General features: G+C 33.6%; 3 protein-coding genes, 1 long non-coding RNA gene and 1 other non-coding gene across 6 annotated transcripts; 2 read left to right on the top strand and 3 right to left on the bottom strand.

Moving 5' to 3' along the window:
• Positions 1-12,477: 12,477 nt before the first annotated feature.
• MIR159B (microRNA MIR159b) lies at positions 12,478-12,627 on the bottom strand. The gene has a single exon (NR_161487.1). It is a non-coding gene; the product is annotated as a microRNA MIR159b (primary transcript).
• Positions 12,628-25,756: 13,129 nt separating this feature from the next.
• LOC112497880 (uncharacterized) lies at positions 25,757-28,508 on the top strand. Of its 2 annotated transcripts, none has more exons than XR_008056506.1 (2): positions 25,757-26,001; positions 27,192-28,508. It is a non-coding gene; the product is annotated as an uncharacterized LOC112497880 (long non-coding RNA). The 2 variants fall into 2 exon arrangements; XR_003064836.1 differs by lacking the exon at positions 27,192-28,508 and adding an exon at positions 26,600-26,979.
• LOC102625943 (ABC transporter B family member 25, mitochondrial) lies at positions 28,334-39,979 on the bottom strand. The gene is made up of 18 exons (XM_006464903.4): positions 39,219-39,979; positions 39,037-39,098; positions 38,850-38,893; positions 38,015-38,117; positions 37,718-37,825; positions 37,421-37,504; positions 37,285-37,345; positions 35,056-35,201; positions 34,868-34,984; positions 34,177-34,262; positions 33,031-33,119; positions 32,585-32,640; positions 32,041-32,121; positions 31,833-31,898; positions 31,638-31,730; positions 31,138-31,202; positions 29,176-29,311; positions 28,334-28,722 (listed from the first exon to the last, which is right to left on the bottom strand). Exons 1-18 carry the CDS (start codon positions 39,805-39,807, stop codon positions 28,579-28,581), a joined length of 2,130 nt encoding a protein of 709 aa, XP_006464966.1. The 5' UTR covers positions 39,808-39,979; the 3' UTR covers positions 28,334-28,578.
• A 10,652-nt stretch (positions 39,980-50,631) lies between these two features.
• On the top strand, positions 50,632-51,825 carry LOC102626230 (NAD(P)H-quinone oxidoreductase subunit N, chloroplastic). Its single transcript, XM_006464904.4, has 4 exons — positions 50,632-51,086; positions 51,203-51,319; positions 51,454-51,539; positions 51,626-51,825. The coding sequence occupies exons 1-4, from the start codon at positions 50,694-50,696 to the stop codon at positions 51,687-51,689; spliced, it is 660 nt and encodes a 219-aa protein (XP_006464967.1). The 5' UTR covers positions 50,632-50,693; the 3' UTR covers positions 51,690-51,825.
• A 218-nt stretch (positions 51,826-52,043) lies between these two features.
• LOC102626523 (sister chromatid cohesion protein SCC4) lies at positions 52,044-62,992 on the bottom strand. Its single transcript, XM_006464905.4, has 12 exons — positions 62,494-62,992; positions 62,277-62,418; positions 62,076-62,192; positions 61,486-61,987; positions 60,802-60,840; positions 60,573-60,694; positions 59,358-59,504; positions 54,409-54,498; positions 54,157-54,281; positions 53,512-53,717; positions 52,716-52,840; positions 52,044-52,592 (listed from the first exon to the last, which is right to left on the bottom strand). The coding sequence occupies exons 1-12, from the start codon at positions 62,856-62,858 to the stop codon at positions 52,404-52,406; spliced, it is 2,169 nt and encodes a 722-aa protein (XP_006464968.1). The 5' UTR covers positions 62,859-62,992; the 3' UTR covers positions 52,044-52,403.
• Positions 62,993-72,089: the final 9,097 nt, after the last annotated feature.

Genomic DNA, 72,089 nt, shown 5'->3' with positions numbered 1-72,089 from the left:
GAGAAGAAATTTTGAAAGAAACTTCCCCTAACAACAAGTTTCACCTCAAATACAAATTTAGTAATATTACTCACAAATTATCATCATCATATAATCCATCAACCATAAAATGATCATGAACTATTAATCCATTAATTATCGAATCAACAACTCAAAACATGAAATTATCATATAAAACACCCATATAATCAAATCATCATTCTCTCAAAATCATCAAAATCATCAAAATCATCATCATAATCAAATATCAATTATAAAAAACAATTACTCAAAATGCATATTATTCTCCTTCCTTTTGATAACATTGAAATGATATATTATTTTGTCTCCCCCTTTGAATAATAAAAAAAATTCAAAATGTATATTTTCCAAAATCATATTATATGCTCCCCCTAAATATATGGCCAATTTAAAAATTTAACCGAAAAGATTTTATCAAAAAACATATCATATTTGTCTCCCCCTTAAAAATGAACAAATTCTCAAATACACAACATGGTTAAAAACACTTCCATATAAGCTTAAACAATAATAACCAACCAACAACTCCTTCAATTCATCAAGCAATGCACATATAATCATCAATTACCAAAATCATCAAGAAATCAAATCATTCCAAGTTTATGCCGAATTTTTGAAAATTCTTCTTCGCAAAAAGGTTTTGATTTCTTTACCAAATTGGCATGCATATTACCAAATATTCAAGCTCCATAATTATCAATCACATTTTTATAAATAAAGACAACTAAACTCATCAAATATCTAATGTGACATTTCAATATAACAAAAAAAAATCTCATATGCTTAAAATTCTCGAAGTATATGTATTTCTCTATTTTTCGATTATCATTTAAAACAAGTAAGACATATTCAACAATACATCGATAAAGTACAAAAAATGCATTCATTCACTAATCATAGATTGCATAAGATCAAAGCTTCATCAAATACAATGTAATTATCAATGCACATTCTTTATCATCAAAACTTAAGTAAAAACATAAGTACATAATGGCAAAATATAAATCATCAAAATCAACATATGCCAATATATAGATCATCAAAATCAACATAACTATTAAGAAAAGCCATAATTATGAGTTAAAGAACAAGTGATCAAATCCGTTATTACAAATGCTCACATATATTTTTAAGTGATGATATAGTAGTTACACCTAGTGATGGATCTTTCAAAATTAAATTCTTAAGGTGAGAAGAAACATATAATTCAAAAATCATAACAAACATCCATATAATCCAAAATGCAAAATAAAAGGAAAAATAGAACAGTCCAAATACAAGTATAAAAGATTACTTGTGAGTTTTATGATGAAAATAGATTTTAAAGATGATTTTAGACACAAGAATGGATGGGGAATAATTTATATGAATCAATTTGGATTGAAAACGAATAAGAATGATGGATTTTGAAATGAAATCAAGTGAGGAGTAATCGGCTTTTAGTGAGAGAGAGAGAACCGGAATGCCGAAAGAGAGGGAGAAGATGAATAGTTAAAATAACACCCGAATCCGGCTTGCTGGATTTCCTAGCCGGTTAGCTGGTTATTGGGCAGAATCGTGAAGCCCGTAAACGGCTTGCCGGATGCCTTTAACCGGAAATCCAGTTGTGTTGCAACAAATCCATTCACGCGAATTCGGCTTGCCGATTTTTGAGAACCGGTAGGCCGGTTGTGAGGCAGTGAGCATTCAAAATGCATTCGGTTTTCCGGATTAGAGGAACCGGTTATCCGAATGTTATCCCGAGAGCAACCAAAGCTAATCTGATTTTCTGGATTGAAAATTCGGTTATCCGAAATTTGTCCCGAGAGAAATCAATAAGAAATAATGGTTTTCCGGATGAGTGGAAGTGGAATATTAGCTAGCTCTTATACTTGTACAACACACGCAATTTCATTTTTGGCCTAAAAAATTGATTAATTTTAAATCATTTTGATATTTAAAACTTTTCAATAAGCCATTTAATGCATGAAACATATATGCATACAAGACCAAACATATGAAATCATATCAAACAATTATGTCAATTTTATAAATGAATGATGATATAATACAATTAATGGCGTATGAATTCACACATATATAATAGATGGACAATGATGATAGACAATTAAGAAGATAAAATTAAAGACCATACAATCATCAAAATCAAACAAAGGCATCATGATAAACCATTTAATGTTATACACAATGATAGTTCTATCATGCAAATATACAAGCATACTTTCGCAAATTCATTTATCATGATTCATTCAACAAAATTAGGATGAGAGTGTTTTTACAAGCCTTAAATTATGAACTATGGGAAATAGTTTGTGGTGGTTCATTCATTCCTAGGAAGAATGTTTTAAGTGAATTGGATAAGAAAAATATGTCTTTAAATTCCAAGGCTATGAATGCTTTATTTTGTGCCTTAGATAAAAAGGAATTTCATAGAGTTTCAAATTGTTCTAATGCTTATGAAATTTGGAGAAAACTTGAAATTGTGTATGAGGAGACTACAAACGAGGAGGAATTTCATGAAGTGTCGAATTTGGCACTTATGGCAATTGGAGATGAATCGGATGATGAACTTGATGAAGTAAATGATCTTCCTACCTATGATGAATTACATGATGCTTTTAAAGAATTGCATGATGAGTTGATGAAACTTGGTAAAAAGAATGCATGCTTTAAGAAGAAAATGCTAGAACTTACAAATGAAAAGGATACCATGCAAAAATGCATTGATTCATTAAATGATAAGATAAAGGAATTAGAATTAGGGAATAAAACATTGTGTGATGAAGTTGCATTATCAAATGAGAAATTTAGCACTTCACACAAGCACCTAGAATCACATGTAGATAACTTGAAAAATGAAAAAGGATGCTTTACAAAAATGTAATGATTCATTAGATGAAAAGATCAAAGAATTGAAATTAGATAATGAAATGTTACATGATAGGATTGCATCATTTAAATGTAAATAAAGTACTTCATATGAGCATGAAAAATCACATGTTGATAAATTGATGAAAGAAAATGATGTGCTTAAGAAAAAGACTAATGAGCTCAATGAAATTGTGTTAAAATTCACAAATGGTCAAAAGAACTCAGAAAAATTACTAAGCACTAAAAAATGTGTGTTTGATAAAGGAGGACTTGGGTATAAGCCTTACTTGAAACAAAAATATTATAAGAATTATTTAGTTAAGGCTACCTCCAAAAGTGATCATAAAATTGTTTGTCATTATTGCAATCAAAATGGTCATATGAGTTTTAGATGTCCAGTTAAGAGAAATGTATATTATGGAGTCAAATGTATTTGGGTTCCAAAATGAACTAAAGCTAGCACTCAATGATTCAAGAGTATTTGGGTACCAAAGGGCACAACGTGAATGTTTTCTTTGTAGGTACCACAATCAAGGAATGGTGGAGAAGTTCCTTGATGAAAGTTTGTGAGGATAATCACTTGAGTATGATCTAGGAGAAAAAGATGAGGCAAGATGATTTAATTGTTTTGGTAACAATTCTTACCATGAATAAGTAATATAAAGTGCACTTGTCTACACTCAATGAATTTCTAGTGAGAGGTTGCCAAAAATAGTTTCTTCTTGAAAACAAATTCAATTTCATATACAAATATAAAAGGTGTATAAAGTTTAGCCTAAAACAAAATACTTTGAAAAAAATAAAAATAATCATATTAATTACAAAATAAATACCTCATTAACACCAAGATCATTAAAAGTAGCAACAACACCAGCATGATTATCCTCTCTTTACTAACAAATCTTCACAAATGAAAGTATTAATTTTAACAAAATGATTGATAAAATAAAAAAACACAAATTTTCTTAACCTAGGGTTTGTTCATCAATTTTTTTCTACAACGTCAATCCAACAATAATTGATCCCATTAACACATTGATTATTGGTACTTAACATTGTCATCCATAATCTTGAATATTTACTACACCCTTCAACTTGGAAAAAAAAAAGGATTTTAATAGAAATTTCTAACCTGAACCATCATAAGAGTGTTCTATCTCTAAAGTAGCCTTCAATGTTTGGTCTTCACGCAATTTTTAGTAGTGAATTCTCTTGTCTTTTGTCATTCTTATCATGCTCTATTTCTAAGCTTCTTTGTTAGCCATGTGAAAAAGATGCAATGCGTGAAATACAAAGGGATGGTGATATAGTTCAAAATAATTAAAATATTTTTATATTAAAATACTTATTTTAAAATTAACTTAATAAAAAAAATTAAGGGCTTATATATGATGTGTACAGTGTTGTTGACATTGATTTAATATGCACAAGACTCTACATCTAATGCCTATTATGGTATGTATACAAGTACAATTTTACCCTTTTGGATATTGAAACTAACATAGAGTTAACAGTTTTTGGGGGGTAAATTGAAGTTTTATACTTTTGGGGGTGAATTGAAGTATGTTAATCAAATAAGGGGGTAAGATGAAATTAATCCTTATTATTATTATTTTGTTGTTATCATTATCATTATTATAAAAATTTATTTACTTTATTATTTTAATTATTATTGTTATCTATTATTATTGTCTATATTATTATTATTTTTAGTTTTAGTATTATTTTTATTCTTATTGTTAATATTATAATAGATACAAATAATATTAGGAATAACAATTAACAAGGGTATTTTTAGTAAGTTGAAACAATTCGTTCTGATTTCATGATAAAGTAAACATTTCAATAGAAACGAAGCTCATTCTAATTTTGATTCATACAGTTTAAGTAAACAACTTATTCTAATTCCCATTTTCTATTCTCATTCCAGATCATTCCTATTCTTGTTTAGTAAATGCACCATCAATTCCTTTGCTTTTTTTTTACAATTATTCAGTTTTCAGTTCGATTTTTTCTTAATTTAAAAACTAAACTAAAGTGCCAATTCATTTTGGTTCCTTGGGTCACGATTTTTTAGCCCACTGTATTGGAAACAACCACCTTAAGTGAAAAATAACATGCACTCTTCCTTCTTCCTCAATAAAAGTCCCTAATCCCTACAAGATCTATGATAGTTATGGCATCCATGCTTTACCATCCCAAATATGTTTAAAAAATAAATGGATCTTGATGCGCTAGAACAAAAAGATTGGGTTACGATAGATACATGACCAATTTACATAATTAATTTATTCAAATAATTTATAATGAGTCAAATTGCATCCCACCTTTTTAAGTAAGGCTTTATACGTGGGTTTAAAGCACTTGGCCTCCTACTCTTATAAGTTGGCTTTTAGGAATAAGTCTACCTAATGTGTGCATAACAATTAGTATTACGAGAAGTATTTCTTAGCGAAAGTCCTCATCACGAATGGCAAACACTAAGGAGGGCAACTACTTGGCAGTGTATACGATCTACAAAGTCACCCATGCCAACATATTGACGGCCATGGACATCAGCTATCAAATAGGAACAAATTTAGTGAGACAGGCAAGTGGGACAGGTGCATGTCTCACTAAATTTCATATATGTTTCGAAAGCCATAACTTGAGCTATATATGTCTGTTTTAGGCGTATAATATACCGTTTCGAAGCTTACGACGAGACAAATCAAATCCAAAATCATGTACTCTATAAAATCCGTGGGTTTATGTGCGGCAGGTAGTGGGACAGGTGCCTGTCGCACATAAACGCAGCACCTATCCCACTTGCCTGTCTCACCAAATTTCATTTATGTTTCGAAAGCCATAACTTGAGCTATATATGTCCGTTTTAGGCGTATAATATACCGTTTCGAAGCTTACGACGAGACAAATCAAATTCAAAATAATGTACTCCATAAAATCCGTGAGTTTATGTGCGGCAGGCAGTGGGACAGGTGCCTGTCGCACATAAATGCAGTGCGTTTATGTGAGACATGCACCTGTCCCACTTGCATGTCTCACTTGTTCTGAACTTCATTTTTTGCCCGATTTTTCTGTGTTTTCAATGGTTTTTCTTCATTTTTCAACTCAAACTAAGTACTTTAACAAATCACATTGTTTTATAAATGAAAAATAACAATATTTACAACAAAACCCACTTTAATTTCGAATTTAGTTGATAAAATTAATAGATTAAAGGTTTACATTGTATAAGAGCATAAACTAATTTTAAGAAGCTCTCACATTGATAATTATATATTCGATTATGCAATTGATTTATCGAGAATGATGAAGTTTGTTGAGAGTGATGAAGGTTTGTTAAGTTGTTGAGGAAAATCTGTATTTACTTTTGCTGGAATTGAAAAAGTGGCATGCCTTTGTAAATTTGATGAAAGTGACAAGGGTAATGTAGTCCAAATATAGGGTATTTGGCTAGTTATGATAGAAAAAACTTTGGGGGATTAAAGTTGAAAAACGCAAAATTTTTATGGCCATTTTTGTAAATTTCCCTAGAAAGTATGGACATATTACTAAAATTCCTTTTGTTTAGGCTCGGCAAAAAAGCCAAGGTCAGCCCAGCCGTCAAAGGTCATGCAAGCTCGTTCTGACCTTTCACCTAAAGGTCTAGACTAGAGCTTAAGAAAAATAACCCAGGCCAAGCTGTACACTATAGTTTTAAATGTAAAATTAAAATTAAAATAACAAACTAAAATCCAAAAATAATGAAAAAAATGAAAACTTAAATCCCTTATTCATAAATTAATGATGATTCAAAAAACCTACAGTTATAACACTAAACTCTTTTTTAAGTCTTAATTAATTAAAAATGTGCTTAAATTAAAGATTTCAATAATAAAAGCTAAATCAACAAGTTTTTATTTGTTTTATTTTCTTTATTTACTATTTTATCTTGAAATAGTTATTTTTTTAATGTATTGTAGAATATAACAACTTGTTAATTATTATAATTTAAAAAAGATTAAAAAATATGTAGAAGTCCAGGCTGGCACATAATCAGCTCTTATATGTTCACTAACATGGAATTGGGTCTGGGCTTGAAAAAGTCTGGCCCAGCCCATCAACTAGCCATCCCTACTTCTATTTACATTAGGCTTTGTCCATGGTTATAAATGGATGGCAAAGTAGTCCTTTGATGTAGGAAGCATATTAGATAAAATAAATTAGAAATTATAATATTTGGGTCAATTTAAAATTTAGTATTTTATTAGGATTTATCTTATTTTATTAGACTTATTTGAGTCATATTTGTAATTTTAGTCTAATTAGAATGTGAGATTATTTCTCTTATTTGAAAAGCATTAGGATTAAGTTAGCTATTAGTATATATAAGCTTGTTATTCGTAGTTTGTGGTAACACACACAAGCCTCTCATCAATAATATTAGTATTTCTTAATTGAGATATTTTCTCCTAAAGTGGCCAACAGGTCATACCGGCATAAACCAAGGCCCATGAAGGCCTACGGGCCAGTATGGCAGGGCCTAGCAAATTGGCATGTCGTATCGTGCCGTGCCCAAAAAAGGCCCATAAAATTTTTTTTTAAGCTCACATGCTTTTCCAAGCCCATCAGCCCATCTAATAATAATAATAAGAAGAACAACAACAACAACAATAATTTTTATTAATTATTAAGAGAACAATTAACATTTTATTATCAGTTTATCACAATTTCACAACTATATATTTAAAATTTTAATTTCACAATTACCAATTCAATTATAACACAACAATATTATTTGAACTACATTGAGCAAATTACATCTAATTTTATTTGAACTATTAATATTATAATTGGACCTGAACTTTATTGAATGAAGATGCATCTTTTTATTTATCATAAAAAGTAAAAAATATTTCGTTCATAATTTTATTTTTTTGTGTATAAATATAAAAAATATTTTATTCACAAATGACGAATGAAAAATATATCTGTTAACTAAGTTATGATTTCATAAATAAAATATTAATTGTCGTAAAATTTTGATATATCATTAATAAAATCATAATATTTATAATTTTATTTATTAAAACTATGATATTTATTTATTCATTTAATAAATGATAAACATAAAACAATTAGAATTTTTTTAAAACTAAGACTTAAAATTAATTTAATAAAATATATTAAAAAATTAATTTTAAAATATTTGTAAAATCATAATATTTTATTTTTACTTTTTATTAAAAAATTTTACTTTGATATATTTTGGTCCTCATGCTATTGATAGCTCACGGGTCACGTACTAGTCCACCAATAAAGCGTGTTTATTACGTACCTTTTCATGTGTTGTGCTTTGTCCCACCGCTTATCGTGCTGTACTTTTAAGATCAACATACTTAAAAATTTAAACTTCGCCTGGCTTACATGTGTGTGATACCGTATCACATGTCTTACCAAAATATACTCATATCGTGTCGTGTCACGTGACACGTGACACGTGCCACGTGACACGTGCCACGTGCCACGTGCCATGTGCCACCCGACTCGCTGGCCACCTCTACTTTCTCTTTTGTGAGTCTTTTTCTTGAGTTTTTAAGAACTAATGTGTCTAAGACACTCAAATAACCGCTGGATAATAAACGTGCCATGCGACACCCGGCTCGTTAGCCACCTCTATTTTCTCTTTTGTGAGTCCTTTTCTTGAGTTTTCAAGAATTAATGTGTCTAAGACACTCAAATAACCACTGGAAGCATGCTTTTAGCCAGAGATTAGTAGCTCAACTGAAAACCTTGTTCATCTACCAAATTCGAAACAACAATTCTCAGAGTCCATTTCAGTTCCTCGCAAATGCTTTAAAGAAATTTGTTGCTGCTCATAAGAAAATGAATTAGTTGAAGAGCTCCAGTTATTAGGACTGTCGTTAGCGATTACGGTGACGACTCAGAAACTCTCCATCTGCAATGGAGCCGCGTACCAGGTAACTCTAACTTTCTTCTTAAATGTATATTTTTTCTCCCCTGGTGATGACATTGGCTATAACTGAAGATGGATTTTGTGAAATGTTGGTAATGGTTTATGACGACGATGGTTTGTTAAGGTACTTAATTTGTTTAAAATTTTCATAAATTTGAACTAATGCATAGTGCAGATTGTGGGACAGCAGCTTTATATATATTTCAATCAAGGAAGACTTAATTATGAGGCTATAGATGAAGTAATAATATGGATCTGGCATGCCTCTGGTGGAAGATGAAGAGTTGGATTCCTGCAGTTTTGTTTGGGGCTATTTGTCTAATTTTTGGGAGGTTTTGCTGAAGTAATTGTGTGGGTTTGCTTGTAGGGTGCATTTCATGTTTTGTTTTAACACTGAATTGTATTTCATTAAAATATTATTTTTTATGTAAATTCGTATTGAAAAAGTGGTTATATAATGAAAGGAGTATAAAATAAACTTTTTAGAAATAAGATTTAGGTTGTATTGCAATAAAATACCGATCATTTTTAAAATTTAATATTTTACTTTTATTATTCAATAATTTAAAGTAAATTTAAATTTATTAAATATTAACTTATATTTATATTAATTAAATAATTAAAAATAATATCAAATATAAAATATTAATAAACCTAAATATTTAACAAACAAATGATGATACTTTATTTTACTTTTATTACATAAAATCATTTTAATTATTTTACTTTAAATATGTAAAAAAAGTATTTTAATTATCTAATCATTTATTATTTACTTAAATACTAAACTTAAAAATAATTTAAATTAAATAATTATATTCGGGATTAATAAATAAAAATTAATTTATACCTAAGTTAAAAATTTGATATATTGTATTATATTATAATAATATATTATTAAATTATTTTATGTTATAAAATTAATGTATAAAAATAATCATTTAATAATTAATTTCAAAAAATAATACTATAACACTAAAACATTAATAAATTTAAAAAATACTAATTTAATTTTAATACTAATACAAAATAATATTACAATATTATATGTATATAGTCCATAGCACATCAAACATTGCATTGTATTATAATTTAATGCAATACATTGTAATGCAGTACAATGTGACAAATCTATCTTTCGTTTTCAATGCCTTTTTGCAAATTTAGAAATGATGTCTGTGATTGTTGCAGTTTATTGCAAATGGTAAAAATATGTTACCACATGATAAGAATGATCATGATATATTGGTTTTGTCCAAAAGAAAATGAGGAAAAAAAGAGAGTGAGATCTTTTATCATCACAACGACCTATTACCCTGCTCATCACAACGACTGAACGACCTATTGCACCGCTCATCTCATTGAGATTTTGTTTTTATGATACAAGTGCTTTTTAGTTAATTATTCGATCAATTAATGATTTAAATAACCGAATATCAACAGTATGGGGGGTTTCTAACAATACGTACGCTTGCATATTCTATCAAAGTAGAAATACGGTAAACCTGAAGGGAGTAAACTAAAAATTTTCCAAATAAATTTTTAAAGTTGAATTCTACTCGATCAATGAATAATTGCAACTTCATGAAATAAAAAATTTTTAAATTCATGAAGGTATTCTCTTTCTCAAATTTATTTCTCTCAAATGCAGGCTACGATCCTAATAATGGCTCGCACTGGCCTTTATTTGCACACTTACCATTACTCTGAAACTTCCCTTTTTTTTTTAAATGAAGTTCAAGCGTACTTTCAATCTCGAAAGGCGCAGCAAGGAACTGGCTTATTTTAATTTTATGTGTGATTTCAAGACTCAATTTAATTGATATTTTATTACTTTATATGCATATCAAAGTGTTATTTTTGAGTTTAGCTCAAGAAAAGAAGTGATGAAATCCAATGTGACTACTTAATTATGATTAATCCGTACCCTAATAAGGTATTAATTAATCATATAATCCGATAACACTAAGCTGCAGAATAACCCTAATTCTAGGGTTAGCATATTTTATTCAATATATCTTAATAAAAAATTTAAAATATATATAGAGAGAGAGATATAGGGTGTAATCACGAATGCCAACAAACCCACAAAGGAAAAAAAAAAAAAATAGGTCCAAGTTCCAACCCAATTCAATTCATAGAGACTGGGACTGGCGGTGGGGGCAACTGCGGCAGCATGTAATTATTATTATTATTATTTTTTTTCTGAATGCATGCGAATGGGATGCCTGTGGCTGATCCTGACCAAAGGAATAAAGACGAGCGACTGTGCTCCCTGCTGATCTGCTTTATGTACACATTTTTACCCCTAACTGAGGAAGCTCTTTCAAAAGTATAATTCAACCTTTGTACAGCCCATATTTAGAGGGAGTTAGACACACACACACACACACATCATGCATGAATATGATTTAAGATTTCAGGTGCTACTTTGAAATTGAAACGTTGGCATGCCAACATCGAAAGATAATGTGTGTGTGTGTAAGTACATAGATACATAGATACATATGATATCCAGATGCTGGTGACTTCCAGTTTTAATTTGCTTATAATAATTTCTTATCAATTGATGTTGAACATCTAGCTTATAAATTTGAATGGGGTGGCTTTTTTTAATTCCTTTCTTTCCCTTAATGGTTATAATCTATAAATATATTATAATTTAGGATTTATATTGAAAATTTAAATTCTTATATTTATAGTAATATTCAGAGATATGCAGAACATAGCTTAAAAAACTACCCCAACTTCATATTTTTTTGGAAGGAAGAAAGAACTCCAATGAAAGATTGAACCAGTGAATATCAATATTTTTGTTGTATGAAATGTCAACACCAAAATAATTCTACCATGTACCCTATCAAGAGAGACTGCAGGCAAAGGAGACACTGATGAAGATAAAAAGACAAGGGAATATCATTATCCTTATGTGGTTGCCAAATTTCATCTAAAATTTAACAAGTTGCACATGCAAATGCAAATTATATTATATATGATTCATACAGAGGAAATATCCTTTTTCACTCAAATTAATGAACCGATGGAAGAGAAAGATATGCCGGCCTGCATTATCAAGCAAGTAAATTGTAAGGAAAAGACTGATTAACAATAAAATATTCAAGAAAAATAAGGATGAGAAGAGCAAATTTTTCGGTACTCATCGTGTGCACAGAATGAAACTTGAAATCTTAATAACAAAACAAAAAATAATTGATGGAGAAAAGGATCTCCCATTGCTGAAGGCTCTAGCTTAATTGCAATTCATCAGCAACAATAAGATTTTCATTTAACAGTCACTGATAAAGTGCCCTAGCCCAGTGGCATGCAACTAAAATAAGGGAGAAAAAGATTTATTCAAATTGAGTAAAATCAAAGAAGAATGTGATCATTACAACAACAATTTAAAGGTAAGCACAAGACTAGAAAGTTTATATCAAATGGAGGGCTAGACACTTAACTCATCAAATTAATTACATAAACAAATTGGTAATTTAAACAGCTTTTAATTAGAAACCGTACCGAATCAAGGCTAAAGAAATCTCCCGGCCAAGTTGTCTTTTAATTGGTGATTAGATGCAACAATTGAAAAAAGAAACCGTAAACAGATAACAAAAAGGAGCTCCCTTCAGTCCAAGCACAGAAAAGAAAGGATGAATATTATCTCCCGCTTCATTCACACATTCACAATAGGATAACCAAAATGCTCCTCTTTCTACTGTGTTTGAATGAATGAGTCGGCAGCTAATCCAAACCCTTGCCTCATCCATGAGTGGACTGAAGAAAGCTCTCTTAAATTATTTATTTAAGTGCACTTGAAAGATCTATAAGCTATTAGTTTTTCATCAATTTCAAATGGATTTAATTTTTGAGAAAATTAAAGGATGAAATGGGTCATCAATATGAAGAAGATATTCTAATACTCACATTGATGCATATTTTCTTAACATAGCCTATTATAAAATACATGAATTACTAGATCTAAGTCAATAGGAAAACAACCACCAGAAAAATTAAGTCTAAAAGATAGGAGTCGATTTAAGTTCTGCTGCAAATTTTAAAAGGAAACGTATACCAAAACTTTGAAACATTAATTTAAGAAGAGAAGGAATAAGTTTCCAAAGAAGGTAATAATTTGAAAAATAAAAAAAGTTTCCAAAGAAAGGAAATGCTTGCACCAAACCCTAATACAGAAATGACAAGAGAAAGATGATTAGACAACTCGCAATTTCGTAAAGAGAGGAGAGCAGAGAACCCACTAAGCCCGAGGGGTAGAAGCTAGATGAAGGAATGCCACTCATTCAAAATTAGATCAAGCAAACAATCAAAATAAGATTAATAATAATAACAAAACCAAGAAAATTAATCATGCATCAACAATTTCTTGCCATCGTTATGAGAGATCAAAACAACAGATAGCGTGCAGCAGAACAGATTAATCTTGTTAAAATGACCAAAAAAAAAAACAACTTACTGAGTTATTAGAAGTATAAATAACGAAAGAATGAGTAATCCCCATAAAAACTTGGGGTTCACTTACCGATTTAATTCTAGTAACTAGGGTTTAGTCTTGAACAATATTTTGATTTACACAGCTGTAAATCTTCAAAAGCCCTAAGTCTGATGCTTCAACAACGACCAACAGTTGCGTTACATGAAAAAGAAAAGTAAAAAATAAAATAAAATAGAAAAAAGTGAAGAAGAGAAAAATAAAAATGAAAAGTAATAGAAAAGAAGTGCACAAATCACGGAAGAGAAGAGGGAGAGAAATTGAAATGTCACTGTCCTCTCCTCGTGAGAGTCAGAGAAGAGAAAATAACGAAAGCTACAAATCTGGCAAAGCACTAGATAGATTATTGGATAACAGAGCTCACTCTTCTCTCTCTCTCTCAATTAATACAAGAAAGGAGAAGAGAAGAGAAGCATACTTACTGCTGCAGACACAGTAGACAGAAATTATAGGTGGTGGGGTTTTCTTTGACCACTAATGTCTCTCGTTCTTTCATTGTGTCAGTGGGTACTGCTTCTACAGTAACAACACTACTTCTTCCGAGTTCAGAATTTCCCAATAAAATTTCAAAGACCATCTAGTAAGCATTTGTAGACAAAAAGCATACATGGGATTGGGATTTCTTAGGGTTTCTATTCCACACCATCATTTCAATATGTGTTACTGCCTGCTAAGCCGAGAGGCCACCCCTACTTTTAAATGGGTTAAAAAAAAAAATACTTACTCTAATGCAATATACTTTATCTCATAATATATTTAAATTTGTGTTCTTTTATTTTTATTTTATTTTTAATTTTAATATGATCAAAAATTTTTAATTGTAAGCTCACCCTACATTTTTTTGTCTATTAGTATTATAGTGAGATGTCCTCACTAAAAAAAAATGATCTTTTATGGGTTGACAAACTTTTTCTTTTTTTTTAACAAAAGGAGGTGAGAAATTAAGATTTTTAAAAGTGGTAACCGATGGTTGTAGACCCGAAAATTATGGAACATTTTCTTTTCTAAGTGAAATCCCATAGTATATGAAAGAGTGAAAAAGTGTTTTTTTTTTTTGTAGAATAAGAAGCATTCATATCTTAATACATGTATTTAATTAGATCATTAATTCACGAGAGAGTAAAATGAAATTATTCATATGTATATATAAGTCATTACCAAATAAGAAATTTTTTAAGTTATTAGAGTAATTGATAAACTAAATATAAGTAAAACATACACTCTAATGCAATGTATTTAATCCCACAGTGTATTGGAATATGTGTTTTTCTTTTCTTTTAGTGTATCCCTTATTTTAATAATTTAAGGGATCTCTCTCTCTCTCCCTCTCTCTCTACACACACACACCAATGTTCACATGAAAAATTCATGCTCACGGAGGTAAAAAAAATAAAAAGATACAAATTCTACCAATAGTTATTAACGTATGGAAGAGGAAAGTGGTGATGGATCCTTTTTGTCAAAGATGCAATTGCAGAGGTGAGGATGTTTTCCATTCTTTAATGGATTACAAAGCAGTTAAGAGGGTTTGGAAGTTAACAAAATTTTATAAGGAAGTTAAGTAGTTGGCTCATCAGAACATGTTGAGTGTGCTCCAAGATTTAGCTACAAAGAGAAAAAAAAAGGAATTGGAACTTATTGTTGTTGTGTGCTTGGCCATTTGGTACTCCAAGAATTGTCTTGCGTTTGAAGGTAAAGAAGAAGATCCCAAACAATCAGTTGCCAAAGCAGTAGCTATTGTGGAGTCCTACAAACAACTTAAAATTCCAAATGACCAAGCTATTTCATGTCACAGTAAAATATAGACAACCGGTATGGACTACCCCTCCAACGAGTGTTTTAAAGTGAATGTTGATGCTGCAATCGATGTTCCAAACCAGAAGGCAGGGTTGGGGGCAGTCATTAGAAATTTCAGTGGCAGGGTTGTTGCTGCAACAGTCCAAGGAGTTGCTTATCGGGGAAATGTGGCGTGTATGGAGGCTGAAGCTATGTTGCTCGGTTTTCAAAGTGTCCAACAAGCAAATTGTTTCCCAAGGATAATTGAATCAGACTCAAAGAAAGTGGTGGATCTCTCTTTGAACAAGAAGAGCAGCAAGACTGAAATATCATGGAAAATTACAGAGATTCAAGCTAGAATGAAAAACCAAAACTCGTCCTCAATTACATATGTCCCTAGGGGTTGTAATTATATTGCTCATTTTATAGCAAAAGTTGCTCTAGATTTTGAAAGTCAAGTTCTATGGTTGGAAAATTTTCTAGAACAAATCATGTGTCTATTTTCAAAGTTTACTTAATGGAAAGCTTTACTTTCTCCTCAAAAAAAAAAAAAAAAAAGACAAGAAATATTACATTGGAATCCGTATTTTTCCTATTTAACTTCTTCCACATTGGAATTTATTTTTTTCCATCTTTTAGACAATGACTCTATCCATCAACTAAATCAATCTGAAACTTTAAGCGTAATACGAATGTTTAATCTATTCATATTTTGAAATTCCTTCTTATAATATATATAATAATTATATGATTGCCTTAAAAACTTTCATTGTTTTGAGGGAGAATAGCATTTTTTTCCTTCTTTGATATTGTTTTTGATACTCTATTAATTCTTGAAGTTAATATATATATATTGTTGAAAGGTGAATATGATCTTTTAGCACACTAATCAAGTGGTTTTAATTTATAGAATTCTTAGATAATCAATTTCTTTTTTTTTGGGTGAAATGATAATATTTTCCCTTCAATAATGTCTTTTTTTTATATTATTTTTTTTTTGGTAAATAAACATGTCTAGCCAAAACTAAGGTAAAATAAAACGAGGGTGTAAAACCCTAATACAAGCATGAGGAGCCATAATTCAGCCCCATTAGGAGGTGAAATGAAAATAAGCAACCCAACAAGTAAAGAAAGTGTAGAATTAACAAGAAAGTGTGTTGCAAATTTGGTTTTTCTGTAAGCATGCTTATTATTAGCTTGCAAGTTTCTATTCAATAAATCTTTGATCCCCTAGGTAAGAGAGACAGACTCATTGAGCATAACATTGTGATTAGCCACCAACTGAGTAATACAAAGGCTGTTAACATCAACATGAAGCTACTGAATTCCATTGTCCCAAGCCAAGCATAAACCCTGATATAGGCCCCATCAATCTACTCTAGTATTGAACCTACTCCAATATTCATGCTAAAACCAGTTATTCACTTGCCACAATAATTTCTAATCAAACCACTCGCACTAGACTGCCTTGAACTTTTATAGGTTCTATCCATGTTGAGCTTGAACCAAGGCTAGTCGAGGCCACTTACCCAAAATAATTTTCAATCTTCGTGGCACCAAGATTAAATAGAATTATGATAAAATTCTGAATCTTCTCTATACGAATCTTAATATTCATTACAATATTACCAGTGCTGTTTGATACGACAGTATGTACATTTTGATTACGCCAAACCCAAAGCCTCCAAACTAAAACTCCAAAAAGACTCGGCTAGTCGATCATTCCATCATATTTCCAGAAATTCTTCAAATTATATAACATCCAATCTCATAAGTTAATACTGAAAAATTGATATCTGATCTCGTGGGAATCAAGGAAATCCAAACATATTTAGCATTGGGACGGTCTCTCAGCACTAGATAGAGGCAAAGGTACAAACCCATAATTTTTTTTTGAATTGGTCTATATACAATTTTTTCCTCATTAAATTAGGTATAAACTTGGAGGTTTGGACAATTCAAAAAAGATTTGAAGAATTTAGGAAAAAAAAATTGTTATTAATGACAATAGTTACTTTATCTGTAAATGATAATCTCGTTGGTTAATCTGTTATCCTAAAAAAAGATTAAAGATTCAAATACAATAGAATACATTTAATTTGGTGCTTCTTTTTCTTTTTCTTTTTGGTGGGGGGGGGGGTGTTGGAGAAGGGTTCGATCAATAGTAAATGAAAATATACATACAGTTGGAGAAACGAGCCTATACCACATATGAAATGAAATCAAGAACAAGGAAAGACAATAAATTGACTTACCAGTATAATAATATTGCATATATGACAACTCTCTTTTTAAGTGGTACAAACAGTTTGAAGTTTGAGGTTTTTATTGGGAAGAGAATTGGTTTACTGTGACTTGAAAAAGAAGGGTAATTAATGATAATTTCTCTATTTTTTAGATATTGAATGAGGGAGTCGTAAGAATTATATGTGATTTTTCTTCATAAAATTTATGATAGTAAATAAGATTTTCCCATTTTTTTTTCATAAAATTTATAGCCAACAGACATGGCTTCGCCGTCGAAAGTGAAATAATTAATTTAAAATTTATTGTAACCTTAAATGATAAAAAGATCACTAAAGACAATATCTAGGAATTAAGGAGTAAAATGTCATTAATCTCCTTTCTCTTTAGTAAACAAAAATTTAAAAAAAAAAAAGAGAGAAAGAAAAAGAAACAAAGAATTAATAAAAGGGTTTCAGACTTCCAACGGAATCTAATGTAAGAAACTAATTTCAAAGGCAGCATATCATGTGCTAATGTCTTTGTGTGTAATGCAAATACCAACATAAAGTTGGAGTCTAACATTGATGCCAAGCATTTTTTCTACATTTTCCATCAAAATAATCGGCATTGCACTGCCGTCAGAGCTGCCCCATGTCTGTTTGTCCCCGGAAAATATGGCCATTTCGTATGCTTTTTACCTACCGAAAGTGCTGATTTGACATAATATTATGCAAATTTATTATAATTAATTAAAACAATGTTTTTTGTCTTCAGCTCACACGAACACGATCCACGCTTTATAAAACAGTGCTATCAATTAATCAGAAAAGAAAAAAAGAAAAAAAGAGATTGAAAGCTATGTCTTTTTGTTATGGCTGAATAAAATGGACTAGATTCAATTCTTTGAAATTTTAAATGGATGGATCAATTTGTAGATTTTCGTTAAGAAATTATCGCAATTTGAATTGAATCATTGTTAACTTATAAGGAAACACAAAGAGGACGTTTATATATAATTAAAATAAAGATATCTACATATTTCCTTAATGTTTGTTGATAATTTATTAGCAAAGAGATGTCGACTATAAACTTCAAAACCAAAGCACTATATTGTAATGAGTTTCTTTACTTTTATGTTATAGCCATATATTTTACCCAATGCGATCCCTTGACATAAACGAATGGCACTCAAGCCTAAATACTCAAATTCAATAACAACATTAAACTAAATAGGATAAAACAATAGATGTCCTTATTCTCGTTAAACCTTAATCCTACAAAATAAGAGATAAGTTTCCTAACCTAATTATACTTTTAATTCACTCTTATATAAAGAGGTCATCACTCGAGATATACACAATAGACATAAGGAAATAAACATATTGGAGGAGGGGGTACAATACCCTCCAAGCCTTTTCTCTAATTCTTTTCTCTCTCTAATTATTTATTTCTTATCGTGTCACTCTCAATCTCTGACTTAAGTATTGGAGGTGACCCCAACTTAAGAATTGAAGGGTTGTTGTTTTGTAGGATTTCGAGTACTGAGCTTTTCACTCTCAACAATGGCAATCTCGAGGATATTAAGCTCTCCCATTACTGTTTCCTAAGTAAAATGACTCTTTCTCAAATCTTAACATTCATCTAAATTTGAAATCAACAGTTTGCGCAGTCTATGGGGGTATTGCCAAAAAGCCTAAAAAGCTCAACAAATATAAGCCAGCATAGCAACAAAACACAGTAAAATAAATCAATAATATAAAGAAAAAAGGGCAAAGGAAATGGGTCAGGTAAACAACCAAAGCCGAACACAAATTCTAGCCACTGTTCATGGCAACCATCCCACCGTCGATTTGAATTTTGTGGTCCTTATTAGCATCTTTAGCAATCAACGAGCAAACTCCACCACCACCGTTTCCAAAAACCGATCAGAAATGCTCAAACAAGCTACAAATGTTGTAGAATGACAACATCAAACTTGTGCGATTTACTAGAATCATGAGCTGTCGTCACTTGGATTTTACTTCCCCGTAAGTTTTCTTAACAATTGATACCGCTTAGAAACTATGGGAGTTGTGATCACCTACTAAAGCAACTGCAATTGTAGATCTCGATCTAACGACTATGATGGTGCATCGACATGCACTGCAACTATTGTTTAACTTCTCTCACGACCTATAGCTTCTATCCCAACCACAACTGCTTGTTTTCTAGCCACTAGTGGCCGATGAGGCCTCAATCATGTAATATTATCTCAGTCTCATACTTTTAGGCCTTAATCTGGTAATACAAACCTCAGTCTCATACTCATAGGCCTCAATCTCGTAATACATATCTCAGCCTCATATTCATAGGCCTCAATCTTGTAATACATATCTCAGCCTCATACTCATTGGCCTCAATCTTGTAAATACGAACCTTAGCCTCATATTCAAGGTCTCAGCCTTATATTCATAGGCTTCTATCTCATTATACATAACCTCAACCTCATACTCATAAGCCTTAATCTCGTAATACATATCTTGATCTTATACTCTGGGCCTCGATCTCATCGCATATAACTCGACTTCTTGCTCATAGGCCTCGATTTTATAACATATGGATTGGCCTCATGCTTTTGGGTCTCGATCTCAAGACACTTAATTTGGCCTCAGCCTTATGACCTTATAACATTTGAATTTTCCACATGTCATTTGAGATTTCCTCATGACATTCAAGATTCCTTAACATTATTTATCATTTTTAAGCCTTTATTGTGGCATTATTTACAAGCCCTTAATGTGGCATTATTTTCATCTTGATCATGGCCCTGATCAAGGCATTATTTAAATTTTAAGGTCGATATTTTGACCTTCGAGCTCTTGTCATGTCATTCAAGTTATCTTCATAATTTCAAAATTTCCTCATGTCATTTAAGATATCCTTATGACATTGGAGATTTTCTCATGTCATTCAAGTTGGCCTCATGAAATTTGAATACTCTTCATATCATTCAAGTTATTCTTATGACATTAGAGATTTGCTCAAGTCATTGATATTTATCTCATGCCATTCAATTTTTCCTCATGACATTTAAGATTAACTCATGTCATTCAAGATTTCCTTACAACACTTGGGATGTTGTTCACGTCATACAACATGGATAATAAGAAAATGTAACATATTATAACTATATCAATTTACAACATTCACCTTAAACTCGTGAAGGGCTCCTGTTATATCCATATTTTTAATAAAATCAACTTGATGACATAAATAAATGGACTCTCGAACCCAAGGATCTAAATCCAATAACATGTATTAATCTAAATAAGATAAAATAATACGTATTCTAGTCCTCATCAAACTTGAATCTTACAAGATAAGAGATAAGTTTGCCTAACTTAATTATACTTTTGATTCTATCTCTTAGATAAGGAGGTCATTATTAAAAGGTAAGGATATACATGATAAACATAGAGAAATATGCATATTGGAGAGGGGTACAATATCCTCCAAGCCTTTTCTTTTTTCTCTTTTCTTTCTAATTGTTTACTTGTTATCATGCCACTCTCGATCTCTGACTTAAGTATCGAAGGGTCTATGCTGATAATATCCTTGGAAACCCCAGATGGATATTGTTTTGTAGGATTGTTGACCATTGAGCTTTTCACTCTCAACAATGACAATCCCGAGGATATTAAGCCTTTCACAGCCTGTTCCCCAAATAAAACGTTCTTAACTCTATCGCTAATCCAAATTTTGGTATCAACACTTTAACATGGTAAGGAATATGTTAAAAAAAAAAAGAAAAACAAAAATTTTAATACATTACAAGACCAAATACACTACATTGAAGTGATTATTTTTATTGTCTTTTAACTTATTCATTATTTTAATAATGTAAGGGATCGTTTATTGAAAAATTACTCATATTTTAGTTATGCATCCATATTATGACCATGTTATTTCAGCAAAAGTGCACATAAAACAAAAGATATTAATATACATAGTAATTTTTAAGTCAATCAATAAAAGTATATGAGATAGACATAGCCATATTATTTAGAGTCTAATGTAATAAGATTTTTTTTATGTACTAAAATTTGTTTATTTACGTGTTTGAGTATATATCATTACTCTTTTATTTAGGGCAAGTCTCGCAAACCTCTTCTTTGAGATAATATTTAATGAAGAGTAAGAAGTTCAAGAATTCCTAATTACTTTGAAATTTATAAATCCTATGAATATTTTAATTAATGTATTTAGTTGTATATTTAGAGTTTTATTATTTTGGCATTTCTTATTTAAGTTATATTCCTTGTTTAGGTAAGAATCTTAGGTTTAGTCACTATAAATATGTCTCTTGTAACTTTAGAATTAATTGAGTTATTTATTATTGAATTTCAGTTTTAGACTTTGCTTGAGTTTTGAGCTTTTATTATTTCTTGGTATCCTACATAATCAATAAGTCTTAATACCTAGATTCATGGGTATTCTTAGAATCAACATGAATTCTAGTTTACTTCATTATTCTAGGTATTTTTAGACTAAAAAGAGTATTATAAATATCCTTATCCCTTTTTCCATCAATATGTCCCAGCATTAGTTAGAACCATGCTACATAAATATTAAAAAAAAATCTTAGTCGTTAGATCACAATTCATCAAAGGCTTAGCTTAAAATTAGATATTTCTTCTGTATTTCTTCAAACTCAATGAAAAAAGTCGTGGACTAGATCATTAAAGTTAAATATCGTTGTGATCGTCATCTTTTTTTTTTTATGTACTTTTGTTTTGTTTTCTACCCTCTGGATTGGATAATGACACTCCTTTGGTTAGTATCAGGTTTAAATTTGGGCTGGTTACATAACTTAAACTTTTATGAGGTCTATGAACTTACCCTTTCTGTTTATGGGTTAAAACTCTTATAAAAATAGAAAAAAAAAATCAATTTGTATTCGACATCAGATTGAATTTGCATAAATCTGATTTGTTTGCATATATTGCTTAATATTGAATTGGAGTTACCTCACATCGAATCAGCCAGATTGATCTGAATAATTTGTTGGATTGCTCTTAAATGAAAATATATATATATATATAGAAGCAAAGAGCAATGAAAGTAATCGAAACCTAAACTCCCTGATATTGAGCCTCATCAACCCACAAACCCAGCCAACACACAACCATCTAGCCTTTAACGTTGACACCCAGTTGAATAGCCAACTTAGCAAATGTTCTTTAGCCTTTATGATAAGCACATGATTTTTTGCTTGTTTGAGTGATTAGCATAGCTTAGCGACATATTAAAAGTTTGTTGGGATCCCACTCCGACGAGGTATGGGACTAGTTGGTGGTTTATTAACTCTAAGACATCCTCCTATTGCTAGTTAGTTTTCAAGAGTGAGATATATCTTTGGAGTGCGAAGGCTCTTACCATCGTGATCCTAGCTTCAAGACCTTAAAGGTATCACTACTCGAGGTGTGTGAACCACTGTAGGTGTCGCTTCTCAAGAAGGATGGAATGTTAAGATCTCACATCAACTAGGTATGGGACTAGTTAGTGTATATAAATTCTAAGGCACCCTCCTCCTTCAAGTTGATTTTTAAGAGTGAGTTCTACCTTGTGAGTTCATAACAAATTCCCAAGCATCAAGTTGAAATCCAAACTGTTTGATTTATGTAGTAAGTTCATATATAAAATTATTCTATGTATCGTATATGGTTTATTTTGAATTTTTTTGTTCAATATTGTATTCAAATGGCATTGCATCATGATCAAGATTATGGCGCTAATAATGATAATCAAATATTGATATGAAAATTAAAATTATTGATCATTAGACATAGATATAGAGTTTTGAATTGAATGACTTTTCACTCCATATTATTTATTGAATTTGTTTGGTCATAGATATATCCCACAGTGTGTTGGTTTTTTTTTTCTTGTCCCTTTTTTCCAAACTCATACGAGTTTTATCAAATTCTTTTGCTCCAAATTAAACCAAAATATTCATCCTATCCGAACTTAATTGATTCTGATTGCACTTGAATGTGTTTTTTTCCAACCACAACTAGGAGTGGGCAAAATAACTGATCCGATCCGATTCGAAAAAAATCGGGTTTGGATCAGAACAGATTGACAATAATATCCGATCGGATCAAATATTGCCAACCCGATCGGATCGTCATCCAACAACCCAATTGGGTTGGCTTAAAGAAAGAAAGTGAAAAACACACACTGACACATGTATCCAGCACGCACTAGTAACACCACAAACCACTCACTACACAACCTCACACACCACACATGTATACGACACACACCATAGAGACAGAGGCACAAAACCGGTAGACCACACACTCAACGCACATAGTCACACACAGCAACCTCCCTTCCCTCCCTCACGCCTCACGGGTCACTGCCTCACCTTCAAGTCAACACTCAACACAAGTTACACAAGTAGAAATACACACACAGCCGACAAGCAACACATGCTCGCCACAGTCACCGCCGACGCCAACTGCCAGCCGATTTGTTGCTCCGCAAGGACCTCAACCAGATCTGCTGCTACCACCTATCGATTTGCTATCTCCATGCCTCCATACACAGCATCACCAAGTTCCTCCTCCAAGCTCCATCCGAATCCAGCAAACAACAACTCGAATTTTTTATTTGAGTTTGATTTTTGAGGCTTCCACTTCCAACCTCCCATAATCAATGGTATTTACTATATAGTTCAAGTACAAATAATCGTAATGTGTAACATATTATATAACATACGTTAAATTATTAATTAGCAATTGTTAACCAAACCTGATTTGAACTGAATTAAACTCAATTTTTTGTCTAATCCAACCAACCCGAAACCTGATCAGGTTGATCCGAATCCCATCCGAACCTGATTTTACCTAGCCCTAACCACAACAATTCAAATTTAAAGTATAATTATACTTATTATTATTATTATTATAATTACTATTATTACAATTATTTTTGATTTTATAAAAAGAATAAAATAAAATTTCAAAGGTAATGAGGATAAAACTATCAATCTAAAGAATAAAATTCTCATTCACACATTCGCACGGAATTCCCATTTCCCATTTTCAAATTAAATGGACTTCAATCTCCACAAGCTTCAATCTTAGGATGTGTTTAGGTGTGAGGTGCTGTAGCTTTTAAGTTGCAGTTGTTGTGGAGTAAAAGCTGTAGCTGTTGAGTAGAAGTTGGAAAAAAAAATTTGCTAAGCTACTAAAGCTCAGCTACAAGTGTTACCAAACACCTTAGTAGTTAGGTTTTGGCAGTCCATCTACCTCACCACGCTCCTAAACGGGCTATTAGTTCTCACTCCCGAATGAAAATAAATAAATAAATAAATAATCATTCCTATTTCTTACCATTATATTTGTGTCTTCTATTTTTAAGGGAAAATTTTTAGAAACCTCCTTCGAGATTTGGGGTCTTCTTAATTAGATAGGATGTATTCACATATTCCTAAAGGGATGAGGATTTTTTCATGATCTGATCATGTTCTGAGCAAATAACTCAATTGATGATTGGTAGTTAATAAATAAAAAATAAAATAAGTTGAATCTTATTCATACACTATCACTAAAAAATACATAGTAAAAAATCTTGAAAAACTCAGAAGAGGATATTTTTCCTTCCCAAAGACCTTCTTTGACATTTGTATTCTGTTTCGTATAAATTGGGTAATGAAGGCATGAACACACTATGAAAAAGAGAGGGTTTTTTTTTTTTATTTAAATATACCCCATTTGTTCTTAAATGTCAAATCTATACCCCATTACATACATATACCTCATAAAAGTGTAAAAAGTCAAAAATAATCTAAAAAAATCATCTATTTACGTTTACTTCCTCTCATGACTTCTACATAATAACACAACCAAAGTCGAGTATACTCGAATTTTTACCTGACTTAATTAAAAAGAAAATGTTCATTTCAATTTAAGTCAAGTATTTTAACCAATTACCGAACTTCAATGAAAAGTCAAGAATTTTTACTGAATGAATATTGGGTAAGGTTAAATTAAAGTCAGGTATTCTCGACTCTTTATTCGACTTACTTGAAAAAATCGAGAATTTTTCAAATAATTTTTTATTTCAATTGAAGTAGAGTATTCTCGACTATTTATCCGACTAACATGAAAAAGTCGAGAATTTATGCTGAATTACTAATTATGTATGGTTTGGTTGAAGTCGAGTATTCTCGACCATTTACCCGATTTCGAGGAGTTAAGTTTAGTTTTATGAAGATTTAGTTGTGGTTATTTTTATATTTTCTCTAGTTTTTTAGAATATATATGTATAAAATTTAAGAGTATTATAATTTTAGGTATATATTGAGTATTTTGATGGGAATGGGATACATCCCACACAATTCTCCCAAAAAGAAATTCAAACAAATTTAATATTTCCACTTGTTATAAGCTGAAGCAAGCTTTTACCTAACGGACATTAACCTAAAAAAAAAAAAAACTTCAGCTTTTCCTCCATCAAATCCGAAGCAAGCAAGACTCAATACCATTTCATTTTCTCTGTTAATGCTCGGACAAGTACTTTGGCCACAAATTAGTGACCATGACGACGAAGCCGACGACTCCAATATCGTCGATGAACAATTCATGACTATAAGGTGAAAGCACTAACCAGTGGGTTTCCTCGGCGACCGGCCAAACTATTTTCGAGCCTTGAATGAGATATGAATCGGATTTTCTCAATGCATGTTAGCTTTATTAGCTGAAATTGGAAGTCTTGGTGAAAACTTGAAAAACGGGTCTTGAAAATTGTTTGAGATTGTTGTTGTTTCTTCCGATTTTTTCCATCGATTAGTAGTAATTGTAGTTAAATGAGTACATTGCAAATGCCTGTTGAACATAGAGCTAAGTTGCTGTCTTGTGATTGATTGAAAATGGGTCTTGAAAATCTTTTAACTATTTTTGGCTGCTGCTTCTAATTTTTATCCATGGATTCGTGATAGTTGTAGTTAAATTATAGATGAAAATGCACGTTGAAGATAGCTTGAAGAAGGCTAGTAATGCTTGAAGGAATTTTGGGATGCTTTTCTTTCCCCTTGAAGTTTTGATTTTAGGAATACATACTGACTATTTAAGATTTGTTTCCCATGCTGTGTGCCACTGCAAGTTGATCCTGAATTTATTAATTTATGCTATCAGAATTTTTGTTTGCATTGCAATGATGAATGCAGATGATCCTTTTATCATTGTTTTCAGAGAAAGATTACTACTCAGCCCCTTGGCATGTTAGAAAATGCAAGACGCCTCAAGAAGGTTTAGTGTTTGAAAAGGAGATTTTGAATGATGAAAAGCAATGTGCAGAGCATATTATGCTTATTTACTTGGGGAAGAATGATGTTGGAAATGTTGATTCTTGATTTTATTTGTCGAACCTTTCTTTTTCGTGTTTCACGAACTTGTCCATCTTGGTCTTGTGGCCATAAATTTGATTTTGAGGTACAATTCTTGAAAACTGGTTTTGTGAAGGTTGAAAAGCTCATGAATATTGAGCATTGTTCTCATGTTATGCACATAAACCCAACAGCATGTATTCGTAATCACAAATTATTTCTGGAATATATGTTACCTTGCACCTATATTCCATATCTGAGCAAACATTTACTTAAAACCACACAAATTGGAACTAAGGATGTTGCTTTTGGATATGAATTCTGAAATTTGTTGATATTTGCTTGTTTTGTAAGTTTCAAGAACAGAAAGTTCATGCAATTTCCATGTCGTTTTAACTAATTCATAATGGAAATGTTCTTATTTTCTCAATTATCAAAACATCTGTTTATCTTTGTAGGTTACTAGAGAGTTGCTTGGTCATTTAACTAGCTGGGATGCTTTGTGTGCAACACTACTTGTTGGGACCTGTAGTGGAGCACCCAAGTTATACCTATAGCATCACATGCGTGTTTTGATTATTCAGTCGTCTAAATTCTTAGATATTCTTCATTTTCTTGTGATTGTTCAATCTTATAGGAAAGAAAAAAAAGTCTGAACCATTTATTTGGGCAAGTTATTCCAGTTCCCATTATCCGTTCTGATGTAATTAAGGTGAAAGCTAGAGAGTTAATTGATGAGCTGGAAGTCAAAAGGCATGGGCCCTGTAATGATGATTTGGAGGCATTTTTTTAAACTGGTGATATGGACATTGCCCTTGCTCTTAAAACTATAGTCTTCCAAAATGCAACACGCTATGAAACTATATATTTATACAAAGTTGAGGACAAGCAAAGGGAATGGATCTCTCGTCTGCAAGTTGGCGCTGGAATTGTAGCTAACAGTGACCCCAGTGATGAGCAGAAAGAGTGCAAGAGCAAAGTTCTTCATCCGCATGCCATTGATGTTGCAGAGTCCTCATTTGTTGATAAATGATAAAAATTTATGCGTTATGGAGTCCCTTGATCTTTGTTGAAAATGTCTGTAAATGGTTGATATCGGGATGAAATAATATTTGCACGGATGGTTTGGTACTGATGAGGAAAGATGAATGCTTTATATTAGCAGCAGCCAGCTGCAGTTGAAGTTGAATTTCAAAATTTAATTTCAAATTTTTTCTCTTATTCAGTGGAAAACGACAAGGTGTATTTGGAATTTTCATTTTGTTTATATCCTGAGGGGCCAGAACAAGTATCATGCTATTAACCAACAGTACATTAATTTCAATATAAAAGTTATGCTTTTTAAACTCAAGGGTATTTGGTTTATTTGGCAGTCAACAAACGGTCAGAGAATGTAAATACAAACGTCAAGGAAGGTTTTTGAGAATATGTGAATACATTCTAATAAAGTGAGAATATGCCAAACCATAGGGGAGATTTTGAAAATTACCCAACTTTTAGGCTATTGGCTATTGACCATTGACCATAGCGGCCGCTCACAGGCATAAAAGCTTAGTAATACAATGTCTCTTCACAATCCAAGTATTATGAAACAATGAACTTGATTTTAATCGCACAAATACTTATTTCCACTTATTGCTACAATTACATCATTCTCATTTAGTGCATTTCAGCACAATGAATTAAACCATAACAGATTTACCTCTATATCACCCATTGTATATATAGTCAAAACAAAAAAATTACAAAGATTACAAAATTGAAAAGGTTACATCTACAGATTTTGCACGGATACAAAAGTATGCTCGAGCAATTTTACTTGTATGTATGTCACTAACTTTAGTTTTATGCTCCTAATTTGACGGCTGCATCAATGGCATCCGCGGTATTATTTTGCTGTCCCCATAGCTGAGCATATCTCCCTGCTTTTGTCAACAGATCATCATGGGAACCCTGTTCAATTACCTTCCCATTTTCCAGAACTATAATCTGAAAACCATATTTGAAATTGTGTAAAGAGTGAGAAGAACAGCACTAAGCTACATGAACTTAAAAACTTCAGCTAATCCAACGTTGCTAGTTAATACAGCATAATATGCATATGTATGTGTATGGGTATACACACACACACACATAAATATAGATGTGTCTGTGTGTATTGCTGATCTGATCCAGGATCCTAGCATAATGCCATCACACTATAAAACCATGCTGTTTAATACTTTTCACGATCATTACATTGTTAAACCTCATGGTTTAATAGCTTTCCCGGACTTTAACAAAGTCCAAGATCCTAGATTAGAACATACATACATACATACATACATACATATATATATATAACCATTGGAGGCACAACACAAAAAAATGTTGGTAACTTGACATCGTCCAATTTCAGCCCCATGAATTGGAAAAATAGCTTTGTTGGTAAAGAATGCTTACCTCATCGCACTGCATTGCAGTTGTGAGCCTGTGAGCTATGAAAATTGAAGTTCTATTATTTGCCAGTGACTTCAATGCATTTAATATCTCAGCTTCAGTTGTGCTGTCAAGTGCACTTGTAGCTTCATCACATAACCTGATAAAACCATATGAAATAACAAGTCATTAACTGCATGAGGCAAACAGAAATGCGGGAAGAGAATCAGATGATGGTTTTCTCCTTAAGGTTGCAGTTCCTATAAATCTTCTAAAAATCAAGCATTGCTTGCCCCTAAAATGCTTCATCATCTTATTAGGGTGCATTTGAGATTGAGGTTAGGCTAGCTACATGTTTGGTAAACATTAACTGGTGTAACTTGGCTATATTGTTATGATTTTTCACTTGTATGATAGAAAATCTATTATATCTTTAATAATTTTTTCAAAATTATTTTTTAAAATTTATATTTACTACATATTATTAACTTTTGTTTTATAGTTACGACTTTTTTTCTACAGCAGCTATAGCTTAAAAGCTATAGTACCTCAATCTCAAACAGGACCTTAATCTCAATGACCAGTAGTATAAAAGACTAATCATAGCTTGCAAAGGTCGTCAACTTTATGGACTCAAAGTCAGATATTAAAAGAAACCTCAGTGAACCTAGAGTCAGAGATTGACAACAGGAATTTGTTCTCTTTTCCAGAACAATTGAAAAGAAAGCGGGTTTAAGGCGTTGAATAGAGTACTTCAAAAATGCGACACGATCTATTAATGCACAATCATCCTAAATCGAGATCCCATCATAAGTACAGGGACAGAACAATTAGTCACACACAGAAGTAGGATAGGCACTACACCCTAGACAGCTACAATGAAAATATATCCTTCACAGTATTCTAGGGAAATATGGATGAGTTACCAATGACAACCAGTTCAAACGGATACCGTTCAACTCAATGAAACAAAAATACAAGAGATTTGAAAGAAAAGAACATGGTCAGACATTTGATACCAATTAGGTCACAATGACATAAAATATGCCAAAAGAATGTAGCTGTAGCTGAGAGATAGCAACATGATTAAGGGGAATAAAAAATAGACTGGCACTCATCAGACATGTAAGAGACACAGAAGTCTGAACAGTGAAAGCAACCAAGCAATACCAAAGGAATTTACAGGCACTGTGGAAATTAAATTTTTCCAATGATCAGTATCTTCACAGAAAGGAAATGAAACCACAAAATCTTGTAATTTAGTATCAATTCACCTGAAGTTTTTCGGGCTGTTATCTAAACTGGGGTTCACTATTCTAAAATTCCATACTTTTTAGTCCATCATGCAGCAAACCATTGAGAAATGCAATATATGAACCCATATCAAGAAAGTAACAGGTAATATATTTCGGCAAAGAGAAACCATATAAGAATCAGAACTTGCGCCCTAAGTACAAAGCATAAACAGAAGTTTGACAACAAAAATACTAGTCCTAAGATTCGTAAAAGTCCCTTCAAGCTCGTAATCAGTGTTGGAAAAATTAATTTTACATCCTCAGAATATATTAATATCATGTAAAATGAAATGATTAAAAAAAGATAGCATTTAAAGAAAATAAACTAGTGGAATCATAAAAATCATATTATCTAACATATTAACTAGGATAATAGCTAGTTTAACCAAATAATCTTCCAATATTATTATTGTACGTTATAAATGTTAATATAAAATAAATCATTTGTAACATATTCGTTTATTATAACAATTTACAACCTTGTATCTCCAACACACACCTACTGGTAACTAAAGAAGCCCCCCTTAATTTTTTTTATTAATCCCTTTTAAAAGAGTTAAGAAACAGCTTGTGTATACTGGGACAGGACTTCTCCAAATAGTGTCCAATTACAAATCACAAACCAGTACTTATATGCATGATGCAATACATGCACACAAACGAAGTCAAATGTAAGAGAATAAACACTTACAAAATAGGAGGTGCTTTTAAGAATGCACGGGCTAGGGCCACACGCTGCTTCTCACCACCACTTAACTGGAAAGGAAAGTCACGCGATCATCAAAAGTTCAAGAGTCTAGTCAAAAGCATCCATAGAAAGATTATTTCCCTTCAATCTAGAAATTTTTGCCAAAAACTCAAGCATGTTAAAAATGATCTGGTTTAAAAATCCCAATTATTTAAGACTTTGGAGCTATGAAACGGCCACATTAAATAAAACGGGTGAAAAAAACCTAAGACTCATTATGAATTTAGAATTCAACAAAATGGAAAAAAGGAGCAAACGCTAATTTGACTGGCTTACAGACACAAACAGAGGTCTCCTTTCAAATTTCTTTTGTATGTAGAGCAGGCTCCGCCCCTGCCAGAGAGGGAGGGGCCAGTCAAAGTAAGGCCCACTGACCCAAAGCCTTGGAAGTACAAACACATTCTATGACACTATTGCTTGGTTTATACCAGTATGATTCTCACCTTCAGTCCTCGTTCCCCTACCACAGTAGAATATTTAGCAGGGAAGTTCATAATCGTGTCATGAATTGCTGCACGGCGGGCGGCATCATAAACCTGAATGAAAAGATGACTTAGGCAAGAACTAATGCTAGTGGTGCATATATTACAAAGTGAAAAGGCAAAAATAGAAATGACACAAAGAGTTCACCACCACACCTCTTCTTCTGTTGCTGAAAGACGACCATAACGAATGTTGTGAAATATTGTATCATTAAAAAGCACCTGCCATTAAAATAGAAGCTGCTCACATCATCAACATTAAAACTTGCAAGGTATTCCACAGGAAGACCAATGGGTTTCATTAACAGAGGAATAGGCATATACACGCAAAGAAGTTAACATTAGATTTACAAGATATACTTACTGTATCTTGTGGTACGACACCAATAGACTTCCGTAAGCTTTCCAGTGTCACTTCACATATATCCTGACCATCAATCCTTATCTGTCAAAGTGTCAAACAAGAAATCGCTTCCAAGTCACGTTTTATATCACAACAGGCTAAATGTAAAAGTTTTATCTTCAAAATAGGAAGAACTAAATTTTTATGACTTTTCAACAATTGTTGGTTAGATATCTGAGAAGGTGGGAGAGAATGGAGGCAAATTAATAATTTTAAACATTTTATAAGGACAAAATAGAGAATGAACACAGACAAGAAATGCAAAAACCAGATAGATGGTGAAATTCCTTTTACCAGCAAGCAAATCCACGCAAAAATTTTACTTATTATTAAGAGCTAAAAATTTGATTCACAAGAGTAACCTGGAGCTTAAATAATAATTATAAAAAATAAAATAAAATAAATCAATGAATATTAATAGATTTTTCACACAATAAATAGATTTTTCACACCAACTGGAACATTTATTGGGACATATCTACAGAAACAAAGTATTGATTCTTACACTGCCAGAATGGGTGTCAAAAGACCTGAAGAGCAATCTAAGAATGGTGGACTTGCCTGCAGGGGTTAGCAATTCAGATAAAAACAAAATTCAGAGACGCTGCAAAGAGAATTTAAGTAAAGGAAATCTAATGACTGAAAAATGAGCTTCATTTGGTTAAAGGTTATAAAAAAAAATAAAATTAAAATAAAGCGATATAAACTTCAATTTGCACCAATAAGACCATGTTCTCAGTCTAAAAACTAAGATCATAGATTGTGACCTTCAAGCATTATAAAAGAAACCATTAACATTAAAGAAGAAAAAGCCACTCGAAGGTGATGGATTAAAGGAAAAGCTGAAGGCATACAAAAACCACTGGCCTCATAGTCAACATGACCGTACAAACCATCTAAGCATGTAAGGAATTTGATTAAAAATGAAAAAAGATAACAGGAGAACCTTACCACTGCCACTAGTTCCAACAATAGCCACACTTTTTCCAGCTGGTACAACAAAAGATACCCCATCTAAAATCTTCCTTTCAGTCAGATAACTGTTGCAAGAATGAAAAATAGGATGCATCACCAATTCATGATCAAGAAAGATTGAGCAAGTTGGAAAATGAGCGCCAAAGTTTAGAAGTACCAGATAAACTAATTGTTCCCCCCGCCCCGCCCCCCCCCCCCCAAAAAAAAATTAATACTACATAAACATGAACTAAATCAAAATTAATCCCTAACAAAATTTCAATGAACTTCAGGTAGAGTACTGGCAATAACAGTCCAAAACAAGAAGTTGGATTGCATATCAGTAAACTCATATTTATGACCCCAAATAAGCTCCAAATGGAGTGAAAACTATTGATAGAAACCACCAGAGCTGTATCATCTAATGGGCAGAAATATACCGAGACCAGCTTGGAATTCTAATCCCGCAAATATTTGGGGAGAAATCTACCTCCACCCACATTTGTGGGAGAGGAAATGTTTTGTTGAGGGCACAAGCCCACTGCTATCCAAAGCCTTAGTGGCTAATCTTTCTTCTTTGATGCACTAAGTTTCTTCTCCACAAAATAATAATAATAAGAGTAATGATAAAGCCACAACCACCTTGTACAAACAAATGTGTACAAACTGGATGTGGCATGAGAAGACTGGTTGAATAAAACCATCATGGGTCCACATAATTGAAAAAAATAACTGTTATCACTTTTCAATCAATCTCTTCATGCCACATCAGTTTGTAAACACTAATTTGTGGCTCTACAATTATTGTAATAATAATAATGTAAATGGCTAAAATTACTCTTTCCAATCAAATGTAACTTAAGATGGAGAAGATCAGATGACTATATTGGAAGGGGCACTGTCTAAAGCATTGTAAAGAAACTCTTTTAAATATGGCCTCAACAGTGTGGCCATGATGAGTTTTGACAAGATAAATATTGCAACCAGTAACTAATCACAATGGCCATTTCTTGCAAGACATAGATTTGGAATCAGCCTAATTATAATGCTTAAAGACCAATTCAATGGGCCAGTGGCTCAAATGACAGATGCTACCCTTATGGAATTTGAAAGTAAAAGGATAAGAAAGAGAACATTAATTACCTAAAGTGCACATTGTCAAACTGGATGCTCCCCCCTTTCAAATTCAGAGGCATCGCATTATCTCTGTCCTGAATATCAGCCTTCTCCTGTAGAATAAATTGGAAGAAAAATTATGTTAAATATACACAAGACTTTTGTATAGAATGTTTCAACTTTCCTGTTAAGAGTTTTTAAGTTTTGATTTCAACTTTGGATTAGGGTTGTCAAATTTCCCCTAACATATTTCGACTATTTACTTGGATATTTCAAGTCAGTACATCCAATCCCAAAAAATAAATAAAGCTTTGAACACAAGAAATTCAGCACTATGCTAGCTCCATTATTATAAATGAATTTATCAACTAACAGAGGACGCAGTTTTTCTTTCTCTTTCTCTTTTCTTTCATCAAATTTAGATGGATCCAAAATGACTACAACCTATAGACGTTGCTCTCTCAACAGCCCAAAATATCGTAGGGAAACAAATAATAAACGAAAATGAAGGGAAACCAATGCAGTCAAAACAAATTCATGACTTTGCTAGACACTTATGAACATCTCTGTTCTCTAGATCCTGGGTCTATCGCCAAGGACAACGAAAGACGCTCTGATATCAACTACAAACCTGAGAGATGAAAAATAAAATTTTGTAACAGATGATCAAGAACCTACAAATGCTTAAATGCAAGTATAGAAAATTCCTCAAAAGTACCTCCAGTAACTGAAACATTGACTTCATGTCAACAAGACTCTGCACAGTCTCACGATAAACACTGCCAAGGAAATTTAAAGGAAGCGATAACTGGAAGAGAAGCCCATTTACCATAACCTGTGTTCCAGATTTATAATTAATGAGTGAAACAATCAATTGCATTCAGAGTATACAAAGAAGGAATATACCAGATCACCGACTGTCATCTCGCCACTCAAAATCCCATGTGAGCACAAAACCATAGCTGTAGACAAAGCTGCACTAAAAATCACATTTTGACCAAAATTCAAAAAAGCAAGACTTCTTTGTGTTTTCAAGGCAGCATCTTCGTATCCTGAAAGGTAGCATCATAAGAGCAGAAGCAGCATTAAAAATTAGAACAAAGGTAAAAGTAAGGAGGGCAATAAAGTTCCTAAAACTTTTACCATTTTTTTCCCCAACTTTTCAAGTGGTAAAGACCCTGGTGTACTCAATAGAACAATATTGCAGACAAGTCCTACCAACATGTTAAGTAACTTTTCTCTTTTAAAAATTTTTAAATGCATATCATCTCTAGAATATATAAAACCCAAAACAACAGCATCACAATTCATCTTCAACCAAACCCTGAAATTCACAATGGAGTTAACAAGAAGTGAAAAGACAAGTCAAGGCTGGAACACAATATAATGAAGAGGATATACAGCAAAATATAAGTGGTACAAATTGAACAATTTAATATCATATGAATGCACATGTATTCAGTTTGTACATTTGAAAATTTAACAGCCAAAAAATCAACTTTCAGGACTTTTGTTGATCACGGATGTGTCATTACAACTACAACTGCTTTTCAATTTGCAGTGCGAGAGAAACAAAGAAGGAAATAGAGACATCAGTGTTCTGGTAATTAGACCCATAATGGAATAAGCCAGATTTAGGAGGTTTACATTAAAATTTTAGGCAGGTTTGGATCATCATAGCTTTTACCAGGATCCAAGTCAATTAGGGATTTCATAACTGCGGGAGACCAATAATTAGAAAGTGGTTTATAGGTTTGCATTTATTCGCTTTAGAAGAAGCTGGATAGCTGGAAAACAATCGTATTAAAGTATGGAAATCTTCTCTTCCATTCAAGAATGCTTCTCAAATCCTTAGCCCATGTTTGGTTGGAAGAATGAGAGGAAAGGAGAGGAATGGAAAGGAGAGAAAGGGAGAGAAAAAGAGGGAAAAAGAGGGTCAATCTTCTCTTCCATTCGAGAATGCTTCTAAAGCCCTTAAGGTTCAGGATTCTCTTGCTCTCTCTCTTCTTTTCTACTATCACCCTACATAATTCTTTGAGTTTCCCACCAAATTCATTCCTTAGACGCTTGAAGATGAATTTGATTACCTACTGTTCTCAACAAATGTTTGCTGGAGGAGGTTAAGAAAGGACTAATTAGTTTTAGCGAATTTGCAAGCCTAGGCAAATTATTTTCATTAATACTACAATTATATAGTTTGTAACATAGTTTGTATCTTAAGTGTTAGTCGACTTTATCATCCATCATAAGTGTGCTAATCTTGCAATACCTATCAATCTATGACATTTTAGATGCCATATCACTTGGGATACATAGTCTGTAACCACACTATTTAAGTGTAGCATTACTCGATTATTTCCAGCTTAAGCACTCACAGGTCAGATCTCAGTGCATACTCTGCAACCAGAATCCTCTAGTCAGATTTTGTTGCAGCTATCTGAACAAAACAAATCATAAATTTGGTGTTTGCTTTTACTCATTACTGATCAGATTGGTAATCTGACATCAAGTCCAATTTAAATTGTTAGACTCTTTGTTTAATTGAAAAAAATGACTTCTACCGGTTTCTAATATCCTACCCGATCTATAATGAAAAATAATTCATAATAGAGGTCAAAAATGTAACCTGCCTATCATTAGTCTGACAAGCTTGTTTAGTTCAGGTTAGACAAAGAACTAGTTTAACTGTTAGTTACCTGCCTAACCCAAACAATATGCTGATTGTTAACACTCCCTCTTACATGCAACAAACAAGGATCAAACACAACAACCACAAACTTCATAGTATAGCACAAGACCACTTGGCCAAACAAAAACACAATTGTTTTTTGGGGCAAAATGCAAAAATTATTTTTCTTTAATGTGATCGGGGATTCGAACACAGGACTGCTTGATCAAACCTACTATGATACCACGCTAATTAACTGCTTGACCCAAAGCTTGTACTAATAGGTGAAGGTCCTCTCATATGGAACAAATTCAACCACAACCACAAACACAAATATGACAACGAAAATTACGCTTATTACATTTAATTATTACAAAGGGAAAATCAAAAGAAGACCAGTTGGATTTATAAGATTGAGTGAACAAGAAATGTCCATAAAAAGTATTTAAGCTCGAGCTTCAACTTACTCCTTAAAAACTCATCATATTGTTCAGCTTCAAAAGCTTCATTGTTGAAATATTTAACAGTCTGCAATAGATTTAAAAAGAAAGCAATTAATTGAAGCCCTAAAAAAACCTTTCAACTTATACACATTAACATCACCTCATAATTGATTAGTGAATCAATTGCCCTTGTACTTGCATCATTGTCAGCTTTATTCATGGCCTTCCTAAACTTGGTCCGCCACTGCAAAAGATGAACAGAAGCTTACATGAAGATGATGAAGACCATTATATTAAACAGACAGTTGTTCTTATCCACCTTCTCCCCAAGCAGCCAAATTAGGAGGAACAAAGCATGTGACTGCTAAACTGAAAGAAATGATGAATGGAAGTACAGCTATTGTCTTTTTAAAGAACTTGAAACATATTGATAAGAAATTGGCAGGAGGTATATTACCTGTGTCACTGACAAGGTAAAAACAACATATGCCACCACAGAAAGTGAAGTTATCCATGCAAAAGGTGCTCCAAACTTGTATGCCAGTATGCCTGATACCATAGATATCTGGAAGGATACATGTTAAATCAGAAATAGTACAAAATCTTGAACAACATATGAACTCAACAGATTGAGATAAAAGTTTGAAGATACGCCACACACTGAATACCATCTATGTTAGACAACTGGATGCAGAAGTACATAGGACCAGTAATATTTTCAAAGTTGCTCACCAGTAGTTAAAGACAGTCATACCTCTAAAATAGTGGGTACAACATTGAAAACCATTGACGAGAGAATAAAGTTTATTGCCCGGCTGCCACGATCGATTATTCTATTTAAAGCCCCCGTTTCTCGACTGACACATGACAATGACAGAATCAAATGAGTACAATTGGGTGCTTTGAAAAAAACTTAAATCAGAACAAGGCTGTTATATGACTACGGCATAATAATTTTAAAAAAAAAAGTATACACTACAACAGCATAGTAATTAAAAAAAATGTTCATCATAATTTTAAAGATTTATGCCTACAGTTGTATCATATTTTCCTAATACACTGTTTGTTGAGTGCAGATTTGAAAGTCCTTTTGAATCTGCATGGATCATGAAATTTTATTTAGATCCTCTGTTATATGCTTATCAACATCCAAACAGTCAAATAGGAATCTTTGAATCAAATATACATGTAAAAACTTTGAATAAGGCTCGATCAGGGATCTATCTCAGTATTGTCCACAACCCACTGATCCAATTACAGCACCCAGCCTATAACTTCGATAGAGCATTCAAGAATCCCACCAAGCATACATTTTATTCATGAACTATCACTATTTTATGTTGTCACAAGAACAGTCAATAACTTTAAATAGGGATGAGAGGCATATTCCTCTTCATGCAAGAATGAAAAGTCTACAGTTTATGTTAGTTTTTTAGGGAAGAGTGAAAATGTCATACAACACACAGGCACTAGATTATACTATGTGTGCTGATTTAAGTTTGTTACCATGAGACAAATGTAATACAGAATTATAAAATGAAAACTTTCAAGCATGCAGCACAAGAAAGTTTCTTGAAGCAAAGCACCACCTAAGATGATACCGAAGGTCAAGTTCATGCAAATGTGAAAAGACCTGCAAAGAGTAAAAAACTAGCATGTAAGAAACCAGGATTTATAGCATATGATGGTCATACCAGTATCCGTATATATAAGATTTTGAAACTATGAATGTATGAGTTCAAGTGGCATTTTGGAAAAACATGACATGGGAATTACCTTCCTAGATACGGATCGGATAGTTCGCAATGCTACTTTGGAGAACACAGCAGTCCGTAATTCTGGCACAACAAAGGGACGTTTAATTACTAAAATGCGAAATGCAAGAAAGCAAAATGAAGGGTAAAAAGGTAAACCACAATAGTATTAGCAAATTACATGATATGTGTGGGGAATTGTACCGTTGAAAGCAGAAGCAGTAGTACGGGCAATTCCATAGCCAATTAAAACGGCAGCTGGGGTGCCAAAAAGAGCTAAGAAGGTGGAATTAGCCGCAAGAGCTGTGGCAGTGGTGGTTGCAGTTGTTAGCCAATCAACAGCAAGCTTGAAAAGGAACGGAACTTGAACATTCAAAACCTTAGCAGCAACAAGAAAACCCAAAGCAGTAATGACCCTCAAACGGAACTCAAAGTTGTCTTTCATCCACAAATAACTGGCAAGAGTTCGAAATATCTTCATGTCAGCAATTTGCTGCTCTGGGGCATTGCTTTTAGTAACTGGTTTATTCAGGAAATCCTTTTTATCTTTGGTAGAAGTTGATGTTGAGAACAAAATGCTTCTTGAAGAGGCAGAATCTGAAAGGAAAGAGGTGATGGGAGAAAAGCGATTCCATGGGTATGTTCTTCCTCTGCTTCTGCTTGATAATGAAACTGAATTGAACTTGTTCCCAAAATTGAAGGTGCTGAATTCATGATGATGATGATTGTAAGACAAAATGCGGGTCAGCTGACGAACTCTCAAGCACCTCCAAGTAGAGGCACCGCCAATCATTTTTTTTTTTTATCTCTCTATTCTGTGAACCCCCAATCTAATCGTAAGAATCCAATTGCCAATCGAGTTCATAAACCCTAATACTTCAAATTCAAAGAGAGACCATAACTCCTGGTCCTGGTTTTTGTTCACTGCTTGCCAATGCTGCCTCAAGAATAATAGTATTGATTATTAATTATGATACCGATATTTTCGCCCTAAAAATTATTCGAAACTCTTAAATTTTAACAAAATATTTATTATAAAAATATTTATCATTTAAATTATTATTAAAAACAATTTATTATAAATTAACACTACATAATTATTTTGGACAACTATTTTGGACAACTATGAAACACACTCATTATTCATATTTTAATAGTGATGATATAACCACAAACTCTTGTACAAATTTATTTTGTACAAATGTCATTAATTCATTGGTTGAATAAAATATAAAATAACAAATAAATCATGTGGGTTAAGAGATATTTAATTCAACTAATAAATTAATACCACATCAATTTGTACAAAATAAATTTGTACAAGAGTTTATAACTATATCAATATTCTTTAAAAACTTAAAATTTTTTTTCCAATATCTTAACCGATATTTACATGAATAATGATAAAACTAATATTTTTATTTTTTTATATTTTCATAAATGAAATAAAATTTGCAATCATTATATTTATTTTTTTAAAAATAAAATAAACAAAATTACTGTAAAGCATTTTTTTTTTGCTTTTGACATCTTGTTTTTCTTCTCCGTCTTCTTCTTCTCATTCTTTTTTTTTTAATTTCTCGTATTTATGAAATATTTTTTATTGTTATTTTCTTAAATAATTATTTTGAGTGCATAATCTAATATTAAATATAAATAAACAAAAAATAATAACTAATTTTTTAAAATAATTTGTTTAACTCGACTTGATTATATTATATTGTTATAAAAATTTTGTTAAATCTCTTGAAATTAAATGTATTGAATAGCTTTATAGGTATTTTAAGTATATAAAGATAATTAATTTAAATAGTTTGAGTAAGGATCTTTTTGTTATATAAAGTCAAACTTAATTTTTTAAAACTAATATATGAATTTATAAAATAATAGAATGTTCAAAACAATTTTTAAAGTATAAATAGCCGCACTCTATTAATTATTATTTTTTATTAGCTCTTGAATTTTTATTTTTTTATTTTTTTCCCTATTGCAAGCATTTGTACATATCGTTGGCTATGTTCATTCTTTGCTTGGTTCTGGACTTTTACTAATAGACGTGGCCTACATGCTTTCTATTAAAAAGGTTAGTGATATTTAAGTTAATGATATTAAACTAAGGGTGCTTAGTGTCACGAGATGAGTTTTGTTGCCCAGCAATGCGTGTGGCACTTATGTGATTTCTAGTACATAAGTCGCTATTTTTGAACTTCTCAACTAGCCAAGCGAGAATACTTTGCGAAAATACTAGAGAGAAGAGAGCAATATGGCCAAAATATATTTTATTACATACTAAAGAATAAATTACAAGAGAGCTTTACAAGAAAGTTAGAGAACTTGTGTGAGTGCTGGAGTGTTTGTGTGTGTGGTGTGGTTGTTGAGCAAATAAAGGGGGCTCACCCCTATTTGTAGGCTTGGGTGCTAGATTCTTGAAGTTTCCTAGCAACTTCCACAAATATCTCTTGGACTTAAATGCTTAATTCTAGAAAACTCTAAGATATTTATAATTGTAGAAAACTCTAGAATTCGAGCGGGGCTTGGATGATTGCTAAGCACACCACGACTGGTTAGTTGTATTAGTGACCCATTTCTAAGTGTATCTCGCTTTTAAGCGCATCCTGCTTTTAGTGCTAAGCGCGCTCCACTCCGAGGCTGACTTTTGTTAAACGTACCCGTGTGCGCGGAATTAGCCTCCATTGGTGGCAATTTTGAACGGCTCGTGACAATCCTCCCCCACCTATGCTCGCGGCGTCCTCGTCCCGTTCTCGTGCTTATACCTTTGGACATGTTCTGCGAATTTTCATAAGTCGTCTTCACATTCCCATATTGCTTCACTCTCGGGGAGATTCCTCCATTTCACCAAGTACTCGTTGTACGCCAGTATGCCCCTTCATCGAATGATTCGATCAGCGAGGATGTATTCCATGTCCTTATCGAATGTGATAACAATAGCGGTTGGGGCATGTCTTGACTCTCCATGGGTTGCTTTTTTCTACATCTGCATGGTATGACTTGAGAATACTCACGTGGAAGACCGAATGAATCTTAAATCTTAGCAAAAGTTAGAGTTGGTACAAGACTTTGCCGACACGTCGTACTACTTCGAAAGGCCCTTCATATCGCTTCACTAACCCTTTGTGGACTTTCCTCAAAGTCTTGAATTGTTGGGGTAGGAGCTTCACCATCACTCGATCGCCTTCCTTGTATTTGACGTGTCATCTCCTTGAATCAGCCCATTTCTTTATCTTGCTGTGGCTTTGTTGAGGTAGGCTCACATAATATTCGCTTCCTTGTGCCATTCGCGAGCGAGCTTGTGGGCTGATGTGCTTTTTCCTCCATATGTCGAGGCTATGTCGTTGGGCGTCATAGGTTGGAATATCATGATGATCTCAAACGAACTCTTACTTGTAGCCTCGCTTCGTTGAAGATTATATGAGAATTGGCAACATCTAACAGCTTGACCTAATCTCGCTAGTGAACGATTACATAATGCCTAAGATACATCTCGAGGAGGCTATTGATGCACTCGGTCTGTCCATCAGCTTGAGGGTGGATGCTTGTCGAGAACTTCAGATCGGTTCCCAACATCTTGAAGAGTTCCTTCCAAAATTGGTTGGTGAATCATGAGTCTCAATTGCTCACGATGCTCTTCAGAACTCCCCATAACTTCACGATGTGTTTGATGAATAAGCGGGTGGCTTTGTCCACTTTGCAATCGATAGGTAAGGCAATGAAAGTCGCGCACTTACTATAGCACTCAACCACGACCATGATGCTTCCTCACCCTTCAAACTTGGGTAAGGTCAAGAAAATCCATAGTCACTCTCTCATGGCCTTGATGTTATTGGCAGGGGCTCCAATAATCTTACCAGAAGTTGGTGATCCGTCTTGTCTTGTTGGCACACAAGATAAGTCCGCAAATAGGCCTCGATGTCGTCTCTCATGTGTGGTCAAAAGTATGAGGCTTGGACGAGTGTGGTCATGTGCTCTACTCCTGGGTGGCCAGGCCACTTCGAATTCTAGCACTCCTTGATCACTTCTTTCCATAGATTTCCCCACTTAGGCACGAAATGTCGATTTCATTTGGTGAGGGGAATGCCTTCTTCTTGCCAAAATCGCATTCTCTTGCCTTCGAGAACCTTTCCTAACAAGTCTTTTGCTAGTGGATCTTGTTGGAGACCTTCTTTGATACATGCGACAAGGTTAGACTTCGCTTGGCTCATGCTAAGTGTTGCTAACTTTGCTTTGCGACTTAGAGCGTCCGCAATGATGTTGGCTTTTCCAGGCTTGTACTCGAGTCAATAATCGAATTCCGCAAGGAAATCTTGTCACCTTGCTTGCTTGGGGCTCAACTTCTTTTGCGTTTAGAAGTAACTCCTACCTACATTATTCGTTAAGATCACAAAGTGTAAGACAAGCAAGTAGTGTCGCCACACATATAGGCAACAAATGATGGCGGTCATCTTTTTCTCTTGCACGGTGTAGCAGAGTTCTGTGTCATTAAGTTTTCGACTCTCAAATGCTATTGGGTGGCTTTCTTGCATAAAGACTCCATCAATGGCAAAGTCAGAGGCATCTGTTTGGACTTCAAAGGGATTGGTATGGTCCGGAACAACGAGGATCGGTTCCTCAGAGATTGCCTTCTTCAACTTTTTGAATGCGTGTTGGTACTCTTCGGACCAATGCAATGCTCGATTCTTTTTTAGTACGCCAATCAAGGGTGCCGCTTTTGCCGAATATATCCTTTGATGAAGCGGCAGTAATAATTCACTAATCCGTGGAAGGACCGGAGTTCGGATACTTTGATGGGAGGTTCCCATTCAAGGATGACCTTCACCTTCGAGTTCTTTATCATCAATTTTCTGTCCGCAATTTTATAACTGAAGAACTCTACCTCTCCTTGAGCAAACAAGCATTTTGTTCGGCGGGAACCATGCACGTCATACTCCTATTGATGATGCTTAAGGTGTTTGTGGCTGGTAGCGGCAAGGCATGAACTTGGTTGAAGAACTTCATGTTGAGGACCATCTTGAAGTCATTCATGGACATAATGGAGAAATCGAGCTTTCTGCTCCATGTTCCAAGAGTTACGTGCACGCCTTGTGCGGTGCCTCCAATGGGCTTGGCTGATGAGTTTACCGCCTTCATAATGCCTCATTCCTTGGTCATCTTGAGGCCTAGGCGTTTGGCCTCATCTTAAAAACTGAAGTTGTGTGTCGCTCTGGTGTCAAGCAAGGCACGAACAACTTGACCATTGATGAATGCACTCACGTACATGAACTTTTTTTTCGTAAGTGCTGGTGGGTGACTCTTGGGTGTGCAAGGAGTTGGAGGGTACCCATGCTCTATTGGGGTTCTTACGTCGAAGGTGTGGAGTTGCCCTTTAGTTGGGCTGCTAAAACATTAAGCGACTTATTCTCCAGATAGTACCCAATGAGGGTCATTGCATATGAACCATAAGCTTCAAGGCTTGGGCAGTTGTTGTTTCTCTGATTTACCTTGCCCGCTCTTGCCACTTGAAGGCTTTTTCTGTCCTCAATCCTTCCGAGTGTGGCCTTTGTCCTTTTGGCCCTCTCCTCCACCTTTTCCTTGGTTAAACCTCTTGTCCTTGGGTTAGGCGGAATAGTTGACAAATGATTTTACAATGGCGATGGTGCCATCGAGAGTTTGTACGTCATGCCTATCAAGTTTCTTCTTAGCCTAATCCTTGAGGCCATCTTGGAAGTAGAAGAGAGAGTCTTTATCGAGCATGTCAAAGATCTCAATTATTAAGGGTAGTGAAGTCGTTGATGTAGTCGCGGACGCTGCCCATTTATTTGAGTTGACAAAGGCATGCTTGCACTTTCTTCTCTGCATTGCTTGGGGCAAAATGCTTACGTAGTTTCCATTGGAACTCAGCCCACATGTTGATGGCGCAAATGTCCTTACCCATCTCACAATGCTTCTGCCGCCACCATAGTTATAGCGCGCCTCGTAAGAATGTAGGCGCGGTGCTTACCTTCGATGCCTTATCATGAACACCCATGGCATCGAAGTATTGCTCTAGCCCAAAGAGGAAGTTGTCTATGACGGTTGCGTTGTGTGCAGCATCGTAGGTGTCGGACTTTGACACATTAATACGGTGTGCATCACTCATGCTTGTGGAAGCCGGGCTACATGTGTGTTTGCATTGTGTCAAGCCTAGTCCGAGCGGACTTCATCGACCTTTGCACAAACCGTTTGTAGCTCACTTTGCACGAAGCTACGCAAACTGAGTAGCTCATTATATAATGCCCAAAACTCCCCTCGGAGAGAGTTAGCTTCGTCTTGCATGAGGGCCTTAGTGGCTACCATGAACTCACCATACTCACCCTTGAGACCATCGACTCTTAGCTCCAAAGCATCAAGAGTGTCATGTACAGCGGACATCGAAGTTTCAAGCGTGGCGACGCGAGGCTCTAAGGCGCTACGGAAACAGCCTTGGACTTACCGCGGGACTTAGCCTGTGCGCGTCCCTCCTCACGGCCACGAGTTTGCTCAAGGGACTCCACGCCGACTACACCCTTTTTGTGTAGTGTTGGGAGGGTTGGCCATTGCTCGTTGAGCTAGCTTGCGTGGGTGCAAACCTTAGCCCTGATACCACTTGTCACGTGATGAGTTTCGTTGCTCAGCAACCTGTGCAGCACTTAGACAACTTCCAGCACACAAGTCGCTAAGTAAGCCTTTTTGAACTTCTCAACTAGCTAAGCGAGAATGCTTTGAGAAAATGTTAAAGAGAAGAGAGCAATATGATCAAAATATATTTTATTACACACTAAAGAATAAATTACAAGAAAGATAGAGAACTTGTGTGTGTGCTAGAGTGTTTGTGTGTGTTGGAGTGTTTGTGTGTGTGTGGTGTGGTTGTTGAGCAAATGAGGGGGCTCACCCCTATTTATAGGCTTGAGTGCTAGGTTCTTAAAGTTTCCTAGCAACTTCTACAAATATCTCTGGGACTTAAATGTTAACATATATGTTTCCATAATATTGATTTTAATGATAACAAACAAGATTAATAATGATTAATCTTTTAAGCTCAAATTATTTAATATTCTTTTTAAATAAATCATTATTTTCACATTATAAATGTTTTGTATTTAATGGAAAAATGATTTTATGAAATTGATTGTTTTTATTCTTTTTAAATAAATCATTATTTTCACATTATAAATATTTCGTATTTAATGGAAAAATGATTTTATGAAATTGATTGTTTTTCAAAGTTTATGGTTTAATTGAAAGCATTTTGAAAACTTTGAAATAAACAAGTATTGCTTGAAATTTTGGTGAAGGACTTATTTGAAAAGTGTCATAGCATTTTGGGCTATAACATAATTTCAGAAAGTTTTGGGATTAACAAAGCATTACTTAGAAATTCTGAAATTGGACATATTTGTAAAGTTTCATAACGTTTTGGGCTATAGTACAGTTTTGTAAAGTTCTGGGGTCAAACTATAATTTTAGAAAATAGTGCACTGTAGCAATCACTGTAGCAAACGGCTAACCGTTTATTTAAAAACGGCTAACCGATAATTTCCAGAAAGTATGTTCTGCAAAGTATTGTTAAAATGATGATTCTGGAAACTAATGGTGAACCGTTTACTGAAAACGGTTAACCGATTATTTCCAGATTGCTAACCTTGAACCGTTTAGTAAGAACGGTTAAACCAAATTTATTTTGTAGGTCTCTGGAAATTAACGGCGAAAGGGTAAGCCTAAACGGCTAACCGTTTATTTGAAAATTGGCCCAACGGTAACTTTGACCGGCCTAAACGGTTAATTGTTAATGGTTAACGGCGAACCGTTTTCGAGCAGACAGTCTATAACGGCTAGTTTTTCAGCTCCAACTATAAATAAGCTCAATCCAATTCAAACAAGTAGATTTAAAACGATCATCATTGAACAAAATATAGAGAATACAACTTTCATTGAGCTTTAAATCTTTGTATTCATCTCATTCATTCACACATTGAGCTTTCACTTGTGATCAAACACATTGTGTGAGAGAGATTCATTTGTAATCTTTTTTGTAAAATCAAGTTAAAAGATTGTAAGTGTTGGGATACACTTGGGTTAAGAGATTTGGGATAATCTCTTGTTGTAAAGGTCCATTGACACATTGGAAGTCAATTGTAAGCGTTTGAAGCCTTGGGAGGCTAGCTTAGTGAAATCCTCAAGCCCGGTGTGCTTGGAGGCGTGGACGTAGGCGGGGATAGCTGAACCACGTAAAAATCCTTGTGTTCGTTTTCTCTTCCCTTACTCTTTTAATATTGTGCTTGATTGAATTTATTGTTTTCGAATTTATTAAGGCATTAGATTAAATTGTTGTGTGGTTTGCCTAGGATAATTTTTAAAATCCCAATTCACCCCCCTCTTGAGTTGCCTAGTTAGTATTTCATTAAATACTCAATTCTATAAAACTCTAGGATATTTACAATTGTAGAAAACTCTAGAATTCGCACGGTTGGCTAGTTGTGTTGGCGGCCCACTTCTAAATGCATCTCACTTCTAAGTGCATCCCACCCTTAGTGCTAAGCGCAACCCACTTCTAAGCGCACTCCACTCCAAGGCGAACTTTTTCTAAACGTACCCGTGCACATGGAATTAGCCTCCGTTAGTGACAAATATGAGCAACCCGTGACATTAATGTGCGTTTTAGATTAATGTTGGACAGTTGTAACTTTTTAAAAGCTACAATATTAAAGTTTTTAGTATACACTAGCTGTTGTATCTCGAAAGATATGTTGAAATGATTTTTCACTTGCATCATAAAAAATCTATTATATCTTTAATAATTTTATTTTCACTTGCATCATAAAAAATCTATTATATCTTTAATAATTTTGTCAAAATTATTATTTAAAATTTATATTTATTACAAATTATTAACTTTTGTTTCATAGTTACAACTTTTTTTCTACAGCAGCTGTAGTTTAAAAGTTACAACACCTTAATCTCAAATATAAAAATTAAACTTGAAATTGTAACGGAAATTACGCAGAGTCCAACAATTAAGATACAACACCTCAATCCCAAACATGGTCTTATTTATCAGTAGTCATAATGAAAATTCTAGAGTCAAAATTAATGACGGATTTTCTCATAAAAATTAAGCATGAAATTGTAATGGAAATTATGCAGAGTCGACAAATTTGGAATCATTCTTAGAGTTCTAATTCACAAAGGAGGGGTTGGAGTCAAAATCCCATCCCCAAGAATTATTTTTTTGCCCCCAACCAAATTCCCTAATTTCTATTTTATCCCTGATTTAAATAATAATAATAATAAAAATATAAAAAATGATGAAAATCAAAGTAGTAGCGGTCATCACATCAAACCAATTGCAACAACAGCCATCGCATCGCCAACTATAACCAGATTTGACCTAATGATGATGATGATGATGTCAAAGATTATGATAATTTTGTTGTTGTCGTTGATGATGATTTTCATTATTATTAATTTATTTTTGAAATGGATTATTGTTATTATTGTTGTTGTGTTATTATTATTATTATTATTAGTAGTAGTAGTATTAGTAGTAATATTGGTAATAGTAGTATTAGCGGTAGTAGTACTAATATATAGTATGTTAGTGATAAAAAAAATTATAACTAATTAATATTAATGCTAATAACAATAATAATTATTAATAATAATTTTTTGAATAATAATAATCACAGTTATTAAAATACAAAATGATAATTACAACAATAGTTAATTAACGACTTTTTAATAACTTGTAACAATTTACCTCATTCTAATTATGATTTTTATAGCTAAAGTAAACAATTTATTCTGATTCATATTCTCAATTCCAATTCTAACCCATTCTAATTATTTATTAGTAAATGTACTATAAGGGAGTAGGGGATGAAATCGAACGAGTTCTAAATTCCTAAATTGACATTCAAAATGATAAATAAATTGACATTTTATTTATCTAAACAAATTGACATTTTATTTATCTAAATAAAATGACATTTTATTTATCTAAATAAAATGACATTTTATTTATCTAAATAAAATGTCAATTTGTTTAGATAAATAAAATGTCAATTTATTTTCTTTCTATATCTAAATATCATGTAAAAAAGTATTGATAATTGAAATAAATTGGTATTTATCTTGATAGGGATGGAAACCAAGGGAGGATTCAGAACTTTTTATTACTTTGATGTAATTTGTAAAATTATTATCAATGTATATATGAATGTTATTGCATATAAAAAGGTAAAAAATCACATATCAAACAATGTGACATCAAAATTCTTATCAATATATATATTTAATAAGAAACTGATAACGATATAACAAATAAGTTTATAATACAAATTATTAAAATTGTACCGTACAAAAATTGTTTTTGAAAACCTTTTTAATTTTATTGATTGAGAACATAAAATCTTTAAGTAATTTGATATAATTGAAAGAAAATGAGCAAGAATGATTGTAAATGAAATAAAGCATCAAATTATGAAAATGTTAATTGTTATTGCATGTTATTTTTTTAATTGTCCATAGTAAAACCTCTTTATAGTCATAATATTAGATTAAACTAATTTAATTACTATGATGAGGTTATAACTTTCTAGAGGTAGTTACAGAATTATTATTTTGAATTAATTATACTTCGTGCAAGTGATATAGAGGTAAAGTATGCACTACATTAATAATTAAGTAATGGATCATATCAAATCTAATGTATAAATATTGATAAAAGAAATAAGTGCAATTTAAGAAATTGATACATGTATCTATGTAGTGTCAGGAATACGCAAAATAATCTTTAAAGTTTAAGGATTCGTTTGGTATGCCTTTTCAAATAGAGTTTATTTAAATACAGTTTTTGTTAATAAAGCTTTTACCATAAAAATTTTAATTGTTTGGTTGTCAATGAGAACTTTTATTAAAAATTATAAAATTATTTTAATAGGCAAGTTATTTAAAATTATGCTATGAAAGAAATGAAATAAGATTATGAAATAAGTAAAGGATATTTAGATATTTTAACATTTTAAAAAAGTTTTACAACCTCTACTCATAAAGCTCAAAATTTGAGTGTTTACTAATAGAGGCAAAATAACTAATTTAATCTTCAAAAGCTCTATTAAAAAATAATCTAACGACAACGAAAAATTTGAAAAGAGCTTATTAAATTAAATAAGTACTTATAGTGCTTACATAAGTCATAAAAAAAAAGTACTCATAGGAAGCCTGAGCTTTTTAATTTATGATTAAAAAATAAATTAAATTTAAATAAAAAAGAAAAAAACTCAAAATATTAAACTAATATGTGTTTTTATATTAGTATTTGTGATTTATTATGTTATGGTAGTAATATTTTGTGTATTAGACTATCATTTTATTATGTATAGGATAATTATATTTAATTTAAATATTTTTTATTAAAAATTATTTTATAATTAATAGAGAAGCCCAGGCCCGGCCTTGAAGGGCCTCGACTTATTATCAATATATGGGCTTGGGCCGCTTTTTCCAAACCCAGGCCCAAGTATTAGCCAATGAGATTTTGTTTCTTATCTTGTTTCTCAACCATACAACGTGGCTTTGGCTTTGGTTTACTTTCTTTCTTTTCTTGCTTTGTCATGACATTCATTTTTTCTAAAGCAACACAAGCTTCAATTAAGCTAAAAGAAATAGATGGCTGCAGCACCTTGCTTGCACTATGGGACACCTGCCTCCATCAAAATCCAACAGAAGCAGCAACCAACACGAAACTGGATGATGATGCAAGGATTGAGAAGGAGAAATGGTAAGGCATCTAAAAGAGTTGGAGTGACCAATTGTAGTGGTAATAGTGGCATTGAAATAGGGGACTTCATTGGAGGGGATCTGCTAAAACCTGATCTGGGGCGTTGGCTTTCAGATGTGGAGAAGCACAAAGCCATTGCCATTTATACACCACATGAGGGTGGATATGAGGGCCGTTATCTTAATCGTCTCAGATACCTGGGCTACTACTTCCTTGACCTTAGTGCTCGCGGCCTTGGTGATCCTGAAACTACTCTCACTAAAGTTTACCCTGTTTGCCCTGTAAGTTGACCGTGCACAATGCATGTATTGCATAAGTAAATATGACAATCATCAAAACTCAAAAGCATATGGCAGCTCTGCTCATATTTTCATACAGCTGTTTCTGTCTAATTTAGGCTCATGTAGGAAAGCAACCAATAGCTAGGTGGTATTTCCCACCTGAAGTCGATTACAGGCTTGCTGCATTGCCCCCAAGTGCAAAAGGGCTTGTAGTCTGGATAATTGAAGCCAAGGTACATTGCCATAAGGATTCATCGAAGTTCCTTTAGCCATTATGATAAAAAGAACACACACACACACACAACAAATAAGAAGCATACCATTTTAGTTTCGTCAACTGTTAAATGTTAATCATACCTTTGCACAGGTTCTGTCAAAGTCAGAGTTGCAGTTCCTTGCTTTGCTTCCTACACTCCGGCCAAAAGTCAGAGTCATTGCAGAGTGTGGAAACTGGTAAGTCTGTTGGTAAGAGTTTTTGTTCTGCATTTGGTCCAACTTAACATGACCGGATGTCTGTTAACAAGTAAATGCATATACAGGAGGAAGTTCATGTGGAAGCCTCTCAAAGAAATTGCAGGACTGACTCAAGAAGGCGCAGCTTGACCACCAAAAAGAAAAAGCAAGACATTTGTACTGCCCAAAAAGAAGAAAGCAAATGATAAACTAGAACCTGAACTTGTAAAGTATTAGAGTTATTGCACTAAAAGTTTTGATCCAAATCACCATATGTTACATCACTAACTCTTGCTTTTCCCCTTCCATTGGTTACACATGAGTAACCTTCCCATTTTCAGCCACGGTCTTAATTATTTGACAGAATTGGCATGTGCTCACAGTTCCAAATGAGAAAAACTTGCAACCGACTCTCGATCACATCACCGCCCCCGTGGCTAAGGAAAGAAAGGGAAAGGAGATCAAGGAACAATTTTTGAGACTTTACTGCAGCACTAGCACATATTGAAATAACATAACATGATAATGAAAATCAAAGAATTACCGAATTGCTTACAATAAATAGCCTCAGCAGCTATAACCACTTAACAATCTCACTATCATGAAGTCTGTGCCAAAAGCGTGCTAGAAAGAAAATAGAAACACAAAATGACTTCACATAGCAAAATGGGGAAACACCAACTCAAATACTATACAACAAACATAGCGCGAAGGGTGTCATATCTTGTTCGAATTTCACTTCCTACAATCTACGGTTGAAGTTCCATAAGCCTTATACAAGACCTCTGGTTACCTAAAACCTCAAGGAAATTTACAGAACTTTGGAATAACTAAATAAATTAAAAAAATAGGAAACAGAAGAAACTAGATTTTTCTCTTCCCGCGCCTTCCACCATCTAAATCAATAAGCCTTGATGATGACTGTACTGGTAATGGTGTTGATAGACCAATAGACTCTGGAATGTCAAGATTGACACTCATAGATTGGTTTGCCATTGCACGCTTGATGTCAAGCTCATGAAATTGTTGAACTTCAAGTTTCACTTTGCTAATCTGCTCAGAGAAATATACAAGATGAACAATTGATTAGAAGGCTTAATTATGTCTACCTGGTTCTGACCATATAGCCAAAAATATAATAAACATATAAATAAGTATAAAACAAAGAGCCCTTACTAATTCAATGTGATGAATAGAAGAATATGCATCAGCAAGCCTCTTTTGCAGCTCATCCAGCTTTTTTCTTCGATATTCATCATTCTCCATTTCATTTCCTCTCTCACCTAACTGTTGATAAAGAGCTACAAGCCAAAATGTTGTGTAGCTTGGATGAGAAAAGCTTACCAATCTGATAATTCTAAAAGAACTGGATGAATGAAACAAAGATGTGACAAGGACTTCAACGAGTGGGTGATGACTTAGAAGGAGTTCTAGTTTCTAAATTTAATGGTAATTACACAAGGGATTACATAATGAAAATTGTCAAAGGGAAAACAAATGACAGCCAAACGATCTTATAACAAGACATTTTTCTTCAATAACAGTAATGGATAATGCTCTAATCCATTTTCATCATTTGGAGAAATACCGGTCCATTTGAAGCAAATTAGAAATTGAACTCCAATAAATGCATGGCTGAATCAACTAGTCAAATGCAGCTTAGTAAAATAAATAAATAAAAAAAGTCATTAAACAGATTATACAGAACTTTTATCAGAAGAACAAACAGAATTTCCAAATAGTAATTATTATCAATATTTGTGTAATATTGTTTTGCTTCAAAAACCAACAACCAAGTACATGAGGAAGCAATAGTTGCTAAGAGTTCTTCCCCTTAAAAAAATGTGATTGTATCATTATAATACAATCTATAACATATGAATGGCAAAATATACTAGAATATTAGTGAGCACAGAGACCAACTATATTTCCATTGTGAAGAATGCGAAAGGTTATTGGGAACCAGATATACCTGTCAAAACAGAGAGTGCCCAGATCTGAGTCGGAATATCATAAAGCTTCTTTGCCAGTGTAAGAGAGGATCTTAAGATCTCTCTGGCTTGTACAGTGTCATGCAGAGCAAGTGCCAAGTTTCCAAGGATTGTCAAATACTGTGAAACAAGTTGAAGGTTTCCCATATGATTATGAGCAATCTGCAAGCCTTTGGCAAGTCGATTTCTGCATCAGATTTATTGTTTCAGCATACTTAATAGAGAAAGAAAGCAAGATTAGAATATTTTTTTTTTTTAGATTCATTCTTCAATTAATGGTGTCTAGTATATCAACATGGATTTGGAAAAATATAAGATAATACCATTGTAATTTACATAAAATTTAAAGGTTAGATTCATAAGAATCCATTTTATTCCGCCAACCATGTCATATATGGGCACAAATTCATACCCGGGACAAAAAGGCAAAAGGATAGAAACACAACAGGTGTCTTCAATGGACTACAGACCATGTTAGAATATGGTATGGTAAATGAAGTCCTTTGCAAATGGCCATGGAGAACAAAATGGATTGAATTATTTCAACATGAAATGTAAACTTCTCTCTAGTTTTTACCATAATGATCCAATTGCAGCAGAAGGTAACAAGAATTCAAAAAATCTACCTTGCTTCTTGAAAATCTTGCTGCCTCATCAATAAAAGGCCATACGCAAAATGGAGACTTGCTTCCTCTCGAACTCCATTAATGGTATCCTTCATTTGGTAAACTGGTCCAATCAAATCAATTGCCTGCATAAAACACTTTTCAGTGATACAATATAAACTGCTCAACAAAATTGGTATTACCATATACTAAATTACTAACTCACTATATGGATACAAATGTAAAAAACCTGTAAGCAGAAGAAATTTGAACCTGTGAAGATGATTCAGCATCACCAATACAGAAGTAAGAAACAGCAGCATAAGCATGGCACATTGCTTGCATTGATTTGCTCTCTGTTATCTGAGCAAGTAACAAGCATTTTCTTTTCAATTTCAAACTAATAAAAAATATTATTTTTTAAATGAAAATTGATATATATATATGTAGACAGATAAATGGCATTTGTTAAGTCCACATAAAAACAAAGTATGCGCAGCCATGTGCACCATAAGAATTTTTCCCCACATCAATCACTCAGAATTATTAAAAATTGTTAGAAAATTAAAAAAAATATGTGCTGTAATTATATATTAGCTGTAAATTAGTCATTAGTTGTAACATAGCTATTTAGGTGCAAATCTATGTATTTTAGGAAAATCTACCTAGAAATTATTCTTTCCTTAAATCAGTGATTTAGTTTGCTGATTTAATGATTTTATATGTGCTGTAAATCTCTATAAAAGAACAATCTCAATGACAGAATGATTAATTCTGTGCAAACCTATTTTTCAAGTTGGTATCAGAGCAGGAAGAATATCTTGCCGGAATTCCTTTTTTCTTCCTTTTGATCCCTGCACCCTAAAACCATGTTTGACTCTTCATCCAATTCTAGTACTGTCCCTCAATCCTCCATGAACAATCCTAGTGGCACGGATGTTTCAAAAATCAGTGCTACCTCCTCAGAATCTCATTCTGTACAAATCACCACAATTCGTTGAATGGTGACAATTTTCTGAGATGGTCTCAGTTAGTTAGGATGTATATTAGAGGGCGTGGAAAAATGGGCTATTTGACGGGTGAAAAGAAGGCTCCTGCAGTGGATGATCCGGCCTATGTTACATGGGATGCAAAGAATTCCATGGTGATGACGTGGCTTGTGAATTCAATGGAAGAAGATATTAGCTCTAATTATATGTGCTATCCAACGGCACAAGAGCTTTGGGAGAATGTAAATCAGATGTATTCTGATCTCGGAAATCAATCACAGATTTTTGAGTTGATCCTCAAACTCGGAGAGATGCGACAAGGGGAGCACAACGTCACAAAATATTTTAATTCCTTAAAGCGGATTTGGCAAGACCTTGACCTTTTCAACACCTATGAGTGGAAATCTCCTGAGGATGCTCAACAACATCACAAAAAGACTGTAGAGGATGGCCGCATTTTTAAGTTTTTGGCTGGACTGAATGTCGAGTTTGATGAGGTGAGGGGGAGAATTATTGGAAGACAGCCCCTACCTTCAATTGGTGACGTTTTTTCAGAGGTCATAAGAGAGGAGAGTCGGAGGAATGTGATGCTTGGCAAGAAGGGAACTGGGGTTGCTGAAGGTTCTGCCCTAGTCTCCATGACTGGAAGCAAGGCTCCTATTTTGAAACGCAAATCTGATGAAAAGCAGCAAGTTTGGTGTGATTTTTGTAATAAGCCTCGCCATACCTATGAGACCTGCTGGAAAATTCATGGGAAAGCTGGCCGAGCCAACCCTACTGCCAATGAGGTTGAGACCAGCCCCTTCACCAAAGAGCAGATGGAGCATCTTCTTGCACTGTTAAAATTTAATTCGGTACCCAATGTTCCTAGTGTTTCTGTGGCACACACAGGTAATAAATTCTATGCTCTATCTTGTCAATTTAAATTTGCTCCATGGATAATAGATTCAGGAGCATCCGACCATATGACCAATTCCTTACATTTGTTTGAGACTTTTTCACCATGCCCCGAAAATAAAAAGGTTAGGATAGCCGATGGTAATTTCTCACCAATTGTAGGAAAAGACCTTATAAAATTTTCTGAGAGAGTAGATCTTATATCTGTTCTCTATGTTCCTAAACTTGCTTGTAATCTCTTGTCAGTTAGCAAACTATCTAGAGACTCTAACTGTTCTGTTATTTTCTATGAATCCTATTGCATTTTTCAGGACCAGAGCTCGGGGAAGACGATTGGCAATGCTAGGATGATTAATGGTCTCTATTATTTCGAGGATAAATTTCTTAGTAATAAAATAGTTCAAGGGCTAAGTAGTATTAGTTCTTTATCTGCTCGTGATCAAATACTGGTTTGGCATTGTCGTTTAGGCCACCCAAGTTTTCCTTATTTAAAACATTTATTTCCAGTGCTATTTAAAGGGATTGATCCTTCATCATTTCAATGTGAGAGTTGTTTAATGGCAAAAAGTCAAAGAAAATCTTATATTCCAAAACCTTATCATGCTTCAAGATCGTTTTATTTATTCCACAGTGATGTTTGGGGTCCTTCAAAAGTGACCACAATTTCTGGAAAAAAAAGGTTTATGACCTTTATTGACGATCATACACGTCTGTGTTGGGTTTACTTAATGAGAGAAAAATCCGATGTAGAACAGATTTTTAAAGAATTTTATAGGATGATTGAAACTCAGTTTCAAACAAAAATTAATATTTTGAGATCTGACACTAGAACAGAGTATTTTAATAAAGTTTTGGAAACTTTTTTAAATGAACAAGGAATTTTACACCAATCCTCTTGTTCCGACACACCTGAACAAAATGGCATTGCTGAGCGTAAGAACAAGCACTTGTTAGAAGTAGCTAGAGCCATGATATTTTATATGAATGTTCCAAAGTATCTATGGGGTGATGCTATACAGACAGCTTCGTATCTTATTAACAGGATGCCTACCAAAGTTTTATAATATATCACCCCGTTGGATTGCTTAAAAAAGGTATTCCCAGAATCTAGAATCAATTCTGACTTACCTTTGAAAATATTTGGCTGCACAACATATGTGCACACTCCAAAGAGGCTAAGGTCTAAATTAGATCCAAGAGCTGAAAAATGTGTTTTTATAGGGTATGCACCCAATAAAAAAGGTTACAAATGCTTTAATCCCCTTACAAAACGCTTTTTTGTCACTATGGATGTTTATTTCATGGAAAATACATCATACTTTACCAAAAATTTACTTCGGGGGAAGAAGATAGTTGAACCAAATTTTTGGGAAATTGCTGAACCCTTACTTAGCACACTACTTGATACCTTTTTTGAAAAAGAAACCTTGGAAACTAGGCCTAAAGAAACCGAATCTGACATTGGTCTGACAGAAAAAGAAATACTACGAATGGAAAAAAATAGAAACAATGGTCATTATCCTAGCACGTGGTCAACCGGAAGCCCTAAGCAATGGTCATCCAAATGCCTCAGGTAATCCTTCTTTTGTTCCTTCCTCTTCCTTTCCTATTACTGACTTAAACTTACCATTACGATAAGATTCTAGGGAAGAGAACTCTGCACCTGAATCTATTTTGGAACTAGCCCCTGTTATCCTTGAACAGAATCTTGATCTTGACCTCCCCATTGCCCTTAGAAAAGGAACCCGAACCTGTACCAAACATCCTATTGCCAAATATATTTCCTATCAAAACCTTTCTGACAATTATAGAGCTTTCACTACAAACATTTCAAAACTTGTTGTGCCTAGAAATATTCAGGAAGCACTTGGTGATTCAAATTGGAGGTTAGCTGTGTTTGAAGAGATGAATGCTTTGAAGAAAGGTGTGGAAATGGTAGAGTGTGCAGATTGAAGAAGTCCTTGTATGGACTTAAACAGTCACCAAGAGCTTGGTTTGAGCGCTTTGGCAAGGTGATAAAGCGCTATGCATTTATTCAAAGTCAAGTTGATCATACAATGTTTTACAAGCATTCAAATGATGGTAAAATAGCTATCTTGATAGTATACGTGGATGATATCGTGTTAACTGGGGATGATTGTGATGAGCTAGCAAAGTTAAAAAAGAAACTGGCTGAGGAGTTTGAGATTAAAGATCTCGGGGCATTAAAATACTTTCTTGGGATGGAGTTTGCTAGATCTAGAGAAGGCATTTTTGCAAATCAGAAGAAGTATGTTATCGACTTGTTAAACGAGACAGGTATGCTAGGGTGTAAACCTGCTGAAACCCCTATAGAACCTAATGTGAAATTGCAACCAGCAGAAGCTGAGAATGTGAAGAATATGGAGCATTATCAGAGACTTGTTGGGAGATTGATTTATCTATCCCATACACGCCCAAATATATCCTTCTCTGTTAGTATGGTTAGCCAGTTTATGCATGCCCCAGGACCGGCACACTTTGAAGCTGTCTACAGAATTTTAAGGTATCTAAAAGGGACACCGGGCAAAGGACTTCTGTGGGCTGGAAGCATAGTAGACCGAAGATCCACTTCTAGATACTGTTCATTTGTAGGTGGTAACTTGGTTACATGGAGAAGCAAGAAACAGAATGTGGTCGCTAGGAGCAGTGCTGAGGCTGAATTTAGAGCTGTAGCCCATGGTATTTGTGAGATCATGTGGATTAGGAGGCTGTTGCAAGAGTTAAAAGCGACAAAATCATCTCCTATGAAGTTGTACTGTGACAACAAGGCAGCAATCTCAATAGCACACAATCCAGTCCTTCATGACAGCACAAAACATGTGGAGGTTCACAAGCATTTCATCAAGGAGAAGATAGATAATGGATTGGTTCATATGGAGCACATTCCTACTGGAGAACAAGTGGCTGATGTCTTTACCAAAGGACTACACACAAAACAGTTCAATTTTCTAGTTGGCAAGCTGGCTATGGAGGATATCTTCAAACCAGCTTGAGGGGGAGTGTTAGATAATTAGAAAAAATATGTGCTGTAATTATATATTAGCTGTAAATTAGTCATTAGCTGTAACGTAGCTATTTAGGTGCAAATCTATGTATTTTAGGAAAATCTACCTAGAAATTATTCTTTCCTTAAATCAGTGATTTAGTTTCCTGATTTAATGATTTTATGTGTGCTGTAAATCTCTATAAAAGAACAATCTCAATGACAGAATGATTAATTCTGTGCAAACCTATTTTTCAAGTAAAATACTAAACAGAACTTACAAGTAATATAGAATATTTTCCAAGCTAAGAGTCACAGATTAAACAATTAACCTTTGCTGCTTCAACATAATGAAAAGCCGCTTCACTATAACAGCCAACAGAATGAGCATACTGTCCCCTTAGCATCTCAATCATGCTCTCACACGCCTGCAAAATAGTTGGAAATCGAATGAACCAATTTTTCATCTGCACCAATGCCTGCAAACACAGAAATACTAATTAGTAACTTCAAATTTTTGAATAGACAATAGATAAGATGGGTGTGCAAGAAGATGAAGGAACCAACAATGGGGAAAAATCTATTTAAACCAATAGCATTAGTAATCAAACAGAAAGGATGTCAGATGGAAAACGTAGAGATAAGTCTATGACATAAGAAAAAGTACTGAAAAGCGAGTTTGGATCTAATGAAGGATTAAATATTACAGAGGATCTTCATAGACTAGATGTGGCAGAATAAAGAACTCAATTTTCTTATTAATTTGTGCAGTATATTAATACAGGAATTATATAGGATTAGCAATGCTTACATAGGACTTCTTTTTATTTTCCCTTATTTCAGTTGTCATTTATTTTGTCTGTATAGGTTATTTACTTGAGCAGATTTGGTTTTACTTATTTGTGTTCAAGTGAGATTTCCATTTTCATATTGCTTGTAGACTTCTTTTCCTATTCTGTTTGGGATTATGGGAACCAATAATAGTGCCTTTCACTTTTCAATAAGACTTTGAGTAATGAATTAGTGAAATATTGAATGAAGATATTGACTTTCTCATATATTCTTCTGATTTTTCTCCTCGTTCTATCTGAATTTTTCCTTTGTTTCCAAATCTTTTGTCTATTGGTTCCTTAGGGAGGAATTTGATAACTTAGTAACTTATAAATGTTTGAGTTAGTATTCGTTTTCCTAAGTTGAGTTATCAAATTTGGGTGGGATTTAAGTTCCTTCCTAGGAGTAGATATTGGTCCTACAACAGAAGACCATAGTAGTCAGAAGATATGAAATCATCAACTGTTTGACAGAGGGAAGTTTCCAGAATGCATAAATGTGTTTTACATCTCCAGCTTCCGTCCATTTGGTCCCCAGCATATAGATGATTTTACTTGACTACTATGGATAATGAAGATTGGATCAAGAACAAGAAGTCTACGTAAAGGTTATCCACAAAAATAATAATAATAATTAAGGAGGTGCAAGTCATCCCAAAAGAAAGAGAAACAACGACACAAGATTGAGTGTGGCGATGATTGTGCCACACAAACTACCTCTTGTGCTTCAACAAATCCCGACCGTGTGAGCTCCACAGCCACTTTGTTCTCAAGGAACTGCATCAGTAGCATTAAATACACACCAGCCATCCAGATAGCTGAGTGTTGCAAATCTACTTCTGCTCAACAAAAATTCCAGAAAACTTTCAAAAAGAAATGATCTTAGAAAGTAAAAGAAAGATCGATGCAATATCATTAACGCATCATCAAAAAGCAAGTCTAATACCTCTAACACCATCAGTAATTCCAAGCTTCAAAAGCGCATCTGCAACAAGCATAACCAATCAGGGACCTTGGCAGAGAATTCAACTAATTCTAAACTGCGAATGCTAACTTATTTACAGTAGGAAACTCCTAATACATCAAGATGATTAAGGAGATGCAGGCTAAACAAAGACATATCATCTGCTATATTAGAAAATTGACAAAGCTATAGTTTGATGTATCCCAAGCAAGGAGTTGAAACTTTTCATATCCAAAACTATTACCAAATCACTGAGGGTGAGTTTGGGATTGAGGTTGGACAGCTGTAACTATGCTATAGCAGTAAAGTGTTTGGTAAACACTAACAGTTGTAGCTTGAAAAATATGTTGATATGATTTTTCACTTATATAATGGAAAATCTATTATATCTTTAATAAGTTTGTCAAAATTATTATTTAAAATTTACATTTACTATATATTATTAACTTTTGTTTCATAGTTACAACTTTTTTTCTACAGTAACTGCAGCTTAAAAGCTACAGTACCTCAATCTCAAATGCAGCCTAAGTATCTATGCAAGTTAAATAGCTGAGTCAGGGAAGATACTAAAATTTAAGGAAACTACGGTGATGCAACCAGCATCAACCTATGGTAACCTGAAAGGGGAAAGATAGAAAAGGAACAATCTTAGTCCAAAAAATTAACCTTGGATAGTCTGCATTCCAGATTGAATCCGCTGCATACATTCCTTAAAAAGTCCTTTTGGGCGCCCAAGTATGACTACCATAAGGTCCACCAGCGCATATACAGCACTTTTTGGCAGCCATTCCCCATCCATAGGAGATGGTGCCAGCACAAGTTTATCACCCCACGCCTGTCTAGCATTTCCAAAATACGAAGGCTCAAGAAATTCTTTTCCAGTTAAGCTTGAATCTTCCAGACTTCTAAGCCGCTGTTGAAGCTTTGCCTGTCTTCCAGCGAGGGCTGACCTCTCCCTGGAAGGGAGGTCAGGGCGGGAAAGACTCTGATTCAAGGCATCAAGTTCACTTGACAACTGCTGAATTTCCTGCATTTTCTGCTTGTCAGCCTTCATAGCAGCATCCAAATTATCAACATGATGCGCTGCATTCTTGTAATCACAGATGCGAAGTCGGTAGAATATGTGCAACAGCTCATTGTAAAACAGCAAACCAAGGCATTGTCCTCTCTGCAGATGTTATAAGTTCAAGTATACAGTAATAAGGTAATCAATCCATGACTATGCTTAAGCATGGGGCAATGAACTGCTGACTTACTCGATTTGGATCAATAGACTCCCAGACCCTGTCACATTGATTAATAGATCTCAAAACTGAATTCTCATCATCCCATTGCATAAGGTGCACATGAAGAATGGCAGTGGCAAAGAACATCTGATAAGCGAAAGCAATCAATTACTAGAGAGATAAGACGATCAAATTTTGTTTGTACAAATTAAGTTTTTACCAGAAAGAAACCTGCAAGTCGGGATAAGAAATTTCAGTGGCACAAACATAACCGGATTGTAAAGCAGAGATAGAACTCTGATAGTCTCCTTCAATAATAAAAGCATTTGCTAACTGGGAGTTGAAGTTGCAAGACCATAACTTGACAGCAACACTGAAAAGAAATTAGACATATTAAACTAAAAAGGAATTTAAAAAAAGAAAGAAATGAGTTGTTAATGAATCATACTCTTGTGAAGCTGAAGAAGTGAGGTCAAGAGCCTTGTAAAGAATGAGCTTTTGCGGAGGAATGGCACCCACAAGATGGTAACACTGGCTGAGCAAGCTGAAAGTTCTGCACTTCAACTCAAAGCAAGATGGGATGGCCTTGAGGAGCAACTGGGAACGCTCGAGATGGGACTTAGCGTGATTCACGTTGTGGGTATGTTTAAGGAGAAGAGTGGATATGCGAAGACGAGTCTTGACCTCAATGATGGGTAAGAAGGAGACATGGCTCTGGCAAATGGCTTCGAGGCATTTCACGGCCTTTCCAATTTCTCCTTTGTTCTCGTGGTAATCCGCTAGCCCCCATAGCCCCTCCGCAACCGCTTCCATCGTTTGAAACCTCCGACCGCCAGCGGGCAGACCCAATTGATTCGAACTCGGGTTATGTGTGCCAACTGTTCATATCACTTTGGATGTTATGTAATTTGTGCATCTCCAATTCTCCACTTTGTGAAGTGTTGTACCGTTATTTTCTTTTTATTGTATATTCTTATAATAAATACACTATAATTTTAAATTTAGAAAAATGATATTTAATCCGAAATTTCGTTAAACCAAATTTACCAAATATTTTTCTATCTGGCTGCCTAATTTTGGTTTGATTTCTAGAAAATTTTACTTTCAATAATAATGATAGATAGAATTTCGAATTAAATATCAATATTGTTAAACTTAACTTAAAAGTAGAAATAAAAATACGACATTTTAGATCGGATATAGATCCCTGAACTTTAATAAGTTTGAAAATAAACATTTAATTTGTTAATTTGTATGAAGCAAGTTCCGAAATTGTAAATTCGGTAATTAACATTGAAATCGCCCCATTTTGTTCCTATTTACGATTATATACAAATATTAGAACACATTCTACATAGATCCACAACAAGTCAACAAATTGCAATTTACAGATCGCCCCTCCTTCAAAACTAAAACCCTTTCAGTTCAGTTAGGGAAAACAGCCCTTAAAGCTCGGCACTCTTCTTCTTCGTCTCTCTAAAATTTTGAACTCATCGTCGTCACTGCTGTTTGAAGCTCGCTGCGGCTGGAAGCTAGGCCTCACCACTTTGTTGTTGCTCGCTGCAGTAAGATCCTCACCGCACGCCCGCACGAAGCTCGCCTTGCCTCCACTGCACGACTGCGCTGCGTTGCCGTTAACTCTCTAAGCGGTGCTTATTGATTGGTGATTGGTGTTGGTGTTGTTGACGTGGCATCTATTAAAGTTAAAAAATTTTTTAATTCATAATTTTTTCTGTTGTGTCCTAAATTAACCATTTGATTGACTGCAAATTCCATTAATTAATTACTTTTGCATTTTTCAATGTGTTTTGAAATTTTAATTTTAGGTTATAAAACTTGTGTCTGTTTATTAATGTGCCAATAGCGGTATATTTTATTGTTAGCCCTTTTCTAATGTGCTAATTGATAATATTATGATTGTTTATCTGCGTGCTTTTTAAGGAAATGAAATGTTAGTATTGTTGTATTACGTTAAATTGGAATTTTTTTTTTCAAAATTCTAGTGATTGCACATCTGGGATGGGTGCAAAAGAAGAGAACGGCGAAGGTGGAGATATTTGGCCTCCTATTGAACATGTTTCAACAATTGGTTTAAATACTTTCCGAATATATTTTTCCAAATTTCTATTTAAAAGTTAGAAAGTGACGTGATATATGTTTAATCTTCAGGAGATCTCAGATGAGTTAGGCCCCGTTTGGTACCGTTTTGCAAGCTATGTTTTCGTTTTCGTTTTCATTTTTATAATACACACATAAAACATGTTTGGTGGATTTGTTTCACAAAACAAATTACAAAACACAAAATCTGAATTTATTATTATAACTATACAACTGAAAACAAGTTAAATATGTTCTCCAAATATTACAAACTAAACCTAAAAATGAATTAAAAAACAACAAAAAATCGTGACCCTCTGCAGCCCTCACTTTTCTCTTCACTGCAGCCCTCACTTTTCTCTTCACTGCAGCCCTCACTCTCAATCCAGTTCACTGCAGCTCCCTCTTTCCCCTTAATTTTCTCAATCCAGTTGCAGCAAATCTCTCTCTTGGTCGCTCTTGGTGTGCTAGCCACTGACGCTGCTCTTTCTCCGCCGTAACTGCTGCTGCTACTTCGTCTTTGCTCTCTCGGATCTGCACTTGCTCTCTCGAATCTTCATCTACTGCTACTTCGTTGTTGCTCACTCGGATCTGCACTTGCCCAACCATTGTTGCTCTCCCGGATCTGTCACTTGCCGGTATGATTTGAGTGATTTTTAATTTTGGAAATTTCTGAGGTTGTTCATATGTAGTGACAAATTGTTTATTTATGAGCTGAAATTTTTCCTCATTTATTTTAGAGATTAAATTTATTAAAACAAACAATTTCTTGTGGGAATTCCTTTATGCTGATTGGAAAAGTTTCCACTGTTATTGACTTAATTAAGCGTGCAAAAGTACTCTAAACTATGATAGCTAAAACCCAAAAAAGCAATGTTAAAAATTGCCAGCATATGGATTCTGATGCCAGATTTTTGTTTCATCCCTATGTTTGTTCCTCAGACCAAGGAAAGACGCTGAGCCATTTAGAAAATCGCAATTACTATAGGCTTGAGACATAGCTATCTCTGTACCAATATAAATTCTATGAAATTACTAGAACAAAAAATATTAGCAAAATAAAGCGCACAATTTGTTTTTATTTAGATACTTCTACAAATTTTGGTATTAGCTACACCATAACCAAACATCTTGATGACTAAATTGTTCCCAAAAACACTACACTAGCATACCAAATACCTGGGTGGGTATTTCCGTGGTAAATGATTCCCAAATCTTCAAGTTGTAAGCTGTCTGCATTGAGTAACAAATAACCAAGTTCAAAAAGCAAGTTAAGGCTTTTAGTTATCAATATTAATGCAAAAAGTCATAGCAATGCAACCTTTATGCTGATTATATGGTGTTTTAAAAGTGCGATTTTCAATTTTAAGGGACATGCATAATTATAGTTTACGTAAGCAACGTCTAATTCCAATTGCATGTTGCACTTTGCATAATTTTATTCGACGAGAAAATGCAAGTGATAGGTTATTTGGGGACTTTGATGTGCAAGATTTGGTTACCAACGATGAAGGAGACACTAGTAGGCCACTTACTAATATTGATTTATCTCCAGCAAGTGTCGCAGAGATGAATGCTACAAGAGATGTAATTTCAGCTTTTATGTGGCATGATTACATATGTAATGCATAATGTGTATCATGTAGTTTTTTTACAATTATTTTGTTTAAATCATGTGTTGTAATATATATCTTAATTATATGGTGTAAAAACAATGACAATGTCAATTTTTTTTTAATTAATGTTAATTCTTAAACTTTATTATCATGTAATTTTTTTATATTAAATTTGGTTAAATTATTTTGTTGTATTTGTGTGTATTAGCTAAATAATTATTTTATGACTATAAATATAATGTAAATGATTAGTAAAAACTGTTTTTGAAAAAAGCATTACCAAACACATATTCTCTGTTTTTATCATTTTCAACTGTGTCTACCAAACGCATATTACTGTTTTCAGTTTTAAAATATAGGATACAGAAAATGATACCAGACGCATATTTAAATTCGAAATACAACAACTGTAAAACACCATTTTCATTTTCGTTTTTATTCTCTGAAAATACAGATTCAAAAACAATACCAAACAGGCCCTTAGATACAAAGGTGAAGAAATATCCAAGAGGAGAGGGTGCTAATTTGGAGTATGGTATTGCTGATTGAGATTTTGATAGGTCCCAGTCAGAGCTGTTGTATTTGGTATGTAAATAGGATTCTACTTAGGGCGAGAATCAGCCACAAGAATTTGTTATTGAATTCACTCTCCCTTTATTCTGCATAATACTTGAGTTTAAATACATAAAGTGTTGGGAAAAATCAGGTTTTTAAAATTTTATAAAACCTTTTAAGGACCGTTCTCATATAATATATAGGAATACGTAATCCAGAAATCGTACCTTGAAAATCCGAGTTGGCTTTTTCCGCTGAAGTGATTTAGGCTCCTAGATCACGATCCGCCACCACCACTACTGTTAGATTACGATCTGTCACCACCATGCTTGTTAGATCACGAACTGTCTCCAATGATCTTCCTGGTTATGACTCGGGTTCGATCTGCACTTGACGTGTGGGCGCCTTTATCACTACCAAAGCAACTAGCACGAGAAAATTTTTCTCTCAACAATGGAGAAAAAAATCTTTTTCTCTGATCTGTATAAAGTGGCTTCCCCTTTTTCTTTTGAGAAAATAAGCCTTATATATCTCCCTTTAGTGAAAACCCTAGGCTCCAAGAATGCCTTAAATAAAACTTCACGTTATTTTCTTTTTCAATAGGGGACCCACCTTGTAAAATAACATAAGGCCCCTTATACAAAAGCTAATTAAATGGAGCCTCCCACTAAATGATATATTTAGGCTTTTGACCAAAATAGCTAGTTATCTTACTTATTAGTCCAGTAGTGGTGCAGTCAATTAAATGAGCTAACCCGGGGATCATTTGGGAACATACAATAGTGGCTACAATAATTAGGCCTGTAATTAAACTAGCCCAATTATTTAATTCCAAATCTACTCCACTAAAAGATTGGAACTGACTTCCATAATTGTATGCTCGAATAATAATTCGTCCCAAGCCACATTAATTTCTTTACTGTACAATCCTTTGTACCACATCGTTAATTAAATTGATATCTCAACTGTCCAATCAATTTAATGACATCTTATTCCTTGATCCTTACTGGTTTTCTCTAATGATCATTTTCAACATACTAAATATGTTGACACACTCTGGCCAGAGAATTCTATGATCAAGTGCCGAAAACCCATCAAGAGATGTGTTGTACAAATTCTATATTGTTAATCCATAACTCCAATACTCATAATTGCTCCCACCAAGATACCGGGTAATCTTGACCACAAGGATGTGTCGTGCCCATTGGTAACTCAAATGGAATAACAATTACAATCATGAAATCATAATTAACTCAAGATTAAGATTACAGTAAAATCAACGCCTATGAGATTTAATAAGTTTGACAGTTATTACAAAGTTAATTAAATCTCATATGTGATTCTGTTCAATGTAGACGCACTACATCAATAAATTCATACATGATTAAGACAAATCATTCAATGAATTTATTATAGTCTATACCTAAATAAAGTGCCCAATTTTATTTATCAACTGCGAACTAAATTTACTTAATCATAAGATAACTTGTATTTATGTCTTCTGTGAATCCACATGGTGATCACATAAATACATATAATATGATTAAATGGACTTTAATACAAATATTAATGCAATTAAGATATTTGAATAAAATACCTCATTTATTTTATTAATCAGAAAAATTATTTATTACAATTAAATAAACACATATGCTTTTAAAGTGCATATTTTCCCAACATAAAGGACTAACAGACTCCTCCTAAAATAATGCCACAACTACTGAAAATCAGTACCTGAATCCAGATAAAGCCGGCACCCATTAAAATAACAAAATACTTGCTAACAGAACTTGAGTAAGCCTTAACTTGCACGTGACTAAGGTGACCACTCCACTAAATCCACTAAATCCTCAACGGCTCCATGCATTCTTGACTCATTCCTTTTAGACAGTGAACTTGCAATTCTTGATGGGCACACGTTGAGACTTTCTTCGCTTATCAGATTTCTAGTCAGAGATGATCATTTATGATATTTATTCAGTTGTAAACTCTTCATTTCTGCAGATTTTAAAAGACAAAAAATTGAAGGTCAACTTGTTCTCAAAGAAGAATTATATGGAAAATCTACAAAAGCTGCAGCCAAAGTTGAGAAAGTAATTTGGTTTCCTATTTAACTTTTCGTCTGCATAAACTTTTTTTGAATTCTATTTTAAGAAGATAAGGTGAAAATTTACAGGATTGTATTTTCAGAATATACATTTTTGTTAAAGAATCATATTGAACTTGCTTCTTAGATAAAGAGAACATATTGAATGGGGTAGTTGATATAAATTTCTTCTTTTTAAGGTGCTGTAATTTTGTGTTAGTCCATTGTACCAAATTTGCATGTTTTTAAGGTCATAATTCTTTTTTAGTTGAGCAGATAAAGATAATTGGTGATTTAATTAATTAATTTTGCTCCTTTCTTCCAGTGGCTTTTGCCTAGTGAGGGAGACTATTTGGAGGCAGAAGGTGTAGAAAAGACATGGCGGATCAAACAAGAAGCAATTGTTGTGAAGTAGATATCCTAAGCCCTAAAAATCAATATGATATAGTGTTACCAGGTTGAGCCTGCTTCCTGACTACTTTTCCAGCAATTGCCATTGCTTAAGATTTTGTTTGACCCAAGGCCTATGTTAAGGATAATTTTAATTTCAAATTTTCTTATTCTCGAGGTTAAATTGTGGCATGTCTTATGCAGTTGAATACCTACTATCTGTGTTTAAATCAGTTAAAAATGCAAAAAAAATTAATAGAAATGTAGGAACTAAAAAGAAAAAAATACTGAATTTATGTCAACATCTTTGGGACGAGTTTGGCACACAATTGCAATTTAGTTGTGTCTTTCATCTATGGACAGATGGCCAAACGGAGGTGGTCAATCATATTTTGGGCAACATGTTGAAACTGTGTTTGTGGTGACAAGCAACAAAACTGGGAATCTGCCTTGGCTTAAGTTGAGTTTGCTTACAACAGCATGGTGAATCGATCTATTGGCAAGACCGTTTTGAGATTGTTTACACTTGTTCCCTACGTTAGGTTAGTAACTTGGCTATCGTGCCCACGGCAATAGGAGGGATTAAAGCAGCAGATAATGTGGTAGAAAAGCATTGTAGTTTCAAGCCGAGGTATGAGCTCATTTAGAGGCTGCCAGTGTAGAATACAAGGCTTAGGCAGACAAGCATCGACGCAAGAAGGTCTTTTAGGAGGGAGTTTCAGTGATGGCGCATCTATGGAGAAGTGCAATATGAACCATTTCAAGTAGCACGGAAGATTAATGATAATGCTTATGTGCTCCCGCTACCAGATAACTGGAATATCTCTCACACATTTAATGTGGCTATTATGTTCAAATATCATCCAAATGATGAGGTGTTGTATGATCCAAACTCGAGGATGAGTTCTTTTCTAAGTGAGGGGGATTGATGTAGAATGAGTGCGTGTCACAAGCAGGGTACCTTCTGAAGGGCAAAACTTGCAATGAAATGAATCAAATTCAAAACCGCTTGCACCATTCTGATTCGAGCTCAAGCCTTAAAGTTCATTTATTTGTTGGTCATTTTTCAGTTTTAAGATATTTTCTTATTTTTCTTATTTATTTTAGAATTTTTATCTTTTTCTGTAGAAATTGAATTTAGGTGTTGTTCGTTTAAACTTTTTATTTTCAAATAGGAGAATTTTTTTATAAAATAATATTTTGAATTTATTTATTTTAATAAATTTGCGATATTCAAAGTTATTATATAAAAGGGCTAAAAACCTACTTCTGTTATCTCAGACATAATTCATTCAACTTCATTATTAAAAAACTTTTGTTTCAGCTATCCCTAATCTTTCCACGTTCACCTTCATCATTAGACAACACAAGCACAAGCGGTTGCATTTAAATTGGCCGACTATTTTTCTTAAGATCTAATAAATTCTGACACAACAAATCATTAGATCTTAACCACTTTATAAGTCAGAATAATCAAACAATTACATATTTGATATCTAACCTAGCAATAGATTGCAACTAATGATAAATTAGTAGGTCTCCTAATAATTAAACGCATTAATCATGAAAATAAGTGCATAAGAATATTCACTACTCAAAGCATAAATTAAACGATAAAAACAAACTAGATCTTGCAATTTTATTAATTCTGAGGCTTCCGTTTCCTTTGACCAATTATAAAAGTTTAGCCACGCAGGGTCATGCTAAAAACTCAAGGGAAAAGCTGGAGAAGAGAGTCGAAAGAGAGAATGAGAGCCAAATCTAATGATTTCTCTCCTCTTTACACACGTTAATTTCCCTAGCCTACAAAATCTCCTAAATAAAGGTATCCTAAATATTATCCTAAAATAATAATATCCAAACCTAACTAGTTAATTAAAAAAAAACCTTAATATAAATAGAAAAATAGTGATTTCAGTTGGATCTTTTTCATGTATCATATCTTGAATCTTCCAAAATAAATCACATCAAAACCGTATATTTAAAGTGTAGGATAAAGAATGTTCCAAAATATTAATAGTGCAAGTAAGTTAATTTTAAGCTCGATTTCGACCTTGATGAAACCAATATCTCTCAAAACTCAAAACATAAAGTTATAGATCTTTTTCATGTCTTTCCATAGCATCTTGAATCATCTCAATTGGAGCTCGGATGAGAGAATTATACCCAATTTACGAAGTGATATTAAGGCTCCAGAATTGCCCAATTAGCTTAATTTCGCACTTAATGCCTCTATTTGCATCTACACCAAAATATAAGAATAATGAGTACATTTAGGCACCAAATCAATATTAATGACTAAGCATTAAAGGAGAAAAATACGACTTTTTGTATTCTCATCAAATTCCCCCGTACTTAACTTTTGCTCATCCTCGGGCAAAACTCAAATTCGTTTTCTTAATAACACCAAGGTTGCCATATCATCACAAAGAACAACAATGCTCTTCAGAACTCGTAACACATCATGAATAAACATTCATAAACAACTTATAATTATTTAGTAAGCATTTTCATTTGAAAATGGAATAAACTAAATATGCAGACCCTTACGAAAATAAATACTCTACTCTCATGTGTTTCGCCCAAATTCATTCTTCATGGAAACGATCTACCATAAGCTTTACATATCTTCTCATTCTCCATCGTTGGGATCACATGCATAACATGAATCATAAGGGCTTTCCAATGGCTGTAACGGGACTTAGAATTAAGGTGTGTAATATTTAGGAATATAGCTCAAAAGCCATCAAACTCATAGAGTAAAAGTGAATCAATTCAAGCTCAAATGTACAAGAAATTTAAACCAATCGTTCCATTTAACAACTTCTTCAATTTGGCTTAAAAGCATTTAAACCATGTAAAAGTCCTGCACTAAAAAAGAGATCTTTTAGAGGAACACTTTTTGTTTGCATTAAGGATCAATTCTTTTTCAGCAACTTCCACCTTATATATATATCATGTATAAACAAACCCCTTTCTTAGAATTTTAGGAGGAATTATAAACATGGAAAGCAATTTCGTCCATTATTTATTTCCTTCTTCTTCTTCTTCTTCTTCTTCTTTTTCTAACTTAAAAATACATCAACAATAGATCTTACGAATTGAGAATGAAAACATGTTCCCTTTCACCAATCATAGCTATACTACAAATCCATGCACCCCCACACTTATTTTTTGCACTCCTATGCATATTATAATGGTGAACAATATTCCACAAGCTCCATGACTTAGCTAAAGACATTATTTTTCAAGTTTAAAGTTTGTAACATGGGTTTACAATCAAATGATAAAAGCCAATAA

The sequence above is a fragment of the Citrus sinensis genome, chromosome 7, assembly GCF_022201045.2.
Source record: "Citrus sinensis cultivar Valencia sweet orange chromosome 7, DVS_A1.0, whole genome shotgun sequence".
In the NCBI taxonomy this organism is placed as follows: Eukaryota; Viridiplantae; Streptophyta; class Magnoliopsida; order Sapindales; family Rutaceae; genus Citrus; species Citrus sinensis.
The sequence above is the reverse complement of the archived record's forward strand: the minus strand, read 5'-3'. Positions and strand labels throughout refer to the sequence as shown.

Bases quoted from the DNA above. Each gene is read 5' to 3' on its own strand.
- LOC102626523 (XM_006464905.4), bottom strand. From the start codon at position 62,858: ATGGAAGCGGTTGCGGAGGGGCTATGGGGGCTAGCGGATTACCACGAG. The intron at 62,419-62,493 runs GTATGATTCATT...ATTTCTTTTCAG, and splicing joins ACTTCTTCAGCTTCACAAGA to TGTTGCTGTCAAGTTATGGT. The intron at 52,841-53,511 runs GTATATCTGGTT...TTTGGCTTGTAG, and splicing joins GGCACTCTCTGTTTTGACAG to CTCTTTATCAACAGTTAGGT.
- LOC102625943 (XM_006464903.4), bottom strand. From the start codon at position 39,807: ATGATTGGCGGTGCCTCTACTTGGAGGTGCTTGAGAGTTCGTCAGCTG. The intron at 34,985-35,055 runs GTATATTCCTTC...TCTGGAACACAG, and splicing joins AGATGACAGTCGGTGATCTG to GTTATGGTAAATGGGCTTCT. The intron at 28,723-29,175 runs GTAAGCATTCTT...TATGGTTTTCAG, and splicing joins CTGCAATGCAGTGCGATGAG to ATTATAGTTCTGGAAAATGG.
- LOC102626230 (XM_006464904.4), top strand. From the start codon at position 50,694: ATGGCTGCAGCACCTTGCTTGCACTATGGGACACCTGCCTCCATCAAA. The intron at 51,087-51,202 runs GTAAGTTGACCG...TGTCTAATTTAG, and splicing joins AAGTTTACCCTGTTTGCCCT to GCTCATGTAGGAAAGCAACC. The intron at 51,320-51,453 runs GTACATTGCCAT...ACCTTTGCACAG, and splicing joins TCTGGATAATTGAAGCCAAG to GTTCTGTCAAAGTCAGAGTT.